We start from the raw sequence: 69,873 nt of genomic DNA on the forward strand, positions 1-69,873 counted from the left end.
GCACAGGGTTCAAGGAAGGGTGCAACTATATAACCTTATAGAGATATATATAGAGATATATACCTTATAGAGATGACAAGGGCTAGAGAGAGGCCTTGCAAAGGAGTTTAATCCTTAAAGGTAATAAGCAACATGACCAGATTTCTTTTCTAAATGATCTCTCTGGCAGCAACAGTGTGGGGGATGGAGTCCATGGAAATGGGACTGTGGCTAGAAGACTAGAAAGAGGGGAATTCCCCAGCGGTCCAGTGGTTAGGACTCGGTGTGGGTTGATCCCTGCTGGAGGAACTAAGATCCCACATGCCATGTGCTGCGGCAAAAAAAAAAAAAAAAAAAAAAAGACTAGGAAGAAGAGAGTTGTGACAGTCCAGCCGGGGTGGTGGGGGCACTGAAAGGAGAGAAGAAGAAGGCTCAGGAGGGCTCAATGGCTGAGCAGAGAAGCGGAGAGCAAGGGTGAGACCAGCAGGCAGGTCACCAGGGAAGGTAATGATACCTCAGCAATACTGGTTCTGCTACTTATCCGCTGTAGAACAGAATGGTTCTGAGCCTCAGTTTTCTCATTTGTGAAACGGTGATGGGTATCTACTTCGCAGGATTATTATGAGGACTTACTTTTTTTTTTTCGGCTGTGCAGCACAGCTTGCGGGATCTTAGTTCCGCGACCAGGGATTGAACCCGGGCCCAAGGCGGTGAAAGCGTGGAGTCCTAACCACTGGACCGTCAGGGAATTCCCTATGAGGACTTAATTTTAAAGGCATTCTAAATGTCTGGCACATTAATGAGTTCTGTACGAATGCTTGTTACATAAACGGATAACTCACAGAGGGAAATGTTTGGGGGAAAAGACAGGATCTTTTCTGGGTATGCATTGAGTGCCAGGGGCCTATGGGACATTGCTATGAGGTCCCTGAAAAACAGATTTGGAACTCTGGAGCAAGGTCTAGACAAGAGATAGATTTTATGAGTGGGAGTTGCCTCCAGAGGAATGGATGAAATTGCTTAGAAATACTGTGCAAATAAGGAGAAGAGGGCAAGGACGGTAACATGACAGACAACATCTCATGGAAGGCTGAGGCAGGGACTCCAGAGAAGCCGACCAAGAGGGGCTGTCTACAGAGGATGAGCGCTAGGAACTGGGGTATCAAAGAACCTGGGATGCTTCAGAGGTAAAGGGAGATAATGGTCTCTGGGTCAGAAAAGTGAAGGCTCATGTTTCAAGAGCTGAAGCTGGAGGTAAGAAGGCAAGAAAGACCTAAACGTCAGAGGATGGAGGCAATTCCCTTGTGGTCCAGAGATTAGGACTCCGCGCTTTCACTGCCGAGGGCTCGGGTTCAATCCCTCGTAGGGGAACTAAGATCCCACAAGCCCCACAGCGCAGGCAAAAAAATGAAAAACAAAAGATGGGAGGGTGGGCACAAAAATATCTAGAACGGAGATTCAGGAGGATGTCATTGGTAATATGCTCACCAGGTGGCGCCAAAGACCCTCCGTGGCGATTAACACGGGCCTTAGCACTCCTGCCCCTTAGGCGAGCCTCGCGGCGGCTACATTTAAACCTGACAGTCAGCAAGGTGGCATTCCTTTAGTCAAGGAACCATCAAATTTCCACTACTGGAAAGCTCTGAGGGATACACACACACACACACACACACACACACACACACACACACACACACACACACACACACACACACACACACCCACCCACCCCTCTGCTCTTCCTTTGGTATGTGAAGATAAAATAAGAACTTTCAGAGAATAGTCCCATCTATTTTATTTCCTACATAGTTTTCAAATCTACCCACGTCTTTTCATTATGGAACTTTTCATAGTTCCATTCCAAACCACTATGCTCACTTGCTGGGACCCACCACCGCCGATGCTTTCTAAAGTGTCACTCTGCATTCATTCTCAATGCCCCGCTAACCCAGTATGACTCTTCCCACTGCAATTTCTTCCAAGTAGGTATGTCTCCTAGCTTCCCACCAGACCACAGTACTGGAATTCTTAGTGTAGCAGTTCCTGGAGCCAGATTGCTGGGTTCAAATCCCAGTTCCAGCACTCACTGGCTGTGTTGCGATTTTGGGCAAATTCCTTCACTCTCTGCCTCAGGTCTTCACCTGTTACATGGAGATAATTACCTCAGGGACTTTCCTGGTGGCACAGTGGTTAAGAATCCGCTTGCCAATGCAGGGGACACGGGTTTGATCCCTGGTCCAGGAAGATCCCACATGCAGTGAAGCAACTAAGCCCGCCCACCTAGAGCTGGTGCTCCGTACAAGAGAAGCCACCGCAATGAGAAGCCGGCCCACCGCAATGAAGAGTAGCCCCCGCTCACTGCAACTAGAGAAAGCCTGTGTGCAGCAACGAAGACCCAATGCAGCCAAAAATAAAAATAAATAATTAGAAGAAAAAAAGACTTACCTCAAAGGACCATAATGAGGACCAAATGAGTTTACAGTTTGTTTTTAGTACACTGCTTGGTATACAGTAAGTGCTCAATAGATGAGAGCTATTATTAAAAGTCTTCAGGATGAAAATTCAAATTCTTACTGTGGCCTAAGTGATCTCCTTGATCTAGCTTTTCCCAACTTTCTGGCTTTATCTGGAAGCACGCATCCTTTTCTGCTGCTTCAGCACCACCTGCTCTCAGACAGTTACCATCACTGTTTTTTTTTTCTTTTTTTTTCATTTTCAGTCAAATTTTATTTAAAAAAAAAAAGCAGCAGATCAACATTACAATTCAAGAACCTAATCTAAATATGCACTTGACAATGAAGCACATCTGAGTATGGAGTGAAAAAAGTTTTTTCCAAAAAACCGTCAAACGTATCATCTCCAAATACCCAAATAATAACTCACTTCTGCAGGCCGTCTATTGAGTGGAATCATAAACAAAGAACAGAAGATTTATCGCTGTGAAAACCAATCTGTAGTACAGTAGTATGAATCTTGGGTATTAAACATAATCAGTTGAATCGAGTTAGGAAGTTGAAAATCTAATAAGAAATTTGTGTGTGAGAGAAAGTCTATAAGCCAGCTGACCCAAGAGCAACTGAGATATCAAACTTGTTCAGTGAAACCAGACATTATTTTAAATCTCCATTTTTTGAAGGCAATTAAAAATTACAATTCCAACAGCCCACAAACCAAATTTAAAAAACAACTGTAGAAAGCAATTAAAACTACGTTCAAGGAGCCACTTTTTCAGCTCAATTTCAGCACCCCAAGGAAAAAAAAAGCATCTATGACTATCACAGATGAAACAGAATGAAATGTCATTGGAATCAGTTATTTTCCCCCACTGAGGTATAAAATCTATATAGAAATTTGATACTATACTATAACAAATTGTACTTCTCATAGTTCTGTTTTAATTTCCTTTAAACCCTGTTTAATATAGTTTTTTAAATTGTTGTAAAAATGTTTTCATGATTCTGAATCTGGTTCCAGTTCTTTTTCATTTATTTTTATATCAATATTTAATATACTGGCTACCAGTTGTAATCAGAAAAAAAAATCTTGGACATCTCTTCATTATAACAGCACATTCAGCAGAAATGACTGATGTGCAAGCAAACCATAAAAGGTGCTGCTCTCTGGAAAGCACATTTCGTAGATTGTTTCAGTCTGAATATTCTTTACAATGATTCTTGATGAAAGACTCTTAATCTTGTAAACATCAGTGTGCACAATCTCGCTACTATGTAGTTTCACGTCCTTGGACAGGAAGGCCGGTTCACAGCTAGTGACAGAGAGAGCAGTTTAAGTTTTAATGGCTGATAAACCTTACATCCTGCAGGAGGAAAGCACTTTTCCTTTTTTGCTACTTAAGAATGTGGCAGAAATGTATGCTGAGGTAGCCCAGTCAATCCTTATTTTTTTCTTTTTTTGTAAATTTGGTCTCAGAATATTTCTGGAAGGGTTACATTTCAAAGAAGCCACTGCTGCTGGGACCGGCTTCCATTGCAGTCTCTAATGCTGGGCACCTGGCTGTCCTCTTCTGTGGCTTTCTCCAGGCACTGATTACTGTTCACATGCTGCAGGGTTAGTTTCACCGGATCATACTCCCAAAGTTGGTTGCCTTTTAGGTGGTGGCATGTGAGCATTGTGACTGGGCCATTAAGTTTGGAGACATCCAAGCAAAGGTCATCTGTTCTAATTTCTTTGTTGGCAGTGTAAGAGAAAACCTGATTACCTCCCATACCGTGACAGCTAAAAATTCCAACTTTTTCATTCTCTTTTCTAGCCATGTTATCTAGACACTGATTTGTTTCCACATTTCGTATCTCTCCCAAAGAGAAATAGTGACGTGGAATCTGAGAATCGGGATAAATATTCTCTAGGTACCAAGAGAAAGGTCTGCATTGGAGTTTGTGTCTTAGACCAAGTCTTGATGATATATCTCCATAATCTACCTTTGTAACACCTTGAGAAATTATATAGAAGAAATTCTTGAATTCATCCAACCACCCTTCTGCAAGTCGTCTGTTATTTTTATTGATAATCTGCCCTGTGCCTCCTGGAAACGTGTAGGGTGTAGCTTTCCGAAACACATGTCCAACATGTGAGCAAGTAACAATCTCCAAAGTTCCTCCACACTGCCAAATCCTAAAGGAAATTTCTAGGTTTTCTCCTCCCCAAATATCCATTCCAGCATCATATGTTCCAATTTCCTGAAAGTAATCTCTGTCTATTGAAAAAAGGCCTCCTGCCATTGTAGGTATTCTCACAGGAAGAGTTCGATCACCTTTCCTTCTGTCCATTTCTCTTTGGGGAACAGGATACCAGCGAAAGTTGAGCTTCCAGTTGAATCCACCATAGGTCCTGCCATGTACTCAAAAGTATCATCACTGATCACATCAATGATAGGACAGACCACTGTCTTCCTGTCATGTTTGATCCTGGCTAAGAGAGGCTCCAGCCACCCCACTGTACATTCACAGTGAGCATCTAAAAAGGTGATCACTTGGCCTTTACGCACTGCAGCTCCTTTTAACCTAGCTCTGATCAATCCAGAACGTTGCTCCATTCGAATTACGTGAACTGGTACTTTTAATTTTTTCACATAACTCTCTAGAGGGCTTTTCAAAAAGTCTCTTTCGGGCTTCCCTGGTGGCGCAGTGGTTGAGAGTCCGCCTGCCGATGCAGGGGACACGGGTTCGTGCCCCAGTCTGGGAAGATCCCACATGCCGCGGAGCGGCTGGGCCCGTGAGCCATGGCTGCTGAGACTGCGCGTCCGGAGCCTGTGCTCCACAACGGGAGAGGCCACAACAGTGAGAGGCCCGCGTACCGCAAAAAAAAAAAAAAAAAAAAAAAAAAGTCTCTTTCACTGGCATCATCTATTAGAACAATTTCTTCTAGCATGTGTCTTGGTGAGCGATTAATGACACTATGGACAGTTCGCAGAAGTGTGCTCCAAGCCTCATTATGGAAAACAATCACCACACTTGTGGTAGGAAGATTATCTGCATACACCTTTGTTTTACACCCTTCTAACCTAACATCTGGTAAAGATCTGTTGAGTGCAATCGTCTCACTTGGCATTAAATTGAACTGATTGATTTTAAACATCTCTTTCATCTTTTCTTGACCCTCTTTAGGAATGACGACTGGTTTCCCCATTTCTCCAGGACCTTCATGAGCCTTTTGTACTGGCTCTAGAACATCCCCAGCAGGAAGTCCTCTCTCTTTTTTTTCATCACATTTGTTGCATTCACTGAAGTAAAGCAGCAGGAACATATCCAAGAGTACCCAAATCAAGGAGGTGGCTAGGACCACCTTGCAATATGCAAATTTTCTCATGGCACTTTAAGTCAAATGCAAAATTAAAAATATATATATAAATATACAAAGATCATGAAAATTATTCCAATCCAGTTTCATCAGAAATCACGTTCATAATCCCAAAGTGGTTTTTCAAATGAATTCATATCCCAAATCCTCATGTCCCACATCTCCTCGGTCCGCGCGCGACGGCCGGGGCGGCGGCGGGCGCTCCTCGGGGCCGGCCCGGGCGGTCGCGGTGCGTTCCGCGGGCCGCAGCGCGGGCGCTACTCTCGGGCCGCCGTTCGCCGCGCCTTTCTTTTTTTTGAGTCATGCTGCATGGCTTGCAGGATCTCAGTTCCCTGACCAGTTATTGAACCAGGCCACGGCAGTGGAAGGCCGGAATCCTAACCACTAGACCACCAGGGAACTATCATCACTTTCTTCTGCTGGCAGTGCTCACTCCCGCCCTCCCTGACACAAACACTACTCATCCTTCCCAGATATATCTGAACAGTTCTCAGAAATCTCTCAGATCAGAACCCTCTTAAATTCTTTACAGATCTTTGCATATTGCACTGCTAAAACTTATAATTTTATTAAAAACTGTGATCTGCTGTCTAATGTCACCCCTTTTCCTGCTCCCAGAATGTAAACTATGGGGACAGCAAGACCTGCTAGTGGGATTCTGCAGAGCTTGAACTAGGGTGACGATCCAGGAAAGGGGAAAGAAGCAAAGACGGAGATCATGGAATCATCATATATCAGTTCCATCTACCATTCCCAGTCCCCTTCCTGGCTCTCTGGGAGTCCTTTTCTCATTGATCAGCGAGTCCTCCCCTGTGTTATTCTTGGCAAGCCTCAGAGAGTAACTCCAACCAGCTTTGTTTGATTCTTGTCCTGGGAGCCCCTCAGGGAAGCAGGGCTTTTCAGTCAGGATAGTGCTGAGAGAATCCAAGAGCAAGGCTGGCAGGGCTTGGACTGGGGTGCACACATTTGGGTGCAATTAGAAAGAATCATCTGGAAGACTGTCATGCCTTCATCTTAGAGCAAATCAGCCCAGTAACTGCACCACGAGCTAACTGCACTGATAAAGCAAGATTCAAAGACAAGGCAAGGGCCTTGCCTTTATCTTCACTGCCACACCTCCTGACTGAGCAGTTTGACAACGTCTAGATTAATGGTGTTTATTGAAAAATAAGACAATCAAAGGAACTCTGAATTAATGATTACTATGGAAACATTAAAGGGGAGCAAACGGCAAGAGGTAGCAAAAAAAAAAAAAAAAAGAGACAGTGGAACCCATGCTTACAAGAGCTGGAAAGAGCATGGGAGGTAATACTGCCCACGGTAGGATTCCATAATTGTTCCTTCTGGTTGAGCTGGGGACTGTGCTTGTTACTTTGGAAGACAATAATTCAAACCAAAATGGGGATCAGACTCCTGAAACTATTACAATGCCTCAAGGAGAGGATGGGATACAGCTAAGGTTTTGACCAGTAAATTCGACTAAGGGAAAAGGTAAATCAAAGGGCTGAATGGCAACCTCAAGGGTCAGGAACCAGGGAAAGGACTCTTCACCAACAGACTTACCATCAGGAAATCCATGAACGTTTGTAAGCTGTCTAGTGAGGTGGTAAAGAGGGAGGTGTAAACCAGGTCCAGAGCCACTCTTGCCCAGTCTCAGCCTGCTCTGCAGTCAAGGGAATAAGCCAGGCCACCTACTTTTATAGCACTTAGACTGTTCTGGATTCAGTCTATAGGGAATATTAAATTGCCTCCACAGGTACAATGTCAGAAACTCATCTTCTGAGAGTTGAAGTCTTTATTTTCCCAAACCACAATTTTAAAATACTTAAATGACGTGAACAGAAGGGGATGCAGCCACAGACAGTCTTCCAAGATTGTATGCCTGGTCTCCTCCCCAAACTAATCTCACACCTTAAATGCCCATTTAAATGAGATATAGTGTTAGATTGACACACATCTATTTGAAATCAGCATTTATCCCTTTGGACTTAAATAAATCCTATCCCACACCCACAACTCTTAAGTACTACTGAACTTTCCAAATCCTTTCCATCACTTTTCTCTAGATGAACAGAGCTCAAAGGGAGTTGAAGAGTTCACTCACTGAGATGTACAATTAAGTGGGCTGAAAAGCCCAATCAGGGGGCTCCTCCCCTTTAAAAAACTAAGAGCCTTGCAAAATGGTAACAAGTGATTCCCAGCCCTGCTTGGGTATTACCATCTCTGAGCTTTTGCCTTGCCTGGGCCTCAACTTAAGAATTCAGGGAATTCCCTGGTAGTCCAGTGGTTAGGACTCTGCACTTCCACTGAAGGTCTGGGTTCAAGCCCTGGTTGGGAAACTAAGATCACACAAGTCGCGGGGTATGGCCAAAAAAAAAGGATTCAGACAGAAACCCGTTACAAGTTTTTAGCAGCTCTGGAGTCCAAGTATGCAACAAGGGTTGAGAGTCACTGCTAGAGCCCAATTTATTGCTACCTCCAAAATCATCACTACCATCTCCACCATATTCCACTTTCCACCTGTTTCCAGCAACGTTACAGCAGAATAAACCATTAGGTTTACATTCCCAGCCTTCCATTTAAAAATTCAGGTTTTCTACTACAGCACATTATTTTAAACCGTCCCCTTTTGTAGGGTGTAAAGCCCCCCAAATTCCAGAAACCAGACATCTCATACTTCTCAACTATAGAGTCCTTCTGTCTATACAGCACGACAAGAGGTTGGACTTCTGGAAATTTTTTTTTTGTGTGTGGTACGCGGGCCTCTCACTGTTGTGGCCTCTCCCGCTGCGGATCACAGGCTCTGGACGCACAGGCTCACAGGCCATGGCTCACGGGTCCAGCCGCTCCGCGGTACGTGGGATCTTCCCAGACCGGGGCAGGAACCTGTGTCCCCTGCATCGGCAGACGGACCCTCAACCACTGCACCACCAGGGAAGCCCTGGAAATGAGTTCTTGTGATTTCATTTTGGTAAGGATCACTGGAATTCTCTGAACTGGCATTGTATTAACCAACTTTGCAAAGCTATGTACATGTGCAACTTGAGGCCAAAGCAGCAAATTATAAAAGTAGACACAACTGCCTTTTTAAGGCAGATGCCCAATGCAAGAAGTACCTACTGTTGGCTACCTCCCATCCCTTTCACATCTTGCTAAGTGTCCAAGAAACAACCCACATATCCAGCACCAGAGGAAAACTTGAGCCTATTCCAAATCTTGAGTTTGAAACTTGGTTAAGATATGAATGAGCCAGAGAATTTTGTTTTCTTCATCTAAAACCAGAGCAAATTGCAAACTTTAAGGTTATTTTGGGGGATTCACTTTACAAACGGAAGATGCACTTCTATCACTACAGCAACAGCCTACTGGTTTATTTAAAACAGGATGGTCCTTTTTCCTCACCTCAGAGTACTTTCTTCAAAATTTCAATTGTATCACATTCATTTTGAAGCACTAGAAAAAAATGTCATTAAAGTAATAAACTCAAAACTTGAATAATATTTTCTTTATTTACAAGTTAGAATCAACAGACAAAGAAAAGACAATCCAGGGGACCAAATGGGGAGATGACTGAAACCCCCAGGGGCCCCAAATGGAGCAGAAGGAAAAGGGAAAACAGAGTAGAAAAAAAAAGTCAACGTAAAAAAAGAACGTCTTCCTCCCTCCCCATGGAGGCTGAGGGGACCACGGCCCCACCCTGCCTCGGCCTTACCTAGCTTAAAATAAATTAGAACAAACAACCTCAAAACAGGGCCCTTACAAGTGAACAGGGCAGCTACGGCCTCAGGTAACCCTGTATCAGGGCCTTTGCCCATTCCCACCCTTTACCCCTGCCCCACCACAGTCATTTTGAATAGGGGCTCTATGCCTAAGAGGTCACTCTCCATGGGGCTGGGAACGCAGTTGTATTTTGTCCATTTATGTCCCTCCTTCAGTAATTGTCCCTGCATTCCTCCCCCCTGCAGAGCCAGCTCTCCTACAGTGGGGGGAGGGGGTGAGATGAGGAAGTGTCACAGCAAAGGGAGAGTAGGGGTGGGGCAGGGTGGTCTAGGGGTCCGGTCCTGCGGAGCCTCCTGCCCCATCTGGCCTGGCCCCTTAGCCTGAGTCTGAATCACTGGTGTCTGAAGAAGAGGAAGATGAAGAAGAGGAGCTGGAATCCGAGCTGGAGCTGGAAGCACTGAGGCGGGACACTGCTACCTGCTGTGCCGATGACGTCTCTGTTTTTTCACTCGCTGCAGAACAAAGTTGAAGTTTAAAGATTATTTCAGTCTGATTTCCATTTTTCAAGAGTCAAGAGGGCAGGGTGTAGTGAATTCACAGTGGCTTACTGAACACTCACCTTTCTTGGGGGGCTTTTTGGTAGAATTGAGCTGCCCACTAACATCTTGTAACCGCTTTTCTAGTTCCCGCTTCTTCTCCAAAGCCAGTTCCTCCTTTGTCTTTCCCACAGGTTTCTTAATAGCTAGAAAAACAAATATACCAGGATTAAGATAGCCAGAAGCACCCTAGTTTCTCTGTCCCCTATTGTTGCCAAATTCCTTTCTTGAACATTGGGAAGCAACTAATCCAACCCTTATCATCCCAGGAGCTGATGATCTCAAGTCCATCAAGCATATGCCTAACTATCCTTCTCTCACTGTCCTCAGAACTTCGTGAGGATTTGCTGAGTTAACTGAGTTAACTCTGCCCCTCTAGATGCAACAAATCCTCCTCAGAACTTCGCAAGGATTTGCTGAGTTAACTGGTGGGCCTCATTTCATACTCACTATAGGGCTTCCGAGGTTTCTTTCGTAGGCAGGAAAGGACATAGCGTTCAAGCTCTCTAAGTGTGGATGGCTTGAGCGTTTCAAAATCAATCTCAATTTCTTCTGGGTTTGAGTCACGTAAAGAGGGCTCCCTGGCTTGAATTATGTGTACAACTCGACCCAGTTTCTCCCCGGGCAACTTGTTGATGTCCAGGCTCAACTGCCGCTTCTCGTCGTAACTCATGGGCCTGCTTTCTTCCTCTTCCTCTGAATCATAGCCTGCAGGCAGGGCAGGTGGGGCTGTCTTTGTGGCCTTTTTGGGGAGTCTACGGGCAAAAGAAAATTGTCAATTGTGGGATATTCTCACTATTCAACCCAGTGACCTGGATTTCATGCCTGAAAAACTGTTTTCCATTAAGGCAAAAGAGTGGGCTACTAGACACTGTATCAGGGGAGCAGAGCTTCTATACATGTCAAACACTTTTATTAATCTCGGACTTTGAGAACTAAATATAAGTACGCTGGCACAGGTCCACTTTTTTTTTGCTCCCTAAAGCACTAACCCACCCCCGACCACAGAAGAAAACACAAAAAACCACAGATTCACTGGTTTAGAGAAGGGGTAGGCAGACTACACTGTCAGAGTCAAGCAGCTTTGAGAGACTACAGTCTTCAAAAGTCTACTTCATCACCTGGCCACTTGCAGAAAAAATTCGCTGGACCCTGATTTAGAGAAACCTTTGCAAGGAGTGGGAGAAATCATCCTCCCCGGAGAGATTAGAGACATAACTGAGCTGTCTCTGCTTCCATGTTAGATAGTACTCACTTGGTGCTACTTCCTCCAGAAGGTCCAAAGCCAGGAGGGCCTAGGGTAGCAGCGCTGCCAGCCCCACTGCCACTCGCTTTCTTGGACTTCTTGGGCTGAGATGGGCGAGGTGCCCGAGGCCCTTTGTCATCTTCCTCAACCCCAGCTCGGCCTCGATGCTTCTCTGCCTTCCGTTTCTTCTTTTTCTCTTTTTTTTCTCTCTTTCGCTTGGGCTTGGATATCGGGCCTTGGGACAGGGCAGCCAGTTGTTCATGTACTGCTCGAAGCTAAAGAGGAAAAAGAATCATGTGAAATAGAAAAAATACATCGGTAAAGCAATAAAGACTGAAACAAAAAAAATTTAGGGCCAAGACAGCGCACAAACCTCACCCAGTAAACTGAACAGTGACAAATTAAAATAATACCTGTTCCTGTAGTTCAGCCAAGCGATGAGCCCTTTCTTCCTCAGAGTCAGAGCTTTCACTCTCTTCTTCCTCCTCTTCATCCTCCTCATCTTCCTCCTCCTCCTCCTCAGAAGAGCTCTCACTGCTACTTTCCTCGCTGGAGGACTCTGAAGATGATTTGGCCAAGCCAGGGGGCAAGGCAGTAGAGACTGGTAAAGGCCCTGGTTCCAGTGGTTCATCTGGCATCTTGGCATAACGGAACTCAAATACATCCTAGAAAGAGACAGCAGACTCAAAACCATGCTAGTGGATATGCCCTGATCATACCCAGCCATATGGCAGCTCCAATTTACAACTGTAGAGACTGGGAGAGCCCCATGTTGAGGTTGTGCACCACAGACAGCAAAATTTCTCTCCCCAGACCCATTTATTCTTCCAACTCCGACCTTGACACTCACCTGTAACTTTCGTGCCATGGCCACGACATCATGGTCTGGGGGATTGTACTTATAGCAGTTGGAGAACATAAGCCGCACGTCAGCAGCAAACTCCTGTGCATCCCGGTAATCACGATTCTCCATCTTCCGCTGCAGAAGGAGGCAGCATCAGAAGCTGCACAGGCAGGAAGACTCACCTTTCCCTGCCAGCTCCAGACACCGCAAGGCTAGCCCTCTGGAGAGTACCGGGGCGGGGCAGGGGTAGCCTTAAGGATCTATGCCCTGGGGCTCAAGTTTGAAGTCAAAGGAATTTGGGTGGGTTGAAGAAATACCTATGTCTAGGAAAAAAAATCATTTCTAAGTGAAAAGAGAGGGTGGGTGGCCTCTGACTACGCAGCCATCCCTTAACTTTCCTATCCTAACCCAACATTCCCAATAGGTAGGACCTAATTGTAGATGAAGAGCGATGCTCTGAACACAAAACCCACCACACTGTCTCGAACTCCAGAAAATATGGACTCCTAACAAGTACCTGACCTTCTACCCCGTTACTATTTTGTAAAAATAAAATGCCGAGACTGCTGTGTGCCCGGAAAAAGTGACTGTTTTATTGATCCCTAGGCTCCAATCACTGCCTGAGTATCCCATCTGCCCCATGCAGTGGGTACCTTGACAGTGCTGAGGTCCATGGGGTGCTTAATGATGTCATGGTAGTCATGCAGGCCAAGAGCAGAAGCGTCCACTGGTTTATAGAAAGGCCAGGCATAGGCAGCATGCTTCTTAGAGAGTAATTCCTTCAAAATGCCATTGCAGTGTTTTAACTGTTCCGACAGCTTTCCTTTCTTGGAGCTTTGGTGCTGTTGCTGAGAGTCAGGCAAGTCTTTGCGTGGGGGCTTGATAGGGCGGCCACTCTCTCTACGCATAGGGGGAAGCCGTGCTGCCTTAGGCTCAAGACCCCCGGGAGGGCTAGCTGGGGAGCCAGGAGCCAGGATAGCTGTAGGTGTAGGGGTGGTAGTATCTGCTTTCCGCTTTACCCCTTTTTTCTGCAGAGAAAAACAAGACAGGAGCCTTTTACCCTGGGTCCACTCCATTCAAGACCTTTCCATCCTCATTGTCCCAAAGATATCCACAGATGTATACCTTGGCAAGGGGCTGGGCTGGGGGAGCTGCAGAGACAGCAAGGAGCGGGGGTCCAGCGGAGTGCAAGGACTTGAGAAGGGGCGAAGAGATGACCGATGGGTGGGGAATGTTGAGGACAGTGGTAGGTATCTCAGGTGGTGGAGTATACAGGGCTGTGTGAGACACAGAAGAGACAGCAGGCACCTGATGGGCACTGGTGATACTGCCCTGGAGTGCTGGGGTGGGGGGAGAGAAAAAAAGTTTAGTCTGATTATCTTTCCCATCTTTCGGTCTTCATTGGCAAAACTCCTTCTCTTCCTACCTGCCAATTTGGCCCCTTTCTTGTGGCTGTTCTTAGGGATAGTCACCACAAGCTCTTGTTCCTCTTGTGGCATTGATGCCACCTTCTGTAGAAAGATCTTTTCCAGCGTTTGTGCCATCAGGACAATATCATCAGTAGGCTACAGGAAACACAAAGAAAAAGTTCAAATGCCAGCAAAAGACAAGCAAAACCATTTTTCTCTGAGGAATTCCTAGCCCCAGGCATCACCACCACCCCCCTTACACAACTTCACCATCAAGTACTGAAAATCACCTGTATTGGGCCATTAAATTCCCTTTTCTCTTCCAACTCTGCCCCTCAAGATGCAACAAAGAAATAAAGTTCAGAAGTAGAAGAATGAGAGCTGACTAAAAAAAAAAATAGTTCCTGCTCTACTCAGATCTCTGGAGATTTCTCTGAAAAACAGGGCCACTATCCACAAGAATAAAAAGTGTTCTATTTAAACATCTCTTAACTCTGGATCTCTGAAACCACATCACTGCTTTTAGTGGTACCTTTTGGAACTCAGACTTTCTAGGATCCTGACTACTGAGAACACCTACAGTAAAACACTTAAACCTTTCATTGATAAAGTAGTGATAAAAAATGCACTGTCTCTCCCCAACTACTAACAACACAAAAACACTCACCTTGTTGTAGATATAACAGTTGGTGAACATGGTATTAAAATCCTGCATACACTCTGAGGCAGCCCAGTAGTAGTTGTTTTCAAGTCTCCTCTTAATAGTACCCATATCCATAGGCTGCTTTATAATTTTGTGATAATCCTAAAAAAAGAAATGGTAGGTCAGAGCTACAAAAAGATAAACACGCCTGTTCTCCTAAGCAAACTACCGACCCCAACACACACGCACATACACACCCCCTATGCGTCAAGAATACAAAGTCTCCTAAACTGCGGCCCCGATTAAATCTATGGGATAGGAAAAAAATGGAACAGGATTCTTATCACCCATAGGGAGGCCCCTACTGCCTTTCTCTAACCACCCACCTCCCACCCACTCTGGAAAAGCTTCCCATCCTGTGACATTACCTCTGGGGCTGGCTATCCATGGGCTGCATGAGGGAGAGGAAGAAGCTAAGAATTTTGGCCACCGTGGTCCTCTCCCAACCTGGGGTGGGAATCTGTAAAATGGAGCCAGGGCACAAAAGTTAAGGAAGGACACATGGAGGGCACAATGAGAGATGCTAAGATAGCAAGCGGTTGGATCAAACACAAAGGACCAAGAATCCAGAAATCTGGTGGCTATCTGCCCTACAGGGTAGAAATGGGAACTCCTAGGGGCCGCAGCAGCTACACTAGACAGCCCACCTCCACGCACACACATTCTTGTTCATTTCCATAGCTCCCCACTCCAATCTCTCTACTCACCGGCAGACCCAGTTTGACAGCATCCACAGGCTGCCGGAAGGGCCATGCAAACTGATGTTTCCACAGAGCCTTCATCACCACCTTGTGCAGGTATTGCAACTGGTTGGTAACCCGTCCTGGCTTTTTGGGATTGGACACCTCCGGGGGTGGTGGGTTGGCAGGGGTTAGTTGCAAAGCCGGCACTGAAGCCATTGTGGGGCTCTCGAATCCCTCATATAACAGGGAGGGCTTTCGAATCCTTTTCCCAGGCGCTGCTGCCTCTGGGCCCAGCCCCAGTAACCCTGCATTCCCCTCCCCAGGGAGCCTGTGAAGACAAGGAACAAAACCATATGTGATAATCTTGTGGAACTTGAGAGAGTACAATTTACACTAATTTACACTACGTACCCTCAATAAATCCAGGCTTGGAATCTAGTGAAAGGTGGTCAAGATTATGAAAATGAAACCAGTATCCAAACAATCCACGGAGCTTTTGTTCTTCTACTTCCTACCACCTCTTCTGTTCTTAGTCCTACATTCTGAATTCTCAAGTCTGATGGACTCTTTCATCTGTTTTTAAAATTTAAAGTGAAAAAGCCCAAGGTAATTTCTCACAAGGCACAGCCATTTGAGAATCACAGCCTTATTGGGATGGGACTTAAGCAAAATGGGTGGAGCCGAGAAACTCAAGCCCCAAGCTTCCTCCTCACTAGGGACTTGGTGGTTGCCATGGTGGTTGAGCCTGAGAGAAGTGGGTGAAAAGGAAACAAAATAGAAAAATTTCATAAAATGCTAATTAAACAGACACTTAAGAATCCACCTGTGCAGAGGGAATCTGCATCCTCCACAAGCTCTGGATAGTTAACTCCAAACAGATCAGACATCTAACGGAAAACCCTATCAACTCAAAAAAAGAAAAAAATCAGACAAGGGAGCATTTGTCACACTTCACAGCCTGGAATACCCCAAGCTACCAGCCTCCAGAAATTATTCACAAATTCGTCTCCTCCCTCTGAAGAACTCAAAAAATAGAGCTGTCCGAACAGTCAAGGTCAGCAAGTTCCCTCATAAAAGTGATACAGACCTCCCCTGGAACCCCTAACAAAAACTGCGATGCCGTTAACAGTTCCCACTGCAGCATCAACTCTGAAGATCAAACGCCAATAATGCACCAAGTTTACATTCTCTCTGGTGCTCCTCGAGACCAGGTGCTTCCCAAGGCCCAAGACTAAAGACGTTATACCGAAATCTCATTGTTTACATCCGCAGAGCTGGACTAGAGAATCCTTAGCTCCACCCTCCTACCCTGAATGAAACTCCCAATTGTTTCACAAAAACAAAAAAAAAAAAACACAGCAAAAAAACCCAATCCTCTGCAACAAGACACACAACTCTCAACACAAAACCGCACCAGTCAACGAAAGACTAGCAGGAGCTTAATGACCTACCCCAACCATTAGGAAAGAGTGATCTTTCTACCTTCTACCCTACTCAGGAAATCTCCGTTTCCAGTCCTTGAGCTCTATCACCATGGCAACCCTGTAAAGCACAAGATACGGCCACGAACCCACTCCCCCAAAAGGCCTGACAAACCGTCGCTAGACACCAAACCCACGACCCGCAGGACCTGCTCCCCAACCAGCGTCCTTCCCCATTACATTCTGCCGCCACCTCCCTCTGCCCGACTCGGGTAAGATCTAACCACAGAGGAAGAAACAACATATAAACTGACAACCTGTGCTCCCTCCATATTCAGGATCTGGGCCACTGCCTCAGTCCCAAACCGCCGCTCAACCCCCTGCGCGAGCCCGGCGAGCCAACAGTTGCGCCACGGAACAACAACGCGCCCCACTCGGTCCCGCACTCCCTCCGAATCCGACGCCCCACACCCGCGCGCTGCAACTCGCAAACGTCCCCTTCCCACACGCCGTTCGCGGGGACGTACTTGTTGTGGGGAGTCACGTTTTGCAGCATCTTGACCACGGGGAACCGGCGCTGCCCTCAGCCGCGGAAAGTCCGGGTGGCCTCGGTTCCCCTTACCTTCCAGTCCAGCATAACCCGGGAAGTGAAGGGGGGTCGGGGGCCGCTGCCCTCGGCCCTCCAGGCAACAACCCCCCCCGCCGGGCCGGCACGAATGCAGTTTCCTCCGCTGTTTCTCGGAGAACTCCCGGCAGCTTGGCGCGCTCCGCAGGAGGCGGACAGCGAGAAAATGGCGGCGGCCCCAGCTGAGGCGGGCGAGCGAAGGGGGACGGACTCTTCAAACCCCAGGACAGTCCCCGATCCCAGACACCGTCGTCAATATTGCCCGCTGTTGGTCTGCAAGGATCCCCTCTTCCTGCCAGGACCGTCCGGCGCGGACGAGGTCCCGTTTCGATCTCGGATGGAGGCGGATGAACACGAAAAGTGGTTTAGGGAGCCGCCGCCTCCATCTTTGAAATCCTCTTGAGGGCGGAGTAGAGGGGGTGGACAGACTCCGAGGACTGGGCGGGGCTCGAAAAAGGGGAGCTTCGGGGGCTTCTATGGGGTCTGTACTGTCCGCCGGGACCGGTCATAGGCCGAGACGAAGGCCATTTCCAAGCGGATGGACGTGGATTGTAATGGCGGCCCCGGACGACTCGAAGGCTCTGTATAGGTAGGCAGAATCCTCCAGCTCGTTCTAGAGGCTGCTCCACTCCAGCGCGAAATGGCGCCGCCGAGCCCCGCGCCAGCCCTTTATATATAGGCAGGGGGGCGGAGCTTCGCCGCTCATGCGCGCCACCGCGCTCGCGACTTCCCCCACCCCCTCCGCGCGCGCGCGCTCGCTCACGCGCGTGAAGAAGCGCAGTCGAAGGGGGAGGAACACCTCTCCGCGGGAGCGTTTTCTATTGGTCGGCGGATGCGATGACGTCATAAGCCTCATTTCCAACGCGTTAGTCACCAGGCAGAAGAATGCCGCATAGACCCACAGGGAAGCGGCAACCCGCCACATCTCCGAGCCAATTGGCTGCGCTGTGGTTCGGCAACTCCAGGGAAAGAGCGAGGTTGGCAGGGGTGCAGCACCCTCTCCCCGCCTCCCCTTCCAACGAAGTCTTCCCAGGCGTCCAAGCCCAGTGCGACTGGTGACTGCCAAGCTCGGGCAGGTCGTGCCGTTTGTAGCTCCTCCATTGGCCAGACTGGCAGGACTGGAGGCGGCCGCGTGGGCGTAGTCAGCCTGGGCCCGCCGGGGTGTGGTCACAGGACGCCCGCGGCTTGTTGTTCTCGGCAGTGAGGAGGCCGCCGCAGTGAAGAATCTGAAATGAGGAAGGAGACGCCATCTTAGAAGCCGCGGCCTGGCACTGGCAAACAGCTAAGGGCTCCCAAACGCAGCAAGGAACCGAACGTTCCCGTTCTCCGCAATCAAAAATACAGAATTGATAATTAAAATCCTCCCTTTTCTTCCCCAAGCCAAACAATCGAAAGACAAAGGCAAAACTCTCCCCAGAATCTACCATCTGTGAACTCTTAAAGGCTTTTCACCAACAAGGCAACCAAACAGAATACGTTCCAAACACTTGCACCCCAAGCACCTCTCCAATCCCTCCCACTCATACCTTCAGGTACCAATACAAATATCTGCCTGCTCGACAAAACCTCGGCAACCCTTAACTGGGAGCAAAATCTCCAAACGCACCCATATACCCTTTAAAATGAAACCCACCTCCTCCCCAAACTTCATTCCGGTGTCTGGCTCAGAGCGGAAAAAACAAGTCCCGCGAGGGGCGAATCAGGGTGAACGCCCTCCCCCTCCTGGCGAGCTCAGACCTTTCCCCACGCTCCCCGCCCTCCCCTCACCCCGAAGGCAGGCCCACACCCTCTAAGGGTCCTGGCGTCGCGGGGGCGGAAGGACCCCCCCATCCCCCCCACCAGGGTTCGGAGTCCTCCCCACGGAGCGGCTGGTCCATCGGTCAGCGCCAGGGAGGAGGGCGAGCGGAGGAGGCGGCGGCTGCGGCTCAGACTAGCCCTCCCCCTCCTCTCCCCTCCCCCCTCCCCCCGGGCCGTCCGCCTCCGAGGAGGGGCAGGAGCCATTTTGGGAACTCAATTTCTCCCCCTCCCCCCAACCCACTCAACTTACATTTTTCCCACAATCTAGTACAGTAATCTGATTAGGGTTACAGACTAAGTGTGAATAGAGGCAAAGCACAAGGTCAAGATCTCTAAAGCCACCTCTGGGGCTCCCCCGCCCCCTTACCGGAGAGTGAAAGAATTTCCCCCACCTGGGCTTTAGTGGGGGGCCTTCCCCTCCTCCACGTCCCCTCTTCTGGCTACCAAGGAAGAAAACAGACTATGTATATCTGAATAAGGAAATTAAGGTAAGTTAAGGAATATAAGAGCCCCCTCCCCCCGCAAACCCAGGGCTTCGTGAGGGCCTAGGTCCTTGAACTCCAACTAGGTCACCCTCCCTCCGTAGCGGCCCTGGAACCCTAACCTCGCTTACTGTGTCTAAAATGGCCATCAATTCTCGACCACCCGAGTCCGGCAAACCCTGCGGAGGAGGGGTAGTGGGCACGGGGAAAGCAGTCTCTCTCCTCCCCCCCACCCACCTCCGATCAGACCTCGGCCCCAAAAGTACACGCGGGCCCGCCCGGGTGGCTGCAGCAAAGAGAGCAATGACACAGCAACTTTGCAAAGGCCTTCTCCCCTCCCCCATTCCCCTCCCCCTAATGGCCCAACCTCCCCAATCTGCCTTTCTCCACCCGGGGCCTTGCAAGTCTGCACACAGGCCCATCAAGGGGCCGGCCAGGGAAGAAAATTTAGGAGGTCGAGAGTATACAGGGCCTTATTAGAAAGGAAAAGGACAGCCAGACAGTACTCTGGCTTATTTCCCTGCATTCCGGAAAATCACTGCTCTCCGCTCCCTCCCAGTTCTCCCTTCCCCTACATGAGTCACAGGGGAGGCTACTGCTACTCAGTAATTTGGAAAAGTAACTCTTCCCTCCTTTCCGTTCCCTCCCCCGCAATACACAAGGAAAGAACTGTTCAGGAATGGGGGAGGGGATGAAGGAGGCAAAAGACGCCACCCAGGAGAAACCCGAAACCTTGGGAGCTGTGAAATCGTTCCAGGTCCTGAGACTCACTCTCTCCTGTCTCAGGCCACGATTTCCAACCCCTCCCAAGACGCCGGTTGGGCCGGTTTCTGCTCCCAAGAGGACCTCAAGCTTCCAGCCTGCAAGCCCTCCCCAGCCTGGGGTAGACACATGCTCAGCTAAGACCCCCGCCGCGGCAAAGAAGGTTTTGTTCGGAAGGCTCCGCAGGTCATGTCCACGTGAATGCACACAAATTCGATAAGCGAGTCGAAGTGTAACCTCCACCGTGCCATGTGGCGACTGCCAGCTTCCTACCACTGATACAAAGGAAGCACAGAAATGCTCCTTAGTCTCTGCGGAGAAAGGGAGTGGGCGCCTGGGAACAATCTCAGTTTACAACCCGGGTTGCCAACTCTCAGCATTCCCATCTACGAGTAAGAACTACAGTCACCACTCCCACTCCTCAGCCCACTAGGTCACCCCACCCTCCAAACGCCAAAAGGATCCCTTCTCACCTGGCTCCAAGCTCCTGTACCCCCAGGGGACGAATGGAATGGGGGGGAACACCGCCCCCACGCCCCTTTGCCCTCCAATTGGTATTGAGACAGAGGTTGGCCATTCCCCTCCCCCACCCGAGGGGCCCTCTCCTGCTCGCCCCCCTACACACTCCCATTGGCTGTAAACTGTTTGAAGGACAAATCCTCCCACCCTCAGGATTCTTCTCTGCACCCCAAGAATCTCCCTCCCGGACTCCCCACCATTGGTTAGGCACTTAAATGACTGACAACGCCCCCGCCCGCCAAAGGCCCCGTCTCACCTGGATCCTGGAACCTTCCAGGGGGGCTCCAATGTTCCCCTTGTCTTGGTGCGGGGGGAGGATGTAATCCGGGGTGTCACCCCCCCGGAAACTGAGGTTGCTTTGGGGGAGGGGGCGTAGCCCCCAGCCCCTCCCTTCCCGACTGAGCTGGGGGGTGGGGAGAGCATCGGGGCCGCGCGGCCACGTCAGCAACATCCAGATTGGCTGACCCGGGTCACGTGCCAGCCGCTCCCTCCCCCCCCGCCACGGGGGCGTTTTCCGTAGGTTCCTAGGGGTCGTTCAAGGGGCCAAGGGGGCCGCATGGCCCAGGCATTTCTCCACAGACCCAGAGCACTCTAATGCCGCTGCTTCTGCATATCCCCGGCTTCCCATCCCGCTATCGTCGACCCTCTCCCCCCCACTCGCCTCTCCGTACGGGTTCAGCATGGCTGCCGCAGCCCGGGAACGTGCACAGCGCAGGCGCATGGGTGCGACCGGATTGGGGGAGGGGAAAGGAGAGCGGGAGGCCGCGGGGAGAGCAGTGCGCAGGCGTGAGGGCGGGTTCCGTAACTCCCGCGGCGGGGCTCGGAGCGCGCGCAGTGGGTGGGGCGGAAGCGGGCGCGGCGCACCGGCCTCCCGCCTCAGCAGGCCTTACCCCACTGCGGGCGGCCTCGCGGGGCAGCCGGGGGAGCCCTGCCTCGGTTCCTTTACCGCAGGTGGAGGGTGCGGCTTGGGACGCCCGAGCCGGAGTGCAGTGGGAACGCGCGCCGCCGTGCTGTTGTCAGTGGAGGAGAATGGGGCCTGGACCTGGAGTTGTGAGGGTTTGCAGGGTGGGGTCTCTTCCCGGCTGTAGTGTGGTTCCACGACGGGAGTGTTGTCACCGCCCTCGTTGTGCTTGCGGCGGGGAGAGGAGGTGCGGGCGGTTGGTGTGGGCGTTTTGTTCGGTCTCTTTGTCTTAGGCCGCTTTCTAACCTCTCATTTCCCCTGAGTCTACCTGGAGTTCCTTACTTTATTGAGACCTGCCGGAGCCTGGACTCCTTTGCCTGCTGCAAAACTGGCCGGCCTTTTGATCACTTTTACTTCTTTACTGGGCTCGTCTCGATCATTTGAGTTAAAACACTTAGGCTTTTTCTAAGGCTTTACCCTCTGCTCATGTTGAATAAAACCCATAAAAGTCGAATCTAGGGATGGTTGCCACCTAAAGGCGACCTTTTACTTGTTCATGGGCAGTAATCCCTCCCTTGACCCTCAGTGTGGTTCAAATATTCACTCTAGTTCATAACTCCCCACCCCCACCCGCAGAACGGAACAGAAAGGCCAGCTTGCGCGAGAGTTCTTGGCTTTCCATCTCCCACCTGTAAACTGGGCCGTGTCTGTGTTCCTTTACCACCATTGTACTCGAAGTCCTCTCTTCGGATTAAAGAAATGTATTTTCCTTTTGACCTGGTCAATCTTATCTGTTACTCTGAAGCTCTCCTCCATTTTCTACCAATTAGTATTTTTAACTAATCCCTTAATACGGGTTTCCCAGCCTGAAAAGAAGATAAGAAAGACAACCTTATCAATATTGTATTCCCTTGTGGACTCGCTTATCTAACTCTCAGCTCCCCTGCAGTCAAGACCTGAAATTGTCATCTTAATGTTCCTCTCTCTGCCTCATTCCCCACTCTAGCTCGTTTCTTCCACTACTGAAACTGTCCTGGCAAATGTCACCAGGAACCTCCTAATTGGCAAAGTCAGGAAGCAGTTTTCAGTTCTCACCTTATTTGACCTCTCTGAAGTATTTGACATTTGATCACGCTTCCTTCCTGAAATTCTCTACACCCTTGATTTCTGTGACTACTTCTCACTTGTTTTCCGCAACGGGAAAACTTTTCCTGCTAGTCCAACTGTTCCTCTGGTCTCCTTTGTGGACGCTTCTTCTTCGGCCCTGTTGATGTTTGCCAGGGTTTTGCCTCAGTTTGCTTCTAGTTCTGTTCATCGTCTCTAAGTAATCTCAGTGGCTCAGAGCCTCTCAGATCTGTATTTTTAGTTCAGAGGACTCTCCTGAGCGAAACTCACTACTGAATTTTACCACTTGGATAATCCTCAGACACTTCAACGTTTTCAAAATTGATACAATCTGTATGTACCCTAGACCTGCTCCGTCTGTATTATCCAGGCTGATGGCAGCTATTCAATCAAAAAGCCTGGAATCTGGGAGCCATTCTTGATTTCTTTTTCTCACAACATTATATCTCCTAGGCTTATCATTGTGCCTCTAGTACAGCCATTGACTCACACTCTGTCCTAGTCCTATCACCTGAGCTGTATCAACAGCTTCCTAACTGATTTCCTTATTTCTAAAGCTGCACTGTTCACTATGGTAGCAACAAGTGGCTGTTTAACATTAAATACTGTTTTAAATTTAGTTCCTCAGATGCCCTAGCCTCATTTTAAGTTCTCATTAGCCATGTGTGGCTAGTGGCCGTCATACTGGATAGCACAAATTATAGAACATTTCCATCATTGAAGAAAGTTCTCTCGAACAGTGCTGCTCTAGATTTTTCTCTCTGCCTCTGCCACAATACTGCCAGGAATGAGCTTTCCAAAATACAACTCTAGCCATATGCTACTGTTTAAGCCCCGTATTAATTTCTCATTGCCTGTGTGATAAAGTCCAAATTCCTGTGCTTGCCAGAGAGGTCTGCCCAGCTCTCCAGTGTCATGTCTAGCCACTTCCTCTTGGGCCCTATATTCCAGCCGTATTGAACTGTTCCCCAGATACATCATTTTGTTTTACACTGTATTTTACACATACTGCTCTCACTACATGAAATATGCTTTTCTCCAGTCCATCTAAGCCCAAATACCATCATCTGAAAAGCCTATCCTTGCCTTCCAAATTGAGTTGACTGCTCATCCCTTGGTGTCCCTTTCTCTTATGATTGCACCTTTCACAGTGAATGGCATATATGTGATGCCACATGTTTCTCTCCCTTACTAGACTTTGATCTTGAGAACAGGGCCATGTTGTTTTGTTTTGTTTTTATTTTAAATGCCCCCAGCTCCTGGCTCAGGACCTGACCAATATGAGGTGCTCACAAAGTGAGCAAATGTTGAAGGAAGTTGATGTTTACATAAGTATGTGACTTAGGTAAGATTGTAATGTATGTGTTTGGAGCGGGGGCTCCGTGCGTAGTATTGGGGAAATAATCATAAACAAAGTTATTGTTGTCAGATAAACATTTGAGGCACTGGGATGGTGTGAGGAAAGACAGAACAGAGCAGGTCATTTTCACAGAGCACTGCAGTCCAATCTGGCCCGAGTAAAATATAAGCTACAAGAAGTAGAGCCGGAGGAGATTGGAAGTTACATTTATTTGAGGCAGTATGATGATTTCCGGTGCTGTTAAGTTTGGACCTAGTGGAGAGCCTCTGAAGTTTTTTGAGCAATGGCTTGATTGGAATTATGTCATTAGATAGGAATCCTATCTTCATATCCCCAGTGGCTATCACTATACCTGTTAATAAACACCAAATAAAAATGCCACGTGTTGGAAGGAGGTGAGACTGGTGATAGCTAAAATTCATTGAGTTTTTGAAATGTCTCAGGCCCTATTATAAATGCTTTACATGTAGGAACTCTTCTAATGTTTATAACCCTATAAAGTAGATACTATTGTTATCACTCCCATTTTTCAAATGAAGCAACTGAAGCAAGAGATATTAAATAATTTACTCACAGTTACGTGTTTAATAAGTGTACAGAGTTGGGATCTGAACCCAGGCAGTCTGTCTCTGGGTGGTATGTTATTCTGGTTGTTAGGCACAGCAGGTTTTTTGTTTTTGTTTTTGTTTTTGTTTTTGCGGTACGCGGGCCTCTCACTGATGTGGCCTCTCCCGTTGCGGACAGGCTCCGGACGCGCAGGCTCAGCGGCCATGGCTCACGGGCCTAGCCGCTCCGCGGCATGTGGGATCTTCCCGGACCGGGGCACAAGCCCGTGTCCCCTGCATCGGCAGGTGGACTGTCAACCACTGCGCCACCAGGGAAGCCCCACAGCAGGTATTTTAAAATCAAAGATTGAAGTTCGAGGAAAAAAAAGATTAGTTGAGGTAGATTTGGAAGTCACCTTTGAGGTGTAGTTTGAATCAGTCATGCAGGTAAGTAGGTGAGATTTATAAGTGAGGAAGTATGGAACAATTTAGTTGTGGGTTGAAGATCACGCTCTGGGTTGCATCCTCACACAGCAAGAACAGGAAGAGAAACCAGTGTAAGAGCATCAAACAAGGAAAAGCAGAACAACATAATATGAGGAAGCCAGAACAAGAGAGGGCTGCAGTGAGGATTTCATGTTTATCGAATGAATGACTAATCAGGAGTTTTTAAGCTTGTTTGTGCCATGCACTTATTTGGCAGTTTGGTGGAGCCTTTGGACCTTGTCTGACAATAACATTTGTAAATGCATAAGTAAAATACACAGTTATCAAAATATTAAAAGAAATGTGTGATGATCTAGTAATAATGTGTTCCCTTATTAATAGAATACTAATACAATAAATAAAATGATTTATTGCAGGTCTAAACTCATAGTTGTAGAGGTATTTTGAGATGGCTATGATATGAAAATATTCATTGATGGTGATTTCTATTGATGACATTACAGGTACTGCTCGTACTACAAAGACTTGTTTTCTACATTCATAAAATTAAGTTTCAGTTAATTAGATGTTCTTAAAAATAAAGGTGACTCTTTTTGTTCCATCCAAGTTCATGGACCCCTGAATTTTATGGCATGTGGACTGCAGGTTAAGAAACCCTGTTCTTTTTTTTCTTTTTTTTTTTCGCCACGCCATGCGGTTTGCGGGATCTTAGTTCCCTGTCCAGGGATTGAACCCGGGTCCCGGCAGTGAACGCGCGGAGCCCTAACCACTGGACTGCCAGGGAATTCCCAAAAACCCCTGTTCTGATTGAATGAAGAGACAAGATCCTGCAGAGGGTGTGAGAGAATGAAGAAAGGGGAAATCTCACTAGGTTGTTGGTGATCATTACTGATATTGGAGAGCAGTTTTGTAGTCTGGGGATAGAATTCAGAGTATGGGGAACCTGAAAAACCCAGGCCAAGTAATTCAGATTGAATCTCATAGAAAGGGGGGAGCTGTTTAAGTTTTGAGAGGGGAAGGAAGAGCTACCTTTATAGGAAGTTACTTGGCATCAGTGTGCACCATGGATTGGCTTTGGAGAGACTGGAGGTAGGTCAGGTAGGAATCACAGCACACGTTCACCCATGGAATGAAAAGGAATAAAGTCATAGCATTAGAATTAATCACACTTAGAGGAGAATGCAAACCTCGCTGTGGACCACGAGGTCCCACGTGGTCTTGCTTCTTCCTGCCTGTGGCCTCATCTGCTGTCTGTGCTCTCTTATTCACTAATAATATGCCAGCCACACAGGTCTTCACCTCCCTGAAGGAGCCAGCTCCTTGCCTGCCTCAGGGCCTTCCTCTTCTTCCCCCTCTGCCTGGCTAACTCCTACTCACCCTTCAGATCCCATCTCAATATCACTAGGTTCCCCGTTTCACTTAGTGTCTCTTATGGATCTCCGTTCTTTTCCTTCACAGTACCTTTTACAATTTGGTTTCGTAGGTTCGTATGATTACTTGTTTAATGCCTCTGTTTTCATTAGCTTATAAGTTTGGTCATGTAGGTGTCTGGTGCCCAGCATACTACGAGGTACATAGAGGGTAATCAGTAAATATTTGCTAAATAAATAAATGAATGAACCTCGTTGAGCCACAGATTTCTTGTTTATATAATGGCAGTAATAAATTCCAACCTTGTAGTGTAGTTGACAGGATTGCTGTATTCAAATAATACAGCTAAAAGGGAACAATGAATATGGATGTGAAGAGATCACTGAGCTGGGAATGAGGGTAAAGGTGGGAGCTGGATGGGCAGTCTTACTCTCTGAATTAGGCTGTGGCAGGGAGGAGGAAGAAAATGGGAAGATGAGTGGGGTGCACAGGGAAGGCAGTGGGAGTGAAGATGTCTGTAGAGTGGCCCACAGACATGCCTGGTAAGATTTACTGTTGTTGTTTTTTTTTTGGCTGTGTTGGGTCTTTGTTGCTGCGCGCGGGCTTTCTCTAGTTGCGGCGAGTGGGGGCTACTCTTTGTTGCGGTGCGCGGGCTTCTCATTGCGTTGGTTTCTCTTATTGCAGAGCACGGGCTCTAGGCCCACGGGCTTCAGTATTTGTGGCACGAGGGTTCAGTAGTTGTGGCTTGTGGGCTCTAGAGCACAGGCTCAGTAGTTGTGGCACATGGGCTTAGTTGTTCTGTGGCAGGCATGTGGGATCTTCTTGGACCGGGGCCCAAACTCGTGTCCCCTGCTTTGGCAGGTGAATTCCTAACCACTGCACCACCAGGGAACCCCAGATTTACTGTTGAAATATCCATGTTAGAAGGAATGACCTATCATTCATCTAATGCTTGAAGGCTCTTCTAGGCCCAGCTCAACACCTTCAGTAACCAACAGCCCATTTATTCATCCAATGAGTAGTCACTTGCTGGTGGGCCTTCTTGGTAGATGCTGAAAATGGAAAAATACCAGGAAGAGATCCTTGAGACCTTGCAGTGGAAGTGAGGTGACCGAAGCAGACATAAACAGAAGAGCATAATACAATACAAATGATGGTAAGGACGGGCCAGTGCTGTGGAAGCATACTGAGGAAGTCACTCATCTCCACTCTGGGTTCCAAGGCTCCCTGAGGGAGGTGAGATTTCATCTCAAATGATGTATAGAGATAGGTTAAGTGGATCCAGATCATTAAGGATCATGCCAAGGAAAGCAGATTGTAGAGAGCCATTGAAGGCTTTCTTGCAAAAGTATGATGTGATCAAATGTGCCTAATAAAAAGATCCTTGTGGCAGCACTGGAAAATAAGAATAAGATTGGAGAAAGAGCAGTTCTAAGAAAATTGCAGTGATCCAGGAAAAAGACAAGCAAACCAATGAGGGCCTGAACTAGTGGGAATGGAGGACAGACTAAAAAGATATGGAAGAGGTAGAATTGATAGGACTTGGTGAACAGTTGGTTGAGAAGGTTTGAGGAAGATGAAGTTGTCAAGGTTGACTGCCGTATTTGTGACTCATCTGATTGGGTGGACGGTCAACTTATACACTGAGGTCTTGAATACGGGAGCTTAAACATGCTGGGAAGGGAAGGTGGTGAGTTTAGCTTTGTAAATTTTGAGATAGAGCTACATTCAGTGTAGTAATTCCTGAACTTAATTTGCCTAAAAATTCATTATTGAACATTCAACAGAGGTTTATGAGACATCATGTAAAATAGAAAACTCACTAAATTTTAAAATATGAAGGCAAAGTTTGAAAATCACAAGACTGCTTTTCATTTAAAACTTACCCTTAGACATTTTTGAGATAGTGGGGGAAAAATGAACACAGATTGGGTTAAAGGAAGTTAAGCAATCATTTTTAATTTTGGTGCTTGTGGTGATAGGATGGTAGTTACATTAAGGAAAAAGTCATTATAGATACCCGTAGAAATGTTTCCTGGTGAAATATAATGATAGAATTTATTTAAATACTCCAGAAAAAAAAAAAAGTGTGTGGAACAGGAGAATAGATGAAACAAAAATGGAAGACTTTTAGAATGTTGAAAATTGTTGAAACTTAAACAAGAGTACGTGGAGGCTTAATAGATTCTTTTGTGTATGTTTGAAATTTTCCATAGTAAAAAAAAAAAAATTAAACTTAGTCATAGATCCAAAGGAAATCAGTTAGTGGAATACAAATATTATAATTATATAATTAATCAACACTGAGGTCATAAGTATATTTTGAATTTGTGGCAAGACTTGTGACAGACCAGAGGTCAAGTAGATGACATATATCACTTGGGCAGTTAGTTGGGAGATGCTTTCTGAGTGTTAATGCACAGACTTAACCTCACGTTTATGCCTCAGATGATCTAATACAGTTGTCTGGGATGCCGTATGTTTAAGATAATTATACTGAGGTGGTTGGTTCGTGGTAATTCTCGCTTCTCTGGGAATAGCTCTAAGACACAGAGGTGATATTGTACCTGGCCATCACTAATTGATCCCGAGGTCCACACCTGATATAAGCTGAGCCCGTCTGATTGTCCCTCTCAGCAACGTGAAATTTGAAAGATAGAGGCTAGAGGACTTTGAAGGTGCGGCATATTAATGGCAACTCAACCCTTGCTGCTAAGGACCCTGTGGCTCCTCTTCCTGAGCCTAGCTGATTCCACCCATCTTTTGATTTTCTGAGCTAGCTCTGTCCGTCCAATAAATTGTCCCTTTAAAAGTTAAGTTAGCTAGAGTTGGTTTCTGTTGCTTACAACCAAAAATGGCCTTATTAAATATAATAAATTATTACATAAAAATTACTGTGTAAACATGTTTGGTGTTTTATTACATCTGTGTTAAAATAAATTTAAAAATGAAAAATTGCTACTATCGAATTTACATTTTAAACAATTTCTTGAGGGACCCTATTTTGTGGAGAGTACAGTTTTAGAACTGCTGTACAGCATCCAAGTGGAGATACCTAAAGGCAGTTGGGTGTATGGATGGTGTGGAATCAGAGCCAGATCTGAGCTGAAGGGGGAAATTTGGAAAACGTCGGCAAATAGATGGTAACGGAAGACAAGTGGGAGTAGATGCCATTGAGAGCAGGGGTATAGTATAAGAAGAAAAGAGGATGAGGACAAAACTCCAGGGATACCAACACTTAAGGGGTAGCTGGAAAAAAGGAGTCCATGAAGGTGACAAGACGCCAGAGAAGTGGGAGGAAAAACTAGGAGAGAGTGCGGTCAGGGATGCCAAAAAAAATAGACCGTTTTAGGAAGGAGGGCATGGCCAACAGTGTCAAATGTTGCCAAGACTGCAAAGAGTCCATTTGATTTAGCAACACAAAGATGTTGAACCACTTCATTGTTGAGTGTTAAGGATTAAATGGAAAGTATGAAAGTAGAGAGATGGTTGCCCATGGCTTTTTCAGGAAACTTGGCTCTGTCAATAGAAAGAAGATGGGGCAGGACTAGGAAGGGATGGAGAGCTGAGTGTTAGAAAGCTGTGACCTACTGGGTTTACAGGTGTGATGCCTTTATTTTCAGAGGCATTCATGTCTCATGACCAAAGACACTGAGTTACTGGCATGCAGAACTGGTGCTTTGCCGTTCTCTTGACCACAATTCCCACTTTCCCAAACTGATGAGAGACTGTTTTTGAGATATGTATTAATGGAGGTTGTTGCAGGGTCCTGACAGGAAGAGGATTACATAGAGGGAAGGGTAGTTATAAATGTTTGAACTGGTTCCCATTTGTTCTGGGAGAGAAAGGAGTTAACCACAACCTTGCCTTCATCTTGATGATGGGTAGTTATATTTCTCCTCATGCTGGACTTGTCTACACTGTACTCTCGGTGGAGAACTTGGACCCCCTTTGCCTCATTCCTTCCACCCAGAGTGGTTGCAGGGTCTGCTCTAACTGTTCCTAGCCCTCCCACCAGTCCTCTTCCTCCGGTGCCCACTCCTCCTGCAGACATCCTTCCAAACAGTGTTGTATCTGGGACATGATACATTAATTAACCAATTGCCACCCCCAAAAAGGAATGGGGCTCTTTGGAGGGTGCGTTTATTTTGGGTCCCCCATCCCATTTCTGACCACACATGGAACAATGTTCAGCAAACAGTGGTTTCTGAGCAAGAGTCAGCCCATATATTTTTATATGGCCCAAGAACTCAGAACGGTTTTTACATTTGTAAATGGTTGAAAAAAAAAAAAGCAAAAGAATTCTATTTTGTGACTCATGAAAATTATATGAAATTTAAGTTTCAGTGTTCCTTAGTAAAAAGGTTAAGAACAAAACTCCGAGGAACAAAGATTTGCTATCGGGTCTTTTACAGAAAATATTTGCTCACCACTGGTTTAGAACTCCAGGTGGCTGTGTGTCATCTATCTCCACCAGCAGTTCTGGTGATGTCAATAGACCTCCTTTCTATCAATACTTTCCTAAGGGCTGAATCTTCCCCACCGCAGGAGCTACTGACGGATTAATCCACAAAGGATGAGACATTAGGAAAATGTTCTACTTTTTTTTTCTTGGAGTGTAACACAATGATTTCCAAGCCCAGCCTAACCCTGGCACCCTGCCCACCCCCACCACACATACACACACCCACACACACATATGTACCCTTTTCAGAATATGCAGGAGGTCATGGGGGTGTTTTTGTTTGGGGCTGTTATGGCTGCTGTTATTTGTTTCTCAAAAGGGAGTATGGATTTTGAAAGGACCATATTCACATAGATTGATTTCTAAGATTACTTAATTGCCACATTAGATCTTTCTCACTGCCTCTTCCCCCACCCCTTCTGTCTTTCTTTTTCTTCTCTATCAAACTTGCAGCATATACACTGACAGTTTCTTCCTCACCTCCCACTTACTTCTCAGCCCACCACAATCTGGAGTCCACTCCCACTCCAACGCTGAAACTGCTCTCAACACATTTGTCACCCATCTCATAATTACCAAATCTAAGGACACTTTCCCGTCCTCCCTTGACTTCTGAGTAGCATTTGATAATGCTGACCTTGCCCTTCTTCATGGAACACTTCTATTTCTCTGCATCTGCTTCTTCTTTATTCTTCTCTTAGCTCTCTGGGTGCTCCTAGTGCCACCAGATTCTTACAAATTAGTGTATTTCAGTGACCTGCTTATTATCTAGCATCAGTGCCAAGCCCAGCCTCCTATACTGTGTTATGGACTGCTTGGCCGTGTATTTTCCAGCCTTCCTGGACGGTTAGATTCCTGTTAGATTCTCTCAGTAGGAGGTATGGGTGGGAGATCAGATGGCAGGAGAAACCAAGAAGCTTCCTGCTTTAGTTTCTAAGAGAGTGGCAGCTCCTGGTACCAGCAGCAAGAATGGGTGATTCTGGACTCCAGCTTCCTGGGCAGAGGAAATACCTTCTCAGTGATCCAGCTTTGATGGAGACGGCGCCTTTTTGGTAGATCCGGAAGTGACTGTGATGGTGTCTCCTCCAGGACAACAGCAGGTGTAGACATGAATTCCAGCTCAGGGGCGAGAGCTGCTTCTGATTTCCAGGTTTTCCTCTGTCCTATTTGCACCTCCAGCCTCTCTCTTTTTCCCTCTTGCATGTCTTGCCTTTTTAAAAATACCTTTGTAACCAATCTCTATATTAAATCCCCTCAGTCTGAAATACCTAGAATGATCATACCTTCCTGACTGGATCCTGGATGATACTGAATAACTGGTATGAGTTTGGGGTTTGAACCCAATCTGACCTGTGTCCTTGTGCCCTCCCTCTGCACAGTCTACGTGGGTGATCTTGTCCACTGCCTCTGCTTCAGCATTTGTGCAGATGACTCCCAAATTAGGGTTCTTCAGCCCACACCTGAGATCCATACCCATCTACTTCATGCCTCCTAGTTACCCTGGCACCTCAAATTCAACACAAAACTGAACTTAATTCTCTGCTTCTATGCCTTTCTTTTCTATTTCAACTCAGTCCATCATTGATCAGCCACCTAGGCTGGAGACCTTGGTGTTACCTCTCCTTGACCCCTCCACATCTAATTCTCAGCCAGTGCTTTAGATTCGACTTCCTAATTACATCAATATTTGATTCCCTCCATCTCCTCTGTACAAGACTTAATTCAGGCTCTTACCATGTCTCGCCTAAAGTATTGCTATGCTGCTACCAGAGGGCAGTGTGTGTGTATGTGTGTGCAACTTTTAATTTTGTTGTCATATACATCACAAAGTCTATGTGTGGACTCTTGACCAGAAGTTTGGCCTCAGTTCTTTTCAAGCTCCAGACCATTATTGGAAGCATCAGAATGATTTTTCTAAAATGTTAAAAATGATTATGTCACCCTTCGGTTTAAAGTCTCTATCGTCTGTAAAATAAAAAACACCCTCCTTGGGACTTCCTTGGCGGTCCAGTGGTTAAGACTCTGCACTTTCACTGCAGGGGGCACGGGTTCCATCCCTGGTCAGGAAACTAAGATCTCGCATGCCGCCCGGCTTGGCAAAAAACCCCCAAAAACAAAAAACAAAAACACCCTCCATGTGGCATAACAGAGCCTATGTGATCTGGCTCTTGCCTAAATTTCTAGCTCATCTTAAATCAGCTATACCCCAATCAAAATTGAAAAAATAAATAAAAAGTGAGTAATTCCTGAAAAAAATTTTTTTTTCTAGCTCATCTTGAGACCCCACCCCCACTCCCTGCCCGTTACCAAACAGGGAAACATGAGCAGCCTCCAAACATTCATGCCCAACTATACAGAGGTCTCCAAAGAAAGGAGCTGTGAAGGCCTTTGACCGTCACCCATTTGCCTACCCCTTGCCCTGGAAGGCTTTTCTCTTTTCTCCCATTCTGCTGGTCTAACTGTTTTTTCTTCAAGACTCTTAGTAGCCTTCCTAATTACATCCCACCTATTTCTCCATCCTCATGAAATAAATACTTCCAAAACACACTTGGCTTGGTCTTATTTGAATATGTTACATTGTATGTAATTATTTATTCAGTGACCACCCCCACTCCCTCCAAGTTAGACTCGAAACTCTTTGAAAGCAGGAATATGCCTTATTCATCTTGGTATTTCTAGCCCTGGACCTAATGCTTGTTACATTTTCAGTCTATTTCTGCAGAAGGAAGAGAGCTAAAGCCTGAAGGAGAATAAATTTTGTGAGAAAGAGGAGGGGGCTTGGGAGGTAGAAGACAGGGTCTGAAGAGCCCTGGGGGGTTACCATGGGAAGATGAACTTTCCCAGTTTATTATTCGGCCACATGGCAGTGCTGCTCAGAAGAGTCCCTTGGTGGGGTTACAGGCTGAGGTTGACTGCCAGATGCTAAAGAGGGATCCTCACCAGGAGGCAGACATTCCTCCACTGCCTCCCCAACCCATCTACAGCCCCTAGGCTGGCCTGGTAAAAGAGCCTAGTCCTAAGAAGGGTGCTCGCTCCTGGTCTCTCCCCAGCGACCGATGACGTCAAACCCTACACTTTCTGTGATTGGCTTAGCCGGAAAGACAAGAGAAGTTAGGGAAGTGAGCTGGAGAAACATGATCTGGGAAGGAATCTGGGGACCTGGGTCAGCCGTCTGGTAGCTCCAAGCCCACTGGGAGCTGTGAAGATATGGATCATGAGCTGAGCCAGGGAGCTGCGCTGCTACGGCTGCTACCCCTTCTGTGGCTGCTGCCCCAGTCCTGGACTGCCCCTGAAGGTATGGCAGTACCTCCCCTTTACTTCCATCCTGACTGGGGTAGAACCTAGGGAGCCGGGGCATTTGAAAGCGGTGAAAGTGCTTTGTAAGTGGTGAAAGTATTATGAGAGAGTGGAAACGATAGCAGAATTGGGAAAGAGAGCTATACTATGGATGGATGGCAAACAATGCCAGAGGTGCTTTGTAGGTTTCATCGAAGACAATCTCTTGAAGCAGAGATTATTATCTCCACTTTCCAGATGAAGGAAATGAGACTCAGAGTTTAAGTAACTTGTGGAAGTTCACCCCGTTGGAAAGTGGTAGAGCAGGAATTTGAGCAAAACAAGTGTTATTTCCACTGTTCCTACTTGGGAGTCTACTCTGCACTCTGTCATCAATTCACCTTATGATTCTTGAAAAGTCTCTTAACTTTATTGGTCCTTAGTTCCTTCTTTGAAAAGAATGGGGCAGAATGGAAGAAGAATCTGGAAGACCCCTCTTACTCTATCATTCTGGGTATTGGGTTTTGAGTAGAAGATTTCCTCCTGGCTGGGGAGATTCCTGCCAGGAGCTTCAAAGAATTAGAGATTATTTCCTGCAGCTATGGTGCCATTCCCCCAGTCCTGTCTTTGCAAGGTCTGCAGGGTTGAGGGAGGGGAAGTTATTTTCAGAGAGGCCTGGTGCCAACGAAGCGGCTGAAAAGAAGCCTGGAGAGTGGTTTTTCAGTCTGCCATGTGTGTCTGGGGATGGGATGGGATGGGATGGGGCAGTGCCATCTATGGCTTAGGGAGGCCACCGCCATTCCTTCACATATCCACGTGAAGACTGGGAACTCATCCAGGCCCTTCGCAAGTCAATAGGATGGCCTCCCGGGGATCAGGCAAAGGTGGAGACCTTTGGGAGGACATAACCCTATGCCAGGTTGCATGGTTTGGTGAGCAGAATGCAGGTTTGATTTTAGCCGCCACTTACCTCTTTGGCTGGGTGCCTTTAGGCACAAAGATACAACCAACATTGTGATTCTGAATTACTTGTTACAACTTTAAACAGTTGGCCTTTTTATGGGCTGGGTAAGTTTGGCGAGATCCCGTAATTTCTTTTCTGCTCCCACTGGGAGGCAACCCACCTCTCCCCCCTCTACCTGAGGCAGGCCTTGCTGTTTTCTAAGCTAAAGAGGAGGTGGCTCCCACCTCCTTGGACACCACTCTGTCTCTTTTGCAGCTCTTACTCCAGGGTGGAGGGATGAGCTGAAAAACCACACGTTCCTGCACACAATGTACTGCCAGATCGGGAATCCCAACGTGGGGCTCTCCGAATCCTTCAACGAGGACCAGCTTTTCTCCTTCGACTTTTCCCAGAATATCCGAGTGCCTCGCCTGCCTGAATTTGCTGACTGGGCTCACAAGTCTCGAGATACTTCCAACATTTTCTTTGACAAAGCATTCTGCCGGGCGATTGTCGAGGAAATTGGCCCAGAGCTTGAAGGGCAAATCCCAGTGTCTAGAGGTCAGGGGATTTTTTGGGGGGTGGGCTGCCCTCTTAACCTCATGTTACACTGAATTACTCCCCTTCTCACCAGCTCCCCATCTCTCCTGCTTTCTGGTTCTCTCCTTGGATATTGATTTTTCTACCACTCATGATCTGTACTCTGTTTTTGTTTTGGGGCAGAAGAAAAGTCCCTGGGATGTAGTAGGCATTCAAAACTACGGAACTTAATGAATTCAACAGAGACCAACAGACGCCTACTGAGTATTAGGGCTTGTGTTACGATGCTCAGCAAGATGGAGGGGAGAATAGAAGCATCTGATGATGTGCCTACATTTTATTTTATTATTTTTTTTCCAAAAAATTTGAGTTTGTTAGGAAATGCTGATGGATCGTAGTAGATGAAAGCCCCAGCTGAGGTAGTGAAATGGTACTAACTGCCTTGGTAAACTAGGCTTAACTACATAGGTTAATCAAGCTCTGTTAATGATTATTTATTTTATTATTCTACCATATTTGTTTGAGCATCATAATGTATTTTTTTATTGAAGTATAGTTGATACACCATGCTGTGCCAGTCTCTGCAGCACAGCAAAGTGACCCAGCCATACACATACATACATTCCTTTATCCCAGGAAATTGGGTATAGTTCCCCGTGCCACACAGCAGGACCTTATTGTCCATCCATTCTAAACGTAATAGTTTGCAATCATAATGTGTTTTTAATGTACATTTGCCAAGATTTAAACTACAATACCATATCAAAACTGAGTTAACATTAATTGGATGATGAGGTAAATTTAAAAAAAGTATGGATGTGATCAGGATGTCTTTCAAATATATCCAAGCATATAGTTCCTTGAAACTACCCTTAAAATTAGTATTTTCAATTTTTTTTACTGATTGGTTCTTTCTTTTTTTTGGTGGTGGTGGTTATCTTTATTTTCTTAAATTTAATTTTTATTTTATATTAGAATATAGTTGATTTGCAATGTTGTGTTAGTTTCAGGGGCACAACAAAGTGATTCAGTTATACATATACATATGTCCATTCTTTCTGAGATTCTTCTCCCATATAGGTTATTACAGAGTATCAAGTAGATTTCCTTGTGCTATACAGTAGGTCCCTGTTGATTATCGATCTTATATATAGTAGTGTGTATCTATTCATCCCAAAGTCCTAATTAAAATGTGCCTGCATTTTAATGAGAAGACAGAGTGTGATCAGTTGCTGATGTGAGGTCCAGACAGGAAGTGCTGCAGGAAGTCAGGGTGGAGGGTGCAGAGTGGCCTGGCTCTGGTCCAGGTCTGGTTCTTGCCTAGACGAAGACCTCCCTCAGAGCCCTAGCTCCCCCTATCTCGTGTCCTCTCCGTATGCCACATCCCCTCCACACACAGGGGTCCCATCTAAGTTAGTCGCTTCTTTCCCTCACCTCAGTACCCCCACAGGCCTCCCCATCGCTGAGGTGTTCACTCTGAAGCCCCTGGAGTTCGGCAAGCCCAACACACTGGTCTGTTTCGTCAATAACCTCTTCCCACCCACACTGACTGTGAAATGGCAGCATGATTCGGCCCCTGTGGAAGGAGCAAGGCCCACTTTTGTCTCAGCCGTCGATGGACTCACCTTCCAGGCCTTTTCTTACTTAAACTTCACACCAGCACCCTCTGATCTTTTCACCTGCATCGTGACTCATGAGATTGACAGCTACACAGCAATCGCCTTTTGGGGTGAGACACTTCTCCATGGAAGCCTAGTTCCTCTGGGGGGCAGAAGGGGGTAGACCCACAGGAGGACTTCTTTCTCCACTGGGCCCTTGTTTAGTCTGTTCTCACTCTGAGCTGACCTCAATCTTCCATGCCTCAGTTTCTCCCTTGTCATCCCAGACACCCGTGTCATTCCCCTGGGGCTCCCCAACCAGGTCTCTGGGCTGACCGGCTCCCCTTTTGCTCTAGTGCCCCAGAATGTGCTGCCCTCGGATCTTCTGGAGAACGTGCTGTGCGGTGTAGCCTTTGGCCTGGGTGTGCTGGGCATCACTGTTGGCTCAGTCCTCATCATCTACTTCCGAAAACCTTGCTCGGGTGGTATGTCAGGGCATCTGGAGAGGGCATGTGTGGGTGTGCCGGGACCGACCTGTGGCCTGGGGAGCGCGTACAGTGGTCCTCAGGCCCTTGGTGGGGAGGCCTGTGTTGGGCACCGTGGGACATCCTCCTGGTTGAGGTCCCAAATACACACACCCAGTTCTAGGTCATGAGAATGGCTTTGCATGGGAGAGGAGTGATGTGGGGGGCTGGAGGAAGGGTGCTTGGAGATGATTTGGAGAGGAGAGATCAACTTCTATAGGGTGTGTTGCAGGCCAGAAAGGGCCTTTGGGGACGATGAGGATCCCCCTGATGGCTTTCCTCCATCCTTCTCTCTCCTCAGACTGACTCTTCCTGACCAGAGTCTGAGGCCAACAGCTGCAGCCATCCAAGCAAGAGGTGTTCAAGTTTCTCACATCCTACCCAGGATGTCTCCTTCTCAGAGCAGGAGGCCCTGGGCCTTCCGCCGGTGTGTGTGTGTGTGTGTGTGTGTGTGTGTGTGTGTGTGTGTGTGTGTGTGTGTGTGTGTGTGTGTGTGTGTGTACAGGTTTCTCAGCTGGGAGCTCTGCTGTCCCTGGGCTTTTGCATCCAGGGGAACCCAGAGTGGCTTTCCTATCATGACCACATCACTACCATGTCAAAGCAATAAATCTCATTTCTTAATATCAGTGTGGCTTCTTTTTTCACTCATGATATTTATTTCTGGATATTTTAACTTGAGTAAGTTGTCATGTCAAATTCAACAAGCCTTAACCTGACACGTCTGCCCTCCTTAGGGAGAGAAATGGGAAAACCCCTAATTCCTCAGCTGATTCCCATTCCCTGGTCTCAGTACAGCACGATGGCTTTTACTCCTATCAGTTTGTGCAAAATATGTGAGCAATGAAGGCAGAGCCACTTTCTAGTAATCTGCTCACAGAATGGTGGAGGAAGCTGCTTGCAGGTTTTTTTGGATCTTTTTTGCAATTTACTGTTTGTGGAAATGTTTATGCCTAGTATAGGCTGCCTTGAGGAATATATAACTGCCTTCAACCTACATGATAGCTGAGAAAACAAGAGCTCATAATGGAAAAATAAGATTTCAGATGCTATTCTAACTCAGTCATTCCGGTTTTGTGAAAAGAGTAAAATCCAAAGTTCTTGAAATGAAGCATGAACAGCCTGGAAGGGCCCAGAATTCATGTGTCCTTTCAGACGATCTGTTCGTTGGCCTGAGTGGACCATCCAAGGAGAACTGTGATGATGCTGTCTTGGGTGGATGGTGGGGGCAGGGGGCACATGTCTACTAGGGTAATTTCCTTTGCATGTGCTTTGTTTCTTGCTTTTCTTGGTGTTTGGGAGTTGCTTTGGAGGAGGGGGTGGCATTAAGGTGAAGAGTGAAATTATTTTGGTATTGGTGCAAGAGTCTCTGTTCTTTGCATCGTATCGGAATCTAATCTAAGGGAAAATATCCACTTCTTCCCGGGAATTGGCATCTCCTCTGAACCATCTCATTTCTAAGAGCAGCATATGTACTGGCTAAGAGTGCAGAGTCCAGGGCTTCCCTGGTGGCGCAGTGGTTGAGAATCCGCCTGCCAATGCAGGGCACACAGGTTCAATCCCTGGTCCGGGAAGATCCCACATGCTGCGGAGCAACTAAGCCCGTGCGCCACAATTACTGAGCCTGTGCTCTAGAGCCAGCAAGCCACAACTACTGAGTCAGTGAGCCACAACTACTGAGCCCACATGACACAACTACTGAAGCCCACATGCCTAGAGCCCGTGCTCTGCAACAAGAGAAGCCACAACAATGAGAAGCCCACTCACTGCAACGAAGACCCAATGCAGCCAAAAATAAATAAATAAAATAAATAAATTTATAGAAAAAAAGAGTGCGGAGTCCAGAACCAAACCGCTGGGAATTCAATCGTGACTGTCAAATTTTAGCTGTGTGCCCTTGGGCGAGTTACTTAACCTTTCTGTGTCTTGGTACCATTTTCTGTAAAAGGATGATGATAACAATGGTGCCCACCTTAATAAGGTTATTGTGAGGCTTAAATAAATTGACATCTTGTAGAATGCTTAGAACAGCGTTTGGCATGTAGAAAAGGTGCTCATAACTTAGCAAGGATTTTCACTGGGGAATTTAGCAGCATCATTAACTTCTTTTCTGGAAACTACTTTGAATCTACCTTCAAGTATTGTATGTTCTCCCTTTGAGATGTTTTTCTTTTCTTTTCACTTTACCATTCTACATCTGTCCCATTGCTTTCTAGTTCTTCCTGATTTCTCTCTCTCCATTTTCCAACTTATCCAGAAACTTCCTGCCAGTCAAGCCTTAAAACTCCTTTTATTTATTTATTCGTTGCCCTGCACAGCCTGTGGGATCTTATTTCCCCAACAAGGGATTAAACCCAGGCATTCAGCAGTGAAAGCGTGGAGTCCTAACCACTGGACCACCAGGGAAGTCTCAAAACTGCTTTTATTATGCTGTATGACCTTAGACAAGTCACACCCCCTCTCTGGGCCTCAAACTCCTCATCTGTAAAATGATGGGCTTAGGTTAGATGCTCTCTATCAAGCATTCTATAATACTGTCACTTATAATACTCAACAAGCCTTCCAGACCCTCTCTCGTCTGGTGTCCCCCCTTTAATAAAAAAAAAAAAATAGTGCCTCCTCTTCCATGAATCTGTTCCTAATACTCCAGCCCTGACTGACCTTGACTGAACTGGGAATTCCAAGACTTGGCACACTCAACCCAGACCTTGCTCTCAGCGCTATGCTGCCTTGGTTTATGTGTTAGTTATTTTTTTCATATAACTATTTTGTAATTTCAATGATTCAGGGATCATAAACAGTTTACACTCCCACCAACAGAGCAAGGTAGTTCTCACTTTCCTTTATCGTCACTAACACTTGAAATTATTTGACTTTCAAATGTTGGCGATACAGTGGGTGTCAAGTGGTCTCAAGTTGTTGTTTTCTTTAATTTAAAAAAATATTTTTAATTTTAATATTTTATTTTTTTAAGCAGATATTAATTTTAAATTGTTTATTTTTGGCTGTGTTGGGTCTTCGTTTCTGTGTGAGGGCTTTCTCCAGTTGCGGCAAGCGGGGACCACTCTTCATCGCGGTGCGCGGGCCTCTCACTATCGTGGCCTCTCTTGTTGCAAGCACAGGCTCCAGACGCTCAGGCTCAGTAGTTGTGGCTCACAGGCCCAGTTGCTCCGCGGCACGTGGGATCTTCCCAGACCAGGGCTCGAATCCGTGTCCCCTGCATCGGCAGGCAGATTCCCAACCACTGCGCCACCAGGGAAGCCTCCAAATTTTTATTTTTTAACATCTTTATTGGAGTATAATTGCTTTACAATGGTGTGTTAGTTTCTGCTTTATAACAAAGTGAATCAGCTATACATATACATATATCCCCATATCTCCTCCCTCTTGTGTCTCCCTCCCACCCTCCTTATCCCACCCCTCCTTATCCCACCCCTCCTTATCCCACCCCTCTATAAAGCACAGAGCTGATCTCCCTGTGCTATGCGACTGCTTCCCACTAACTATCTATTTTACATTTGGTAGCATATATAAATCCATGCCACGCTCTCACTTCATCCCAGCTTACCCTTCCCCCTCCCCGTAGGGGCAGGACAGGAATAAAGATGCAGACATTGAGAATGGACTTAACTTGCCTTTCTCTCCTTGCTAGTGAGGCTGGACATTGTCTTATAGGTTTATCTCTCTGTGAATTGCTGATTCATATCTTTTATCTATCTTAAATATGGCTTTTTCTTGTGAATGTACGGGGGTTTCTGAAATATTTTATATAGCAATCCTATGTCAGTATAAATACTGCAAGTGTCTTCTTCCACTTTGCTGCTCATCAGTTAAATTTGTATATGGTTCTTTCCCCAAATAGAATGATTTCATTTTGACAGTCAAAACCCATATGGTTTGTGTTTTCATAACCTCAAGAAATCCTTTCGAACCCCAAGGCAGTAACGTTACGATTTTTGCTGGAGCATAAAGTGATAAGGGGAGTCTCCATTTTCTCAATGAGAATATTTTAAAAGATTTTTGACCAAGTTCAAAATTTAAAGTTTTAGGTGTACAGAAGTTATAGGAAAATAGTCAAATGTTTGCTAACTGCCTTTATTTAGTTACTAACTCACAAATTTAAAATCACATATTTTATAACATAATATTTTAATGTAGGCATATTGCTGTTTCCACTTCTCACATTTCATAAAACAATTTTTATTCTAATTCTCGTGTGTTTATTTGTGATTATGCTAATGGATTCTAAGTTCTTTGATTTATTTAAAAAATAAACCCATTAATTTAAACTAAAAAACCCACCAAAACCAGTTTGTTCATTTCTCCTAGCTGCCCACCCCTCCCTGGCAGTCTCTGGCAACCACGAAACTGTTCTGTTCTCTGTTTCTATAAGCTTGGTTGTTTTTTCGTTTGCGTTTGCTTGTTTGTTTGTTTATAAATTTATTTATTTAATTTTGGCTGCATTGGGTCTTCATTGCTGCACGCGGGCTTTCTCTAGTTGCGGCGCGTGGGGGCTACTCTTCATTGAGGTGCGTGGGCTTCTCACTGTGGTGGCTTCTCTCGTTGTGGAGCACAGGCTCTAGGCGCGCGGGCTTCAGTAGTTGTGGCATGTGGGCTCAGTAGTTGTGGCTTGCGGGCTCTAGAGCACAGGTTCAGTAGTTGTGGCGCCACAGGCTTAGTTGCTCCGCGGCATGTGGTATCTTCCCGGACCAGGACTTAGACCAGTGTCCCCTGCGTTGGCAGGCGGATTCTTAACCACCGTGCCACCAGGGGAAGTCCCCGTTTGTTTGTTTGTTTTAGATTCCACATATAAGAGGGATTATACAGTATTTTTCTTTCTCTGACTTATTTCACTTCCCATAATGCCCTCGAGGTCCATCCATGTTTTTGCAAATGGCAAGATTTCATTCTTTTTTATGGCCGAATAATATTCCATTGTATGTATACACCACGATTTCTTTATGCATTGATGGATAATTAGATTGTTTCCATATTTATAGAGATATTATTATACTATAGAAATATAGCAAATAATGCTTCAGTGAAAAGGGGGTGCATGTATCTTTTTGAGTTAGTGTTTTTGTTTTCTTTGGATAAATACCCAGAAGTGGAATTGCTAGATCACATAATAGTTCTATTTTTAATTTTTTGAAGAACCTCCATACTGTTGGTGAATCCTTATGCAATGTTGGTAGGAATGTAAATTGGTGCAGCCACTGTGGAAAACGGTATGGAGGTTTCTCATGTATTTATTAACTGAAATCATTTTAGGATAATGTATCTTCTCCAAACAGCTTTGAGAGAGTGGCCATAACTTGGAAAGGAAAAAACTTAAGGGTTTATATAGAAGGTAATTTCTCTTTTCTGATGAATAATTTTAGGTAAGAAAGCTTTGCCTTATATCTGGCCATATATGATATTTCACTGTGCTTTCCTATTAGAGTTATTGTTCTCCTTTCACAGTTAGATCTTTATTGATCTGGAGTTTTTCCATATGGTATGAGTATGGTTACAACTTTCTTTTTCTCCAAACACTAAATTGATTTTAATGCCGTGTATCAAATATTTGATTTATTCCCAGGAATTTTATGCCAAATTCCCCCATATGCATGGATTTGTCTCTGGATTATTCAGTTCAGTTGGCTTGTCAGTTCTTGTGTCCACTTAATCATGTTTAAATTATTAGGGCTTTTTTTGTGTTTTAATATTTGGTAGGGCTCGTTTCCATTTCTTTGCCACCTCACCTCCCAGAAAACCACATTTTGCTCTTCTTTATCAAAATTGTCTAAGATTCTTATGGACTTTATTATCATGCACATTATAGAATCAACTTGTCAAGTTCTCCCCAAATTCTGCTATGATGTTGGTTAGAGCTATGGGGGAAAACTGACTTCTTCATTATGTGAGGATGCCTCAGCCATGAATATGGTATGTCTCTTCACTTCTTAAGGTCTTCATTTATGCACTTTAATATAAAGTTTCCTTTTTTTTCCTAGAAAGTTTTTATACTTTTGTATGTTAATTTCTAAATATATTTGGTTTAAAATTCCTATTATAAATGGTTGGCCATTTTCAATTAGTTTCTAATTGATTATTAAGATATTATTATACTATAGAATTTAGAATCAAGTCATGGCACTATTACTTAGTATCTGGGTAAAGCTGGGCAGTCACTAAGCTCCCTCTGCCTCCATTTTCTCATAGTTAAAATGCAGAGGTAATAACATGATTCAAGAGTTGTGGTGGCAAATCAGGTAAAATATCTGCTAGTAGTTCAAGTAATCTAGCTGCAGGATGGAAGGAGGTTGAACTAGTTACAGCAACTGTAGCTCAAAGGTCAGGGTCTAGAGCAGTGAATCCTAACAGAGAAGGAGAGCGAGGAGAGGAGAGGTGGGAGGTGGGTGGGCGTGAAGTTGGACAGACTGGGAAGTCATGTAATCCTGATAGGATGCAGAAGTGTGAAAAGACATTGAAGGAAGTCACGAATGTGGTCTCAGGCTCTTGGTTTTCAATTACAAGTGATGGACAAGTTGAACAATTTTTGAGTTTATAAAATGCAGGCTTGAGTTAAAACCATCTGTCCAGGACTTCCCTGGTGGTGCAGTGGTTAAGAATCTGCCTGCCAACGCAGGGGACACGGGTTCGAGCCCTGGTCCGGGAAGATCCCACATGCCTCGGAGCAACTAAGCCTGTGCGCCACAACTTCTGAGCCTGCACTCTAGAGCCCATGAGCCACAACTACTGAGCTCACGTGCTGCAACTACTGGAGCCCGTGTGCTGCAACTACTGAAGTCCACGTGTCTAGAGCCCGTGCTCCACAAAAAGGAGAAGCCCCCGCAATGAGAAGCCCGCGCACCGCAACAAAGAGTAGGCCCCACTTGTCGCAACTAGAGAAAGCCCATGCGCAGCAATGAAGACCCAACGCAGCCAAAAATAAATAATATAAAATAAATAAATTTATATATTAAAAAAACCACACTATCTGTCCAGAAGAGGAACCTGTGAACGTACAGGGAGGGATGTTAGGAAGGACCTAGAAGAGATTTTTTATTATGGCCATACTCTCGAAAAAGCATAAGACCACATTTCTGACTTCTTCCAAGGTGCCAATAATGTCATTGCAGTTCGTTTTTGTTTTTGTCAGTCCAGGTAGCTGCTAGACCCCCAACAGCACCTTATAACATTGCCCAGCTCGTGTGGTTATATGCCAAGACCGGGATGCCAACTGCCTTCCTCTTCTCTGACACGAATCCAGCCCACTTCCAGGCCCCCGCAATGGAGAGGACTTCCTGTCCACCAAACACACACAATGTCTTCTCTTTTCTCTTTTAAGTCCACTGGCCTGATTGCTGACTTGCATTAACATAAATTCTTCTCTCTCTAGATATTTCTTCTCACTCCCCAACCGAGCTGTAAGCAAATGACGTGGAAACGGAGCCCACATCTCTTAGCTCTTGGGAGTCCCTGTAATGCTTTGCAGGTAAACACCATGGTCAGTCCACTTCTGGCCTATGGTGTCCAGCTTAGCAGAAGAGGCAGCGGGCAAGGAGGGGATTCACTCTTTGGGCCCTTGTGTAGTGGCCATAAAAGAGGGACAGCATATGGGAAGCTGCCTGGGGTTCCCCAACTTCAGTCCTGGTTGTTACATAAATAGTTATCCAATCACCAACAATGCACAGGACAGTTGAAACATTCTTTGGGGTTGACTAGAGGTGGGGGACAGAGCTATGTCTGTAACAACAACAGCAACAAAAAAAGTAGGGTTAGGAGGAAGAGGGGAAGGAAGAAACCACTTCGCTGAGCACAGGTCTCTGGGTTTTTCTGTCCAGCTTGATTCTAAAAAGCACCCTCAGTCTTCTCATTAGTAGAGAAGTGAAATTGTCTACATTTCCTGCAGCTGCCTATGGAAGGTTTCACATCTCCTTTGGCTGCCCAAGCAGAGAGCCAGACATGAGAGGGAGTTTGCCGAGCCTCAGGGAGCTGGCGGAGGGCCACACAGGCCCTCCTGTGTGGAAAGCATTCCTGTGCCAGGCGGGCTTTGGGGACCTTGAAAAGGATCCCAAGACCTGGTTCCTGAGGTTAGGTTCACTGCCTACCTGGAGGGAGGGGGAGAGACGTAACGGGGGGAAGTGAGCGTGTGTGTAGGAGAATTCACAGTTTTGAGACTGTCGAAAGAAAAAGTGGAAGAGACACGAGTTCTAAGAGCAGGAGGAGCTCTGAGCATCGGAAAGATGACTCAGAAGGATTGGGGTGGCTTTTCCCTTTTTCCTTTTCTCAGCGGAGGCCTCCACGAGTTACCTTTACTTGGGTCATCTCAGTCCCAGGATGTAGTGAGTGTGTGGGCACACTCAAGTGTGTGTGTGTTTGTGTGTGTACCTCGAGACATTGGGTGTGAATCTTTGGACCTGTTTTCCAAACTGTAAAATGAGGACCATTAACAGGTCTTTTTTTTTTTTTTTTTTTTTTTTTTTGCGGTACGCGGGCCTCTCACTGTTGGGGCCTCTCCTGTTGCGGAGCACAGGCTCCGGACGTGCAGGCTCAGCGGCCATGGCTCACGGGCCCAGCTGCTCCGCGGCATGTGGGACCCTCCCGGACCGGGGCACGAACCCGTGTCCCCTGCATCGGCAGGCGGACTCTCAACCACTGCGCCAGCAGGGAAGCCCAACAGGTCTTTTAAGATTAAATGAGATAGCATGTAAAGGATTGACTTAGCATAGTATCTGTCACAAAGTAGAAGCTTAACAAATTTTGCACTCCCCCTCCTCAATTTTCTGCCCATTCCCCCTCCTCAATTTTCTGCCCATTCAACCCTTAATGGTTCATTAGAGAAGTTCAAGTGTAGCGGTATAACCCAGGTGGGGCTGAGTGTATGGGTGGTGGTGGGGGGACGTGGGCAGAGCTTCAGTGAAGCTCAACTAGTTACACAAAACAACTCTTTTGTTCCTGATATTCATGTATGTTTTCATCTTGGAGGTAAGCTTCCCCCTCTTCCTTTTTTCTTCATAAATATCAGATTCTCTGGGGGTCAGGGACTTGGAAGGAGGACAGGTAAATGTGGTGTCAAGGGCTTCCCTCCTAATCCTCTTTTATTTAGCTCACTATCAAGTCAAATTCCAGAGCTTTCAGAAAGCAAGGTGAAACTTGCTTGGACTTCCCTGGTGGTGCAGCAGTTAAGACTCCATGCCCCCAGTGCAGGGGGCCCGGGTTCGATCCCTGATCAGGGAAATAAATCCTGAATGCCGCAACTAAAAAGGTCCCGCATGTGGCAACGAAGATCCCATGTGCTGCAACTAAGACCTGGTGCAGCTAAAAAAATAAACAAATATTTTTAAAAAAGAAAGCAAGGTGAGGAGAGGCAGCCATGAAGCCTAGTGGGGAGCACAGAGAAACCAATTTAGGGTTTTACATTTGTAATGGGAAAATCTATCAATCGTATAGTTCACAATGAGAATGAATTGCTATTTAAAATTTGTCTTTTCCTGGGGAAGAAAAGTAAGGATGTTTTATCTCATTTTTCTAGTGGCTTCATAATGTGGGGACCTGCCCCAGGACAGATGGGACCTGTGGGGGAAACACATAGGGGAGTTTTGAGTTTGGGGGAGACAAGTGAGCTTTGGGCATTGGCCCATCACCAGCTAATTATCAAGGGGGTTAAGTGGTATTGCCCTGCGGTCTGCTCTGAGATGTTTCAGAGGGTAGGGGGTTCGGGTTTCTGGCTTAGGAAAGCAGAAAGGAGAAAATGAAGCTCATCTGGGCTAGGACAGATGAAGCAATGGAAGCCCAGGGAGGGATTTTTCAGGGCTGTGGCCCTGATCTCTTAGGAACTGCTTCTCTTCTGCAGTCTTGCTTTGAGGCCAGCTAACTGCACTCTCCCTACATCTCCTTCCTTAGCAGCCCTGCCTCTACCACATGCCCCAGAAGGGCCCCTTGTCCGCCTGTTTCCTGGGTGACAGGACAGACCAAGGAATATGTAATCAAGGGATAAATTCCCAAGTAACTTCCCTTAAAGGAGAAAGAGAGGTTACCTAGTCCCCAGTCTTTGAGGAGGACCTTGAGCGGAAACAGTTAAACCAGTGGGCAGTCCAGGCTGCATACATCTTGGGAATATTGGGTTTATTCTCTCCACTGAGCTAGGGAAATCCACCTACAGACTGTTCCTTAGGAGAGTTAAGAGACCAGTTCTTAAAAGCCCAGGGCAGAGTGAGATTTACCTAGTAACTGATGATGCTGAGCGGATGCGCTCAGCGATTTGTCTCTACACTTGTCCCCGCCTACCTAGCCAATCTGACAGTTCTCAGTTTGGGACACTGAGTTAGATGATCAGGTAAGGAACAGGTATAGTATCTAGGGGCTTGGTAGCTCCAAATCGCTCATTTAGAGAGCATCGAGAAGGCCCCGGCAATAACCATATTCCCACTCAGTGTTTGGAGATCATCTACCCAGGCTGGGACTTCTCGGGCAGGCAAGGACCCAGGGCCCCTGGAAGAGCTGCTCCAGGGGACAGGATTCCCTGTGTCTCCCCCGAGGAGAGCATGACTGCCCTCCTGCCGCTGCTGCTGGGCCTCAGCCTGGGCTGCACCGGAGCAGGTAAGGACCCTCCCTTCCTCTGCTCCCTTTGGGTAGGGTGTTCAGTTTTGTTATTGGATTCGGATACCCCAAACTAGTCTGTCTCCCTATTACATACTCCCATAGCACTTCGTACTGTACCTTTGTAGCAATTTTTTAAATTTATTTTTTTATTGAAGTTTAGTTGATTTACAATGTTGTGTTAATTTCTGCTGTACAGCAAAGTGACTCAGTTATACACATGTATACGTTCTTTTTTAATATTCTTTTCCATTATGGTTTATCCCAGGCTATTGACTATAGTTCCCTGTGCTACACAGTAGGACCTTGTTGTTTTTCTGTGTAGCAATTTTAATGTTAAGCTGTATAATTATTCGTGTAATAGACATTTCCTGTTGGAAGGTGGGCAAAGACGATATCTGCCCTGTTGAATGCTGCATCCCCAGCTCCTAGCACGGTGCCTAGCACACAGCGAGTGCTTCAGAAATACATGTGGCACGAATATTTAATAATGTGTCCAGCACAGAACAAGGCTGACTCTTTCCTTTGACCCCTTTTCTCACTCGATCACTGGCCTTACTGAAGGTCTTATCCTGGGTAAATTGTTGTGTTTAAACATGCAAATAATTTTGGGCTACTTGTGTCCCCATGCTTAGTCTCACATAAAGAGGAAACGGGATCTAGAAACTTCTCTGCTAGGACCATCTATGCCCTTAATCGGGACTCTCAGAGACTCTGGTCCATGAGCTTGGTCAGCAGATGCTGCCTCAGTCGGGAAACCTGTGCCCCACTCACCAGGTGTAACTGAGGCTTGGGTTCCTGCAGAGGACTCTGACCTATCCCCCTTCTCTGGCTCCTGCAGGAGGCTTTGTGGCCCACGTGGAAAGCACCTGTCTGCTGGATGACAATGGGACTCCAAAAGAGTTCACATATTGTATCTCCTTCAACAAGGATTTGCTGACCTGCTGGGATCCCCTGCAGGCCAGTATGGTCCCTTGTGAATTTGGGGTACTGAACGGCTTGGCCAAATACCTCTCAGATTACCTCAACCATAAGGAAAACCTGATCCAACGCTTATCCAACGGGCTGCAGGACTGTGCCACACACACCCAGCCCTTCTGGAGATCTCTGACCCACAGGACACGTAAGGCGAGAAGGGAGCAGAGGGATGGTTAGGAAGCACAGTTAGGACCCCCAAGAAGGGTCCCTCACCGGCAAGGGGTTTGAGCTGTGGGCAGGAAAGAAGCAGAAAATCGGAGGACCTGGGATGTAAAAAGAGGGAGGGTTGACCCTTACGAGGACACAAGGTGGTTGACAGGGGTAGCGCAGGAATGAAAAAGGGGAGGTGATGTTTGAGCCAGTGAGGAGCTATCGCGGGGAGAGTAAGCTAGTTTTCCTTCAATTTAGGGCATCTCAGGAGGCAGATCCAAGTTCAACCAGGGGTTGAACTGTCAGAATTACCAGAATGGCTTTTCCCAAAATGCTCACGCCACTGTAGCCCAGGTTCTGGTGTCCCGGGCCTGAGACAGGCCCAGGCATGGGAATATTTGGAAAACCTCCCAGGGAATTCTGATGCAAACTCTCTCACCCTCAATCACTTGCACTGAGAATGACTTGAGAATTTTAAAAGAAAACTTGAAGTTCTCTATCGTACAGAGTACTGTGTCTTAAGATGTGATTTCTCAGAATCGCCTGGGGAAGGTGCTTTTAAAAACACAAGCCCTTGAGAACCGCTACAGATCTGTTGGATGAAAATAGCCAGGGATGCAGGCTCGGGAATCTGCATCTTCACACAATATCTTGGATTTTTATTGAATATTTTGTTTGAAAAACACCCAAGCAAGCGGAAGGGTCACCTAGAAAAGTAAACTATTAAAAGGTGGCAACATGAATGATCTCATGAATTAGATTCCCTCGTCCAAATTTAGGAGAGTTAGTCCTGAGTTAGACTTGTTTCCTTAAACTATTCAAGGAAAAAAAAAAAGGCTTTCTGTATCAAGTCAATTTGTTCAATGAGATTTGAGGACAAGGGTGTTTTCCTACTTTTGCAAACCCCCCACTATAACTCTGGATGACAATTCACTTATGCACTTGAAATTAATACAATGACTTCTGAAACAGCCTGCAGTTCAGCCCTGGCTTCTACTTATTGTGAACAAATATAATTTTGGAGGAAAAAGGAAGGAGCAGTGATGAAATGGGAGCCAAGAAAGAGTGAAGCAGGAGTACATTCTAACTCCTCATTTTCAAAGGGATGTGTGTGGGAATGAGGTGGGGGTTGGGAAGGTCGGTGGGCAAAATCCAGGAAGAATTCAAGTAGGAAAGAAACCAGGTTGGAGGGAAAGCCAGAATGTTGCCCTCCTTCGTGACTCTTTTTTCCTCCTCTGCAGGACCGCCATCTGTGCAGGTAGTTAAAGCCACTCCTTTTAACACGAGGGAGACTGTGATGCTGGCCTGCTACGTGTGGGGCTTCTATCCAGCTGCTGTGACCATCACGTGGAGGAAGAACGGGCAGCTGGTCCTCCCTCACGGCAGCGCCCATAAGACCGTCCAGCCCAACGGAGACTGGACATACCAGACCGTCTCCCATTTGGCCATAACCCCCTCTTTGGGGGACACCTACACCTGTGTGGTAGAGCACATTAGCACTCTTGAACCCATCCTTCAGGACTGGAGTAAGTGTGGGGCAGGTGGGAGGAATTAGCGTTAAAGCAGAGAGCTACTGTCATTCCCTAGCGGTCAAGTTAGGACTCCGTGCTTCCCCTGCGGGGGACACGGGTTCCATCCCTGGTTGGGAAACTGAGATCCTACATGCTGTGCAGCGTGGCCAAAAAAAAAAAAAAAAAAAAGAGAGAGCTACTTCAGGTGGGTGGTTGTAAAAAGAACACCAATATTTTGGCAGAGGGTATGGGATGTAGAGAGGTCCTTCACGGTACAGGGGAGAGAGGGAGATGCTCAGAAAGAGTGAGTCTGGAAGAACTTACGGAGGGTTCATGACCAGAGATGGGGCCAGGGGATACAGACACGGAAAGAGTTAGTTATCGTTGGACTTCCCTGGCGGTCCAGTGGTTAAGACTCCGAGCTTCCAGTGCAGGAGTCACGGGGTTCCATCCCTGGTCGGGGAAGATCCTGCATGCATGACAAGAGTTACTGTTGCTGTTGCTATGGTGCTGTGGTTGGTGTTATGTGCTTGTCTGAGGGTGGGAGGGGAGCCTGACTGTCCTGAAAAGAGGATGTCGATTTGGTAACCATATTTTCAGAAGCCCAAATTGTGATGCAATATTCTAGGATTCTCAGATTTCCGCTATTCTGTTGTCAGGTCAGGAATGGGAGTTGGAGAAATAAAGAAGGTCACGGAAGAAAGGGGACTCTCTCGGTCTGGGGGCCGTACTGAATTGGGGCTGCTCTATCAGGGAGGAAGAAGCCAGGGCTGGCAGACACTTTGGTGTACACACTTGGAGGCTACTGCATAAAGCCAGTCACCATTGTTTGAACCCCGGGATTGGAAGTAGTTAAAGGAAAGGAATCCTGGTAGGGGACAGGATTCAGACTAGGGCCAGCTCCAGGAAGTGAGGGCTGTGGCGGGGGGTGGAGACAGGTTCTGGAAGGACCCAAATCTGGAAGTGGGCAGGTAGGAGACACATAAGTACTTGGATAACTCATGGAATGAAACCTTGGGAAGTTAGGAAAGGCGGAAAGACAATTTCATAGGAAAATGCTCGGATAGAGTGGTCAAGGGAGCAAGTATTGTCACCACAGGCAAATGGAGAGAGGGATGGGGAACTCTGCATTCCTCAGCAAGGGTGCCGTCGGGGTGAAGGAAGAATACAGGATGCCTTGAGAGGCTCCATCATCTTAGAGAGGATCTGGAAGCGGGGGTACTAACTCAGGGAGAGCGGCTCCCCAGGGAACCACAGGAGTAGAGACCCACAGGATGGGGGTTTTGAGGAAAGGCCACTTCCTTGGGCGTGGATTGGTGTGAGCTAGACCCTTGGGGTCCAGATATAGCACCTTTGAACCTGAGCTGGAGGTCGCAGTAAATGAAGTTGCTCTGGGAATGAGCAAGAGAAATTGGTTCTAGTAAGTTTCTACTTCTGCAGCTCCTGGGCTGTCGCCAGTGCAGACAGTGAAGGTTTTTGCGTGTGCTGTGACTCTGGTCCTGGGCCTCGTCATCTTCTCTCTTGGTTTGGTCAGCTGGCGGAGAGCTGCCTTCTCCGGTGAGTGACCCTCCTGAACTCTCAATCCCAACCTCTGCTCACTTTAAAAAATTAAAAAAAGAAAAATTTATTTGACTTTGTTGGGTCTTAGTTCCGGCATGCGGGATCTTTAGTTGCGGCATGCGGACTCTTAGTCGCAGCATGCAGTCTCTAGTTCCCTGGCCAGGGATCGAACCCGGGCCCCCTGCATTGGGAGCACAGAGTCTTAACCACTGGACCACCAGGCAAGTCCCTCTGTTCACTTTCTCTTTGTGACTGGTTCTCCCATGGCTACCCCATTGGCTGTGAAAAATACCAGAGACTTTTATCCACAAAGACTGTCCTCCACTCAAATATTTTCTTCTCCTAGGCTACGTTTTCCTCCCAGGGTCCAATTATCCAGAAGGTAACGTGTCTGTTGGTCTGTCTGCCTGCTGGCCCTTTGGAGCGGGTGAAGGTTAGAGGGAGTCACCGTTGGGTTCAGCTAATGGTGCTATTTGGAGCGGGGGTGAGCTTCCACCAGGCTTGGGCTGACAATGTGATTGAAGCTGCCGTTGCTGGGATCAGGAACAGAAGGGAGGAGCACCTACCCCCTTCTCTTCTACCCAACGGAGTGTCTGAAGGTGGCTCCTTAGTGTTTGGTGATCTAGAATTTTCCATATCACTGTATTAAAGGCTCTGGCATGGATGGTTATAGGGACAAACGACGGGGTCAAGTTGGTTTGGAGCTTTATTACCTTGTTTTCATTTCTTCTGCAGGTCAGCACATTTCCTAGAGGCAGAATCCTACAAGTTCCTCTCCACGTGAGGAGATTCGAACTCCTAAGGATGCTGCTGTGCTCCTCCAGCCCGTCCAAGCGTCCGCATTTTCTTGGATCCTATGGTTTCTCTATTTGATTCTATGAATTTCCCAGTCCCTGCTATGGAAACCTTACAACTTGGGGAACTCATTCCTGGGAATATTCTGTAACCAAGGTGTTGTCCATAGGTAGAGCCCAAGGCTACGTATCTGGGCTGAATATAATCTGGGGAGAAACGTCAAAGGCCCTCTTGGGGGCCCCCTGTGCCACAGAGGTATGAGTCGCTGGTGATCGGCTCTGAGGAATAAACTCTGGTGGAAATACAGTTTTTTCCATGCTTTTTCTTGAGGCCCTGAGGAGGGACTATAGGCAGTCAGGGGCTGGGCTTGATTCACTCTCCTACTGCAGTCGAGGAGTCAGTGTTTCCTCCCATTTTCCCATCTAGACATGACAGAAATGGGGACAGTTTCCTGATGGATAATTCATAAGAAGGTAATAAACTGTGGGGGGATGGAGTCACAGAGTCAGGGATAGGAGGGGGTTTACAGTTTTCTGACCTCATAAGGGATCTTAATGAGGATTAAATGAGTTCATACTTGTAAACGGCTGAGAACATTACCTGGCACACAGCCAGCCCACACTCGTGACATGTCAGTCACAACTTTCTGGGCCAGGTGCTCTACTAGGTGCTTTACATGCATTGTTTCATCTGATCCTCATCACAACTCTGACACAGACCCTCAGATAGTCAGTATTCAAGGGGCAGAGCTCAATTCCTGATCTGAGTTCTGGGCAGTTATTTTCTTCCATAACCTACGTGGGAAAGGGACCGTAACTCGAGTGCTTATCATGACCTAGGCACTGGGCTAAGTGATTTATGTTGTATCTCATTCATTCTCCACAATCACCTGGTAAGGAAGGATGGTCTCCCTCTGAGTCACAGATGAAAGTGAGGTTCAGAGAGGTTAAATAACTTGTCCAAGGTTGAACAGCAAATTCTCTGTAGGATGTCTGTCTACCTGAGTTGGAAGTAACTAGGCTGCTGTATTCTGAGGACCCTCATGCTGTCGAGCACACCACTCTTCAGAGCTCCCCTTACATTCCCTTCCACCCCAAACCCAAGGGGGATCCACCGTTGGGGGCTGGATTTCACACAGCGGAAGAGAGGTGCTCTTCGTTCCCAGTAAAGGGCGACACCTGCTGGACACAGGTGGCATTGTCTTTGGAATGAGAGTTAGATACTAGACTAGGCAACCGAAAGGAACCAGAAATGAAAGTAAGTATTGGAGGAGTTTAGCCTAACAGAGAATTGTGGAGGGAGAACAAGGGGTTAGGGATGCATGTGTGTGGGTGTCTATGTAGGAACACATAAGAGCAGAATCTGATGAGCTGGGGGAAGGGGTCAGAAGACAGACGGTGTGTGGAATCTTCCTGCATTGTTGTCTCCATGGTTGTTTGTGTGGGTGGGTGGGAGGGTGGTCACGGGGGCTGGGACCCTTCCTCCTTGCACAGTTTCTGTGCTGATGGGGGCCTGCAGAAGTGTGGGGATAGCACTGTGCATACAGACTTGATATCCAAGCTGGTGCTCAGGTATAAAAAAGGAACAAAATAATGCCATTTGCAGCAACATGGATGGACCTAGAGATGATCATACTAAGTGAAGGAAGTCAGGAAGAGAAAGACAAATACCATAAGATATAGCTTATATATGGAATCTAAAATATGACACAGGGACTTCCCTGGTAGTGCAGTGGTTAAGAATCCGCCTGCCAATGCAGGGGACACGGGTTCGAGCCCTGGTCCGGGAAGATCCCACATGCCACGGGGCAACTAAGCTCGTGCACCACAACTACTGAGCCTGCGCTCTAGAGCCCGCGTCCCGCAACTACTGAAGCCCGTGCGCCTAGAGCCCGTGCTCCGCAACAAGAGAAGCCACCGCAATGAGAAGCCTACGCACCACAATGAAGAGTAGCCCCCGCTCGCCGCAACTAGAGAAAGCCTGTGCACAGCAACGAAGACCCAATGCAGCCAAAAATAAATAAATAAAATTATTAAAAATAAAATAAAATATGACACAAATGAACTTATCTATGAAACAGAACCAGACCCACGGACACAGAGAACAGATTTGTGGTTGCCAAGGGGGAGGAATGGGCTGGGAGTTTCGGATTAGCAGATGCAAGCTATTATATATAGAATGGATAAACAATAAGGTCCTACTGTAGAGCACAGGGAACTCTATTCAGTATCCTGTGATAAACCATAATGGAAAATAATACGAAAAACAATGTGTATATATTTGTATAACTGAATCAGTTTGCTGTACAGCAGAAAGTTATACAACACTGTAAATCAACTATACTTCAATTAAAAAAAAAAAACAAAGTAGGTGCTCAGGGTTTGTCCAATCAGTGAATTGATTTCCACCATATCCACAGTTTCCCCAGATGGATCCTTGTGATCAGGGCATCTCTTCTGGAAGGAGTTTCATGAAGAAGTCAATGGTAGGGGAAAATGCTCACAAGTTCAAAATAGCTATTCTCTGAGCTGGGCCATATAACGTAGGAAGCAGTGGAGTGCCATGTGCTGTGATCCGTATAGGTAAGCTCAGAAACTAATCTCTACAAATGTTATCAGTTTTATGTTTCATTGAAAAAAAGTTTTTATACAACATTTAATTAATTAGCTTGTATATCATGTAAATAATCTATCACCTCTACCCCACTACCTGCTTTCTTTAAGAACTTGCTGTTTGAAGTCTTGCCATATTGTTTCATTTTCATTTTTCCATTCGCTGTTCTTGTTTTTGTTTGTTTGACAAAGCTAATTCCTTCTGATATTCTAGTCTAGTCTGGGTGGGGCTTTGGGTCTTGTCTATGCCTGGCCATTTGTGAAGGAGACGCTGTACTTCCCAAGGCTCTGGGTGTGGTCTCAGCAGTGAAAATCAAAGTAGCAGGACGCCTGGGGAAGGAGGGAGAGAGTCAGCTAATTAGAGAGCTTCCAGTCTCTCTCTGGAGACCCCGTGCAAACTTTTCTCTGCCCTAATCGCGTAGGTGTTTGGTTTATAGGGAAGGCTGTCCCCCTCCAGATGGGGAGTGGGAAAAAAGTGTCACATAGATCTCCACAGGCGAGTGAGTGGTGCCTGGAAGGAAGGCAGAAGAGGGATAACGATGCGCCACCTCCTGACTGTTTGAGGAGAGTAAAGGTGTGTGCGCGTGCGCGTGCGTGAGAGAGAGACAGAGAGAGAGAGGGAGAGAGTTGGGCTTCTGTGTCATATCTAATCAAAGTGGCACAACGATTGGTTCTTTCCCTTCAATGTCTTTTTTTCGTTTTTTTTTTTGCGGTATGCGGGTCTCTCACTGTTGTGGCCTCTCCCGTTGCGGAGCACAGGCTCCGCACGCGCAGGCTCAGTGGCCATGGCTCACAGGCCCAGCCGCTCCGCGGCATGTGGGATCTTCCCGGACCGGGGCAAGAACCCGTGTCCCCTGCATCGGCAGGCAGACTCTCAACCACTGCGCCACCAGGGAAGCCCTTCTCTTAAATGTCTTGTTTTAAAAACTGAACTTGAAGCTGGAATTGACTTAATATGTCATCTAGGCCAACTCTCCACCCATAAAGGACACACGTTTGTGACCATGAGGGCAGGCACTTCAACACTTGGGGCAGATACCAATACTTCAGCCAAATGTGTTGACCCCAAGTTTGAGGTTCTTCTTTGGACCATTGAAGACGACGGTAATAAAACCAAATGCACCCCACCAGAAACTAACACGACATTGTAAATCAAGTATACGCCAATAAAAATTTAAAATAAAATAAAATAAAAGGAAAAAAAAAGGAACACCAAGGATTTCCAGCAACCATTGGAAACTAGGAGAGAAGCATGAAGCAGATTCTCTTTTACAGCCTCCAGAAGGAACCAATCCTCTCAACACCTTGATTTCAGACTTCTGGCCTCCTTAACTGTGAGAGAATACATTTCTGTTGTTTTATTTTATTTTTATTTATTTATTTTTAATTTTTGGCCATGCTACACAGCATGTGGCATCTTAGTTTCCCAATCAGGGATGGAACCTGTGCCCCTTGCAGTGGAAGTGAGGAGTCCTAACCACTGGACCGCCAGGGAATTCCCTCCGTTGTTTAAGAAAAAAAAATCCAAACATACCAAATGCATCCCGGGAGGGTGTCTCCTTGGTGTTTTCCTGAAGGAACGCGTGTTCCTGTGTTCCAGGTTCTTTGCTTCCTTACTCAGCACACATTCATGTGAAAGGAACAGACAGGGACTGGTATTTAACCTCACTGTTTATTTAGGGAAATTATTTTTAGATCATCTTCTCAAGTAATTCTGTTTCCAAAGTAAAACCGGGTGAATCAGATGACAGATGAGGGTGGAGTCAAACCCCATCCCCACCTTGGTCGTGGATGGAGTACCTGCCATTCCCAAGGGTCCTCAAACTGCCCTGGAGCAGGACCTGGGGGATTCCTCCTTGGTGCTTCCTGCCACCCCTTGGCCAGACCAGTCCGCAGGGGCTGCAGAGAGTGGAAAGGCCCCAAACTCAAAGAGGCTGCTCCCAGACAGGGGCTCACTGGCTCTGCCAACACTGCCTCTCTTTTCCATCACATATGGGGCTCCCATGAGCCCCCTGGTCAGACTGGACTGGGGCAGGGAATGAAGAAATAAGTGACTTTCATTGTATCAAGGCCTCAATGGAAAATGAATGGCACTTACACCAGGATAGTTCAAGGAGACTCTATTTACAAGGAAGTGGGTGGAGGACAGTACAGTGACCTGGAGCTAGCAGCAGCTGAGCTGTCACTACTCCCCGGGGACGGGAGGGGTTATCAGAACCTAGAGCAGGGCAAATCCTGTAGAATCCCTGCCTTGCCAGTAGCAATGCCCTACCCTTCAGTCCAAGGGACACAGCCAGCCTAAACTGACCTTGCAGAGAGGGAGCCAAGGGAATAAAAACCCTGACCTCACTCTCCTCTTCCCTCTGCTCTCTGGGCAAGGCTAAAAGCAAGAGAAAGCCAGGGAGCAGGGAGCCTGTGATGTCATATAGGTTAGCGCCCCGGGGCAGTGGAGAAGTGCAGAGAGCGGGACCGAAAGGCAGAGGGAGGACAGTCAGCACATTTACAATATGAAGGAAAGAAGCCAAGGTTGGGGGGTGGGGTGGGGGGGAGAAAGATGCAAAACTTGGGGGGTTTTTTGGCCTTGGACAAGACCTCAGTTGCAAGAGAAGACCAAGTTTGTACTTTCCTGCTGGGGGACCTGGGAGAACACTCTCCCTCTCCACCCCTCCCTGCCCCAAGTTTCTGTAACTCTTTCTGAATCTTTCTTTTTTTCCCCTACAAGGTTTACAGTAAGTTTATAGAGTTCTCAAAATGAAAGTCGAATTTTGATTGAGATTATACTAAATATATAGAGCAACGTGGGGATAATTGATTTCTTTTTACGAGCAAGTCATCCCATGCAAAAGCAGAGGGTATGTCCTTATTTATTCAAATGACTTATTTGCTCTTCATTATGTCCCCACTCCCACCACACCGCGAAGCTTGCAGGATCTTAGTTCCCTGACCAGGCATTGAACCTGGGCCATGGCAGTGAAAGCCTGGATTACTAACCATTAGGCCACCAGTGAACTTATTATGCTTTTTAAAATTCACTTTTTCACAGTAATCTGGGTATGAATGGTTAACTCTTGGACATTTTAGAGGTTTTGTTGTGATTGTGATTGGTATCTTATTGTAATTTTATTTTCAATTCAGTTATTTCTGGTACAGAGAAATGTAACCAATTTTTTAAAATTGTGGTAAAAAACATTTAACATAAAATTGACCATTTTAACCATTTTTAAGTATATATTTCAGTGTTAAGCATGTTCACTTGTTGCATATTTGTTCAACAAATCGCTAAAATTTCTTCATCTTGCAAAACTGAAACTTTGTACATATTAAACAACAATTCCCCATGTCCCTCTCTCCCCAGCCCCTGGTAACCACTGTGCTTCTCTGTGTTTTACTGAATTTGATTGCTTTAGATACCTCATATAATTGTAATCATACAGTATTTGTGTTTTTGTGACTGACATTTCACTTAGCATAAAGTTCTTAAAGTTCATCCATGTTGTCACATGATAGGATTTCCTTCCTTTTTGAAAGCTGAATAATTTCCCATTGTATGTGTATACAACATACCGTTTATCCATTCATCCACTGATGGACATTTGTGTTGCTTCCACCTCTTGACTATTGTATATAGTGCTGCTATGAACACGGGTGTGCAAATATCTGTTCAAGTCCCTGCTTTTTTTGTTGTTATTTTAATTGTAGCCATCCTAATGGTGATATTTCATTGTGGTTTTGATTTGCACTTCTCTGATGAGTAGTGAGGTTGAACATCTTTTTGCAGGCTTGTGGGCCATTTGTATTTCATCTTTAGAGACGTGTCTATTCAAGTCCTTTGCCCATTTTTCAATTGTTTTTTGTGTGGTTTTATTTGTTGTTGTTGAGTTGTAGTAATTTTAAAAATAGATTCTGGATATTGCTGAGGCCATGAATGGGGCTGAGCTCCATGAGTCTCCACCTGGCCCTAACGTGGCTCTGGCTGCTCATCTGAGCTCCTTTTATTTTCTGATACCTGGACATCCCTGCCCTGTTCGGCCCCACAGCTCCTAGCTAGTCAGTTTCTGTTCCTTGGTGGGACCTCTGACTGTTTGAATAAACCAGACACCCCACATGTGTCACATAAGTTAAAAAAAAAAAGATTCTGGATATTAACCACTTATCAGATCCATGATTTGCAAATATTACTTTAAAAAAATATATCAATTCGAATTTTGTTAATTTTATTTATTTTTAAATTTTTTGGCCACACAACGTGGCATGTGGGATCCTATTTCCCCAACCTGGGATCGAACCTACGTCCCCTGCATTTGAAGCATGGCGTCTTAACCACTGGACCACCAGGGAAGTCCCTGCCTATGTTACTTTCAACCTACCTGTATTGTTATACTGGCATACGTCAGAGATATTGTGGGTTTGGTTCTAGACCACTGCAATAAAGTGAGTCCATAAATTTTTTGGTTCCCAGCACATGTAAATTTATATTTATACAGTACTGTAGTCTATTAAGTGTGCAATAACATTATGTCTAACAGAACAATGTACATACCTTAGTTTAAAAATAATGCTGTTGGAAAAATGGTGCTGATAGACTTGCTCGACGCAAGGTTGCCACAAACATGAATTAGTAAAAAAAAATCTGCAAAGTGCAATAAATTGAAGTGCAATAAAACAAGGTATGACTGTATTTGAATTGAGTTTCTTGTAGTTAGCATATCTTTGGTTCACCTTTTAAAAATCAACTCTTCCAATCTCTTTTAATTGATGTATTTAGACTATTTACATTTAATGTAATTATTGGTATGTGTAATTGTCTACTTGAGATGCCATAACAAAATACCATAGATTGGGTGGCTTAAACAACAGAAATTAATTTTCTCACAGTTCAGGAGGCTGGCAGTCTGAGATCAGGGTGCCAGCATGATTGGTTTCTGGTAAAAACTCTTTTCCTGGCTTGCAGATGTCTGCCTTCCGGTTGTATCTTCCCTTGCATGGGGCGGCCATTCCTCAGGTCTTGGCATCCTAGATGGTCTGCCTTCTTATCTCTACCTTTCAGAGACTTCTTATGTTTGTCTTATATATATAATGCCTGGGGGTTTTAGTTGTACTTAAAATTAAAAAAATAGTTTCCAGCATTGATTTATTTCATCACATATATTTTCCCTCTTAATCTTCTAATATAGTGAATTATATTGAGAGATTTTTTTATGTGAAATGTCTTTGCATTCTTTGGATAAATCCTATTTGATCATCCTATAGTTATATATTAACAGTTGGTTTTATTTAGTTAATATTTTACTTAGAGTGTTATATTTACTTTTATAAAGTATGAGCATAAAATTTGCTTTTCTTACATTTCCTTATTTATTTTTACAATAAAAATTCCTCTATACAATGAGCTGGGCAGATTTTGTTCCTCATTCTTTTTTTCTGGAACAACGTCCATATGTATATTTTCAAAGGCCAATTTTTGTTTTCATTAGTGCTTTTATTGCTTTCAGTTCTCTATTTCATTGATCTCTATCCTTATTGTTATCATTTCCTTCTGTTTGTTCTGTTCATCTTTACTTAACTTTTGAGTTGAATGCTTAGCTCACATTCACATCTTTTATTTTTATTTTTTTAGTTTCCTGATAAGTATAGTTAAAGGTAAAAAATTTTCTCTAAGTTCTGCTTTAGTTATATCTAACACATTTTGACATGTAGTGATTTAATTTCTATTCAGTTCAACTTATTCTTTATACTTTTATTTTAACTTGAATGCTATTTATGAAAAATGTAAGCTTTTTATTTTGAAATAATTTCAAACTTACAGAAAAGTTATAAGAATAGTATAAAGAATTCCTGTATACACTTTGTCCAGATTCAACAGTTTTTAACATTTTTCCATATTTGCTTTCTTTTTCTCTATTTCTGCCCCGTCTCTAATGTTTTTTCCTAATCATCTTAGAGTAAGTTGAAACACATATGCCCCTTTACTGCTAAATATTTCAGTGTATTTCCTAAGAGCAAGGATATTCTTTTATATAAACACAGGAGAATTATCATATTCATGAAATTTAACTTTGTTGTAATACTATTATTTAATCCACAGTACATATTCAAATTTCACTAATTTTCCCAATAAAGATTCTTGTAGTCTCCAATCCCCAACCTTCTGCCCTGCATTCTGGAATCATGCATTTCGGTAAGTTGTCTTATCTCCTTTTTAAAAAAAAAATTATTTATTTATTTGGCCACACAGCTTGTGGAGACCTTAGTTCCCCAACCAGGGATTGAACCTATGTCCCCAGCAGCGAAAGCAGAGTCAGGGAATTCCCAAGTTGTCTTATATCTTTAGTCATTTTTAATCTGGAAGAGTTCTTCAGTTTCTTATTTGTTGGGGCCTGAATAACTTGATTGTTCTGCTATTCAAGACCTCTTTTTATTTTTCTCTCTTCCACATTTTGAGAGGGTTTTGTTAAAATCTCCAACTGCAATTTTTAAAAACACACAACTTCTTTTTTGGCTGTGAGCCTTGGCTTGCGGGATCTTAGTTCCCTGACCAGGGATTGAACCCGTGCCTCCAATGCAGTTTTAACCACTGGACCGCCAGGGAGGTTCCCCGCAAAAAACACAACTTTTTTTTTTTTTTTTTTTTTTTTTGCGGTACGTGGGCCTCTCGCTGTTGTGGCCTCTCCCGCTGTGGAGCACAGGCTCCAGACGCGCAGGCTCAGCGCCCATGGCTCACGGGCCCAGCCGCTCCGCGGCATGTGGGATCCTCCTGGACCGGGGCACGAACCCGTGTCCCCTGCATCGGCAGGCGGACTCTCAACCACTACGCCACCAGGGGACCCAAAAAACACAACTTCTAACTGTAGTTTTCTTTAGTTGTTGCTTTATAAGTTGTGAGGCTGAAGTTTCAATTTTATATATATTTCTGATACTCATCTTCTTGCTCCATTGTTTCTTTTTTTAAAAATTAAATTATTATTTGGCTGCTTTGGGTCTTCGTTACTGCTCGCGGGCTATCTCTAGTTGCGGAGAGCGGGGGCTACTCTTCCTTGCGGTGTGCGGACTTCTCATTGTGGTGGCGACTCTTGTTGCAGACCATGGGTTCTAGGCATGTGGGCTTCAGTAGTTGTGGCACATGGGCTCAGTAGTTGTGGCTTGCGTGCTCTGGAGCGCAGGCTCAGTAGTTGTGGCGCACAGGCTTAGTTGCTCCATGGCACGTGGGATCTTCCCGGACTAGGGATCGAACCCATGTCCCCTGCATTGGCAGGCAGATTCTTAACCACTGAGCCACCATGGAAGTCCCTCTACTGTTTCTTTTTAATATAAACACATTTTCTTTTGTCCTTTATGCCCTTTTATTAAAACTTAAATTCTATTTGTTGTGCATTGAGATTATTGCCCAATTTTCTTTTGGGTCATATTTGTCACCTGGTTAATCTTTTTCCTCCTTTTAATTTCAACCTTTATGTGTCTTCTTGCTTTAGGAGTATTTGTTGTGAATAACACATGGTTTGGTCTTTTTATTTCCTCCATTATGAGAGTCTCTGTCTTTTTGACTGGTGATTGTTGACATAGTAAGACTTATTTTGCAACTCATTGCACATTTTGTATTTCTGTACATAGTTTCTTCCCTTTTTCTGCCTTCCATTTGATAAACTGATTTTGTTTTCTGCTGGACTGAAAAATATACATACTGATTCTGTTCTTTGATGGTTGCCTTTAATTTAAGACCTACACTTACCTATCTTCATTATTTTCTTTTTTTATTCTTAAAATATTTATTACTATATTGGACATACTTCCTCAAAATTATTTTTGATCTTGAAAAATTTATCAAATGGAACATATATGCAAACAAATGTATACATATTTCTTGTTCCTTAACTTGAATGTATCCAGTGCTTTATTTCCTTTGGTTATCATTTTAGCAAAATGCATTCCAGGTCTGTTTGTAAGGTTTTCTTTTTCTTATTATTTTCTTTTTTAGCAATTTGAATTATATTTAGTCATTATGAAAATTAACTTCTTAATACAAAGGTAACTATTTTTAGCATATTAGAATTCTATTTATTTATTTTTATTTTTACCATCTTAACCTTTTTTTTTTTTTTTTTTTTTTTCTGTACGCGGGCCTCTCACTGCTGTGGCCTCTCCCATTGCGGAGCACAGGCTCCGGACGCGCAGGTTCAGCGGCCATGGCTCACGGGCCCAGCCGCTCCGCGGCATGTGGGATCTTCCCGGACCGGGGCACGAACCCGTGTCCCCTGCATCGGCAGGCGGACTCTCAACCACTGCGCCACCAGGGAAGCCCTATCTTAACCATTTTTAAGTGTATAGTTCAGTAGTGTTAAGTTTCTTCACATTGTGGTGCAACCATAGTTTTTCGTAAATGGAACTTAATTTATTGCTGAATGTAGTGTTGCTGAAGCAATATCTTCATGTTTTTTCTACTTTATTGTTCTTTCTCCAGAATATGTGTCAATTTGAAGGCACTGGGTTTTCAAATATCCCTCAACTTATAGACCATCACTATTCAACAAAACAGGTCATCACTAAGAAATCAGGTGTAGTTCTGCTGAATCCTATTCCTAAGGTAGGTGCATATATACACCTAAAATTTTTTTAAGTTAAAAAAATTTTTTTATTTAAGTATAGTTGATTTACAATATTGTGTTAGTTTCAGGTATGCAGCATAGCAATTCGGTTTCATATATATATATAATCTATCTATCTAGCTAGCTATATTCTTCTTCAGATTCTCTTCCCTTATAGGTTATTACAAAATATTGAGTATAGTTCCCTGTGCTATATAGTAGGTCTTTGCTGGTTATCTATTTTATATATAGTAGTGTGTATATGTCAATCCCAACCTCCTAATTAATCCCTCCTCCCACACCCCTTTCCCCTTTGATAACCATAAATTTCCTTTCTATGTCTATGAGTCTCTTTCTGCTTTGGAAATAAGTTCATTTGTATCTTTTTTTTTTTATGATTCCACATATAAGCAATATCATGATATTTATCTTTCTCTATCGGCTTACTTTACTTAGTATGATAGTCTCTAGGTCATCCAAGTTGCTGCAAATGGCATTATTTCATTCTTTTTTTATGGCTGAGTAATATTCCATTGTGTGTTTGTGTGTGTGTATAAAATATTCCACTGTGTGTGTGTATAGATATATATAGATATGTATACATATCTCTATCTATTTATCTATCTATATCACATCTTCTTTATCCATTTATCTGTTGATGGACATTTAGGTTGCTTCCATGTCTTGGCTATTGTAAACAGTGCTGCAGTGAACATTGGGATGCATGTATGATATTTTTTCGAATTAGAGTTTTCTCTGGATATATGCCCAGGAGTGGATTGCAGGATCATATGGTAACTGTACTTTTAGTTTTTTAAGGAACCTCCATACTGTTCTCTATAAAGGTTGTGTCAAATTACATTTCCACCAACAGTGTAGTAGGGTTTCCTTTTCTCTACACCCTCTTCAGCATTTATTATTTGTAGACTTTTTGTTGATGGCCATTCTGACCAGTGTGAGGCGATACCTCATTGTAGGTTTTTTTTTTTTTTTTTGGCAGCTCAACACGGCGTGTGGGATCTTAGTTCCCTGACCAGGGATCGAACCCGCGCCTCCTGCAGTGGAAGCGTGGAGCCTTAACCACTGGACTGCAAGGGAAGTCCCACCTCGTTGTAGTTTTGATTTGCATTTCTCTAATAATTAGCGATGTTGAGCATTTTTTCATGTGCCTGTTGGCCATCTGTATGTCTTCTTTGGAGAAATGTCTATTTAGATCTTCTGCCCATTTTTTGATTGGGTTGTTTTTTTTTTGATATTGAGCTGTATGAGCTATTTGTATATTTTGGAAATCAATTCCTTGTTGGTTGCATCATTTACAAATGGGAGAAAATATCTGTAAATGATGCAACCGACAAGGGATTAGTTTCCAAAATATACAGTCATTGATTTCTTAAAAAAGATTTGAAACAAGTAAGGCAAAATATTAAGATTTAATAAAGCTGGTGTTTGGGCAATGAATGTTCTTTAGTGTTTAAATATTTAACAATTAAAATAAAATAAAAGATCATAAAAAGATTGGCAAACTAATTGATTTTAAGAAATGCTAATCATAGGAACAAAATCAGTTGTTACTTGCTCAAAGAACCAGACATAATTAATAACACCTGATTCTGTTAGAACTAGACAGAATTAATTAAAACTTATTCTATTATCTGTATATGGATTATGAGAATAAGAAGTTTGATCAGAAGAGCGGTATTCTATAATTGGCAGCATGAGGGACCTGAGTACATTTTACATTGTTATAATTAGTATTAAACATTTCTAACACACAGAAAACACAAAGAATCATACTTACACACCTGACTTCAGTTCCACCTTTCTTTTCCCTCCTCAGATGTAATTATTAAAGTTAGTGCATATTATTCTTCATTATGTTTGGAGAATTGTCCTTGTGAGATATTGCAAAATATTTAAATCTGGTTAATAACACAACTGATGTTTTTCTGAGGGAATTCAAAGATACACTAATAATATTCATTGGACTGTCATAACTATTCACAAAACACCTTAAGTTTCTAAAGGCTGAGGATGCTTTCACATTCCACTTGGTAACAAGGGAGGAATCACTATCTACAGCAGTATGAATGGACCTCAAGATGATCATACTAAGTGAAGTAAGTCTGACAGAGAAAGACATCTCTTATATGTGGAATCTAAAAAAAAAAATGATACAGGGACTTCCCTCGTGGTCCAGTGGGTAAGACCCTGAGCTCCCAGTGCTGGGGGCACGGGTTCAATCTCTGGTCGGGCAACTAAGATCCCGCATGCCACACAATGCAGCCAAAATATAAATAAAATATAAATTTAAAAAATGATACAAATGAACTTATTTGCAAAACAGAACTAGACTCACAGATGTAGAAAACAAACTTATGGTTACCAAAGGGGAAAGTGGGGCGAGGGATAAACTGGGAATTTGGAATTAATGGTTACATACTACACATACTACTATATATAAAATAGATAAACAATAAAAACCTACTGTATAAAACAGGGAACGATATTCAATATCTCATAATAACCTACAATGGAAAGAATATGAACAAGAATATATGTGTGTATGTGTGTGTGTAACTGAATCACTTTGCTCTACACCTGAAACATTGTAAATCAACAATATTTAATGAAAAAAAAATGCTTCAGGTTGAGTAACCTTGTGTTAAGGGTGACATGTGGCCTAAGAAACGAGGGAGTTTTGGTCTATGTTACAATATTCCAGATTAAGACAGTCCCTCAGTGGACAAGCTGGGACGCTGAAAATTTTTCATCTGATGACTTTGATGCTTCCTTTCTGATCATTATAAAGAATGAATAGCTCCTTAGCATTGGCAAGAAATACTGATGGTGGTGGTGATTTCATTCAAGTGACAAACTCCTGCCAAGTTTCCGATCCTTATCTGCTTTAGGATTAGAATATGTAATTAGTAAAAATCATGGAAAGAAATACTAACTTGCTACAAAGCACTCTGAGTACCAACAAAGACCCCCTCATGTCTCATCTGTACTTCACGTGCTTATTTTGCATGATTTCAAGGCAGTGAAGGCAAAAGTCTCAACATTTATTTCTGACAGATCAACATCACATTTTGCAGTAAAAGAAACACATATGAGGGGTACTATGATATATGTTTTCTTGAACTTATTCAGACTCCTAGGAGAAATGTTTTCATTAACTTTTACCAAATATTACTGGATTGTATAAATACATTTTCTACTTGGGTTCTGGTCTATGATATACTGTTATTTCTCTACTCATTTTTTTTATCATATACTGACTAGATTCAGATTAATCTGATAAAAAGATCTTGTGGATTCTGCTGTACATAATGCACATAGCAATCAGTGATAGAATTTCTGTAAATTTACACTTATTGATGATCTAATACCTTCTCTTCATTTAGCTGTTGATTTTCACTAAGTAGATTAAATGGTGTTCTTAAAAGCAGAAAGCCACTTATGAATAAATACAAAACGAAATGTTCCCAAATGCAATCTTGGATGCAATGTCTTAAACTTAAAAAAATTCAGGTTCATTTATTTTGGATTAATTTCTCCCTGTTGGATGTTGACACATTGTTTTTCATCTGTCAAATGTATAAGTATAAAACTAATCATTGTTGACAATGAAGTGAAATGATATACACACATTAAAATGTCCATCTCTTTGCCGTACTTCTATTTTTTTTTAATTTATTTTTTATTTTTGGCTGCGTTGTGTCTTCGTTGCTGTGTGCGGGCTTTTCTCTAGTTTCGGTGAGCGGGGACTACTCTTCGCTGTGGTACGCGGGCTTTAGAGCACAGGGTCAGTAGTTGTGGCGCACGGGCTTAGTTGCTCTGCGGCATGTGGGATCTTCCTGGACCAAGGATCGAACCCGTGTCCCTGCATTGGCAGGCGGATTCTTAACCACTGCGCCACCAGGGAAGTCCCTCTTTGCCATACTTCTTAAACGCACTTCCAGATGACATAAAAAAAAAAATGGAAAAAAAGGTCTTTATTCAGAACCTACTGAATTTTCATTTTCAATTCTGTGGGTCTGTTTCTTTCTATCCCCAATTTCACCTAATTTGAGTTTCACAAACAAGATGCCTCTAAGTGAATGGTTAACACGTAAAATTATTAGTTATTTCATAAGAATTTGTAAAGCCTTTTTGGTATTGAGAAAGTGATAGAACCTAATGTATGTGCAAAAACAGTTTTGCAAATCAAGTAGTTTCTAATTCTTTGCTTCAACAACACTGAAGAAAAACTCTACATTTGAGACTTCCCTGGTGGCGAGGGGTTAAGAATCCGCCTGCCAATGCAGGGGACATGGGTTCGAACCCAGGTTCGGGAAGATCCCACATGCCGCAGAGCAACTAAGCCCGTGCGCCACAACTACTGAGCCTGCGCTCTAGAGCCTGAGAGCCACAACTACTGAGCCTGCATGCCACAACTATTGAAACCCACGCGCCTAGAGCCTGTGCTCCGCAACAAGAGAAGCCACCGCAATGGGAAGCCGGCGCACCGCAACAAAGAGTAGTCCCCGCTCACCGCAACTAGAGAAAGCCTGCGTGCAGCAAGGAAGACCCAACGCAGCCAAAAATGAATATATAAAATAAATTTTAAAAGAAAACCCAAAAACCTCTACATTTGAGTTGTGAGACTATTAAAAATAGTATTTAATAAGAGCTTACTATGTGAGTTTTTGGCATATAACTAAGAGGAAATTTGTAAAATTGGGTGAAGTTGCTACAAGAAAATTCTTACCTCTTCCATACTTTTTCTGTTCCCACACTTACATATGTGAACAAAATTCTTTAGTTATTTTACATTAAACTTTTTTTTTTTAAGGGAATAGAAATCATATAGAACCTGGCCTCACGATAAGTAATTTTCATCAACATGAAATTGGGAAAATAAAGCTCCTATCCATCTCAGTAAGAGATGCATTTCAGTTAAATTTTACTTTAAAAAATTATAATTTCATATTTTATTTACCATAATCTATATTATTTATATTGTTTTGATCATCTGTGTATCTTTAATAATTGTAATTATTTTAATTCACATGACTTTTTAAGCACTTAGAAGAGAAAATTAAAAATTCATTTTTAGAATGTACTTTGCTGCAAAGAAACATAATAGCTGGATCAAGAAAAGATTTCCAAGAACAAAAATATATTACATTAGGATGCAGCCAGGGTGGAGAATTCAAAAACAATTCCATAGGGGGCAGTAAAATGAAAATAGGAATTCAAAGGAAAAAGGAGCAAAGTAAAAATTCCAACTGTTAAGGAAGGGGTTGCTTGTGCCTTTTAAAAATTAATGATGGGTGTCAAACATTATGGTACTTGGATTCCACTGGACATGTGATAGAGTGATTAATAGTTTTATGTAAATGTGTTGATATATATATTGAAATT

At 44.9% G+C, this 69,873-nt stretch overlaps 4 protein-coding genes across 11 annotated transcripts; 2 read left to right on the forward strand and 2 right to left on the reverse strand.

Annotated features, from left to right (window-relative positions):
• Positions 1-3,860: 3,860 nt before the first annotated feature.
• LOC309828872 (polypeptide N-acetylgalactosaminyltransferase 1-like) lies at positions 3,861-5,805 on the reverse strand (the record flags this gene model as incomplete). The annotated part of the gene is given in 3 exon segments (XM_082664478.1): positions 3,861-4,825; positions 4,828-5,112; positions 5,334-5,805. Coding segments are annotated over 3 exon segments (1,650 nt in total). The 3' UTR covers positions 3,861-3,932.
• A 3,481-nt stretch (positions 5,806-9,286) lies between these two features.
• Positions 9,287-21,006, reverse strand: BRD2 (bromodomain containing 2). 5 transcript variants are annotated; one of them, XM_082664471.1, is made up of 13 exons: positions 20,860-21,006; positions 16,946-18,269; positions 15,022-15,325; positions 14,279-14,416; positions 13,629-13,767; positions 13,328-13,542; positions 12,856-13,230; positions 12,209-12,337; positions 11,772-12,023; positions 11,368-11,633; positions 10,563-10,867; positions 10,136-10,258; positions 9,287-10,028 (listed from the first exon to the last, which is right to left on the reverse strand). In XM_082664471.1, exons 2-13 carry the CDS (start codon positions 16,972-16,974, stop codon positions 9,892-9,894), a joined length of 2,412 nt encoding a protein of 803 aa, XP_082520597.1. In that variant the 5' UTR covers positions 16,975-18,269; positions 20,860-21,006; the 3' UTR covers positions 9,287-9,891. The 5 variants fall into 5 exon arrangements, with proteins under 5 accessions (XP_082520597.1, XP_082520599.1, XP_082520598.1 ...); XM_082664473.1 differs by lacking the exon at positions 20,860-21,006 and adding an exon at positions 19,454-19,470; XM_082664472.1 differs by lacking the exon at positions 20,860-21,006 and adding an exon at positions 18,883-18,934.
• A 12,948-nt stretch (positions 21,007-33,954) lies between these two features.
• On the forward strand, positions 33,955-38,294 carry LOC309828875 (HLA class II histocompatibility antigen, DM alpha chain). Of its 2 annotated transcripts, none has more exons than XM_082664483.1 (5): positions 33,955-34,112; positions 35,271-35,597; positions 37,027-37,305; positions 37,531-37,659; positions 38,000-38,294. In XM_082664483.1, exons 1-5 carry the CDS (start codon positions 34,025-34,027, stop codon positions 38,002-38,004), a joined length of 828 nt encoding a protein of 275 aa, XP_082520609.1. In that variant the 5' UTR covers positions 33,955-34,024; the 3' UTR covers positions 38,005-38,294. The 2 variants fall into 2 exon arrangements, with proteins under 2 accessions (XP_082520609.1, XP_082520610.1); XM_082664484.1 differs by having other exon boundaries at positions 35,313-35,597.
• Positions 38,295-48,024: 9,730 nt separating this feature from the next.
• Positions 48,025-53,541, forward strand: LOC309828874 (HLA class II histocompatibility antigen, DM beta chain). 3 transcript variants are annotated; one of them, XM_082664481.1, is made up of 6 exons: positions 48,025-48,282; positions 49,124-49,405; positions 50,652-50,936; positions 52,362-52,478; positions 52,828-52,863; positions 53,217-53,541. In XM_082664481.1, the coding sequence occupies exons 1-6, from the start codon at positions 48,228-48,230 to the stop codon at positions 53,231-53,233; spliced, it is 792 nt and encodes a 263-aa protein (XP_082520607.1). In that variant the 5' UTR covers positions 48,025-48,227; the 3' UTR covers positions 53,234-53,541. The 3 variants fall into 3 exon arrangements, with proteins under 3 accessions (XP_082520607.1, XP_082520608.1, XP_082520606.1); XM_082664482.1 differs by lacking the exon at positions 52,828-52,863; XM_082664480.1 differs by lacking the exon at positions 53,217-53,541 and having other exon boundaries at positions 52,828-53,204.
• The last annotated feature ends 16,332 nt before the right edge of the window (positions 53,542-69,873 follow it).

Source organism: Grampus griseus (genome assembly GCF_964374135.1).
Source record: "Grampus griseus genome assembly, chromosome: 10".
Classification (NCBI taxonomy): Eukaryota; Metazoa; Chordata; class Mammalia; order Artiodactyla; family Delphinidae; genus Grampus; species Grampus griseus.

What these genes read in the sequence shown, in the direction of transcription:
- BRD2 (XM_082664471.1), bottom strand. Translation starts at nt 16,974, where the DNA reads ATGCTGCAAAACGTGACTCCCCACAACAA. An exon ending in GAAAGGGGCCAAATTGGCAG is followed by an intron (nt 13,543 to 13,628) that starts GTAGGAAGAGAA and finishes CCCCCACCCCAG; the next exon opens with CACTCCAGGGCAGTATCACC. An exon ending in TGGACCTCAGCACTGTCAAG is followed by an intron (nt 12,338 to 12,855) that starts GTACCCACTGCA and finishes CTCCTTCTGCAG; the next exon opens with CGGAAGATGGAGAATCGTGA.
- LOC309828875 (XM_082664483.1), top strand. Translation starts at nt 34,025, where the DNA reads ATGGATCATGAGCTGAGCCAGGGAGCTGCGCTGCTACGGCTGCTACCC. An exon ending in GTCCTGGACTGCCCCTGAAG is followed by an intron (nt 34,113 to 35,270) that starts GTATGGCAGTAC and finishes GCTAAAGAGGAG; the next exon opens with GTGGCTCCCACCTCCTTGGA. An exon ending in CACAGCAATCGCCTTTTGGG is followed by an intron (nt 37,306 to 37,530) that starts GTGAGACACTTC and finishes CTTTTGCTCTAG; the next exon opens with TGCCCCAGAATGTGCTGCCC.
- LOC309828874 (XM_082664480.1), top strand. Translation starts at nt 48,228, where the DNA reads ATGACTGCCCTCCTGCCGCTGCTGCTGGGCCTCAGCCTGGGCTGCACC. An exon ending in CCTGGGCTGCACCGGAGCAG is followed by an intron (nt 48,283 to 49,123) that starts GTAAGGACCCTC and finishes TGGCTCCTGCAG; the next exon opens with GAGGCTTTGTGGCCCACGTG. An exon ending in ACCCATCCTTCAGGACTGGA is followed by an intron (nt 50,937 to 52,361) that starts GTAAGTGTGGGG and finishes CTACTTCTGCAG; the next exon opens with CTCCTGGGCTGTCGCCAGTG.